We start from the raw sequence: 72,089 nt of genomic DNA on the forward strand, positions 1-72,089 counted from the left end.
TTCGGTTATTGCAACTAACAGAAAGTAGGGGGAGGCGACCGATGGGACAGGTACTCAAGTAGGTACCTGCCTGATCAACAGATGGAGGGTCAGGATCAACTGAGAAGGGCTATATAATGTGAAGGCTTATGCACTAAAGAGGGGGGGGGGGGGGGCTAAAACCAGGGTACCCATAAAAGGGGAAAGGAAGAATAGAAACATTAAACTTCATGGACAAGATCCACGGACAACCTTAGCTCACCTCTGTGCGTCCACCATGAGTACCATGATTACCCACTGTCCGGTGACCAAGGCCTAGCCTTTCAAGCCCACGCTCTACAAATTATATTGTTTAGGCCTTTAATGTATGAACCTAATACCATCTTGGGGTCGTTACAAATTGAGTTCTTACAGTACTGTTCACATGTGACAAATATTATGAGATTTGAAACATCTCATAAAGGGGATTTTTTGTGTTTGGTGTGACAAATGTGCTAAATATTTGGCACATTTGCTGTGGATGCTCTAATAGGCTTGTATGATTTAGGTCTGCTTTACTTGTCTTGTTTAGCACATATATTTATATGACACACTTACCTCCTATAAAGGCACTCTTATATATGATATTATTTGAGAAATATAATACAATTATTTAGTATTTCTAACAATAGTAAATAAAATACTTAAACGTGTTTTAATTAATACTCTACCATGAAAGGATTCAATTTTCCCTAAAATACTATCCAAAACAAGGAATAAAGAGTAGATCAATACCACTCTACTCATTTGAAAGGAATAGAAATCATTTTCCCATATAGTGCATTCTACTTTGCGCTTCATCAAATATAATAATCTATATGTATGGTATGATTTTTTTTTTTCCTATTTTAAACTTTTGTAATTTTATAAGAAAAGTGACAACAATATGTTACAAGACCATATGCTCAAAAGTTGAATCTAAATTCTCTTAATTATTTTTCTTGTTTGATAGATTTTTTAAGATGATGTGGGATTTAAGGGTGGGGAGTGGTGGGGTAACTAATATGTCCTCTTCTTTTTAGTTTTTCTTAGCTTTCGATTGTTATTATTCTCGATCAGTTCAACCTTCTTCTCTTTGGATTCTTCACCAATTTCTAGAAAAAGAAAAAAAAAAGAAAAAAAAAACAAAACAAAATCCAGGTTCAACTCATTGATTTGTTGTATAACATGATAACCAATAAAAGCTTTTTTTTTTTTTTTTTTTTTTTTTTTTTTTTTTTTTTTTTTTATCACATCTTGGTCCTATATTGTTGACTCCTAATATTTATATATTCTCTTGATGGTTGAATATAGAACATAAAATGTTATGTTCCTTGAGTATAAACTTTTTGGCAAGTAATCTTGCCATAAGAATAAAAAATATTACATTATAACTCAAGGGAATGAAATTCAATTGGATGCATCTTTTTCATTTTGTTAGGTTCCAGAATTTTATGAATTAATTGGAAAACATGGAACACAAACTTATCTAGATATAATTTTTAGACTCTATAGAATTGATTAGACAATATTCAAAAAGTTGGTATTCATTGTGCAAAAACAAGAAATAAGATAATTCAAGAATCTGAATATTTAACAATTACCAGTCGAAATGTAACTTCAACCAATTGAAATTCATTTTTCAGAATCAGTCCTTCATCCCATCAACCCATTAGATGTCTAGAGTTTTAGACCTACTTCACTAAGTATTTAAGGAAAACTCTGAGGAACATTTTATGAGACATTGTAGTAGCTCAATTTGAGATCTAAAGGTTTGTGCCTACTGTTCTTTCAAAGTTACTACCGGCGATCATTCACACTCATTGAACTAGTGGATTCAAGTTGCTAATCTTCAACTATCAAGTGTACTAGAGATTCAAATCCTCAATGAGATTTTATAGTGCATGGATTTGAAGTTCACGTTGCAGCAATTTACTATAAAAGAAATATGTAGAATTTAGAGCTCAGTTCAGTAACTGAAGTTACATTTACTACAAATAGATTATTCTTGAATGAAAATCTCGAGCTTATAATGAAATCATTACCCCTAGATTGATTAGGTCAAGTCCCTCTGGAATTTCCTTTGGAACAATTTGTTTCATAAGGTTTCTTGGGTCATCATATCCTGTATCACATTTATTTTCCATTGTGCATGATGTATATGCTTGTTTGTTTAACCTAAAGCTTTAATAATAAATTTGATTAACAACCTGACCTTAAAACTAGTTAATTAAACATTGTTTGTCACAAGGGTCTAAAACTTACTCATTCTTTATCATGAAAGAATTTTGTCTTTTACCTTTTTGGAATTCATTGAAATTCATCTCACTAACTCAAAGTATAATGATTAAATTCATCCCACTAACTTAAGTTTATAATGATTAAGTTTGCCTTTTTGCAATAATTGCAAATTATACCCCTAAAGTTTAGAACTAAATGGATTTTACATCCTAAAATTTCATAATTTGGAATTTATTTCCTAAAGTTTAAGGTGTTTGGATTTTATACCCTAACGTTTCAAAACTTGAATTTTACCTCCTAAAGTTTGAAATTGTTTGAATTTTACATCCCAAATTCTGAAATTTTAGGGTATTAAATTTAAACACCCCAAAATTTTAAGGAGTAAAATCCAAACACTTCTAAGGTTGCGTTTGTTTTGGCTTCAAACAATTTCCGAAAATCCTTTTACATCTTTCCGTTTGTTTGGTTGCGCATGGAAATAGAGTTTTCCAAAAAATCATTTACTTTGACCGTAAAATTAAGGCCTTTAACTTGGATAATGAATGCAGGTTTTGTTTTACCTTCAAATCATTTTCGAGCTCACAAACGTGCAAAGAGAGAGAGAGAGAGAGAGAGAGAGAGAGAGAGAGAGAGAGAGAGAGAGAGAGAGAGAGAGAGAGAGAGAGAGAGAGAGAGAGAGTGAGCTAGATCGCACCCCACCCCAAACGCGCCGTCGAGTTCGTACCACCAAGATCATCGGCGCCGTCGTTCTCAATCCAAAGCTCATCGGCACCGTCGTTACCGATCTCGTTCTCGTTCTCGACCCAAAGCTCATCGGCGCTGCCGATCTCATCGTCTCAATCTCATCGCACCAATGATCTCGTCGTCTCGATCTCCTCGTCGTCTCTCTTTCCCTGAGGTTTTTGATCACTCTCTCTTCCTCCCTCTCTCAGTTTGACCAAATTTGTATGAAGTTCAATGAATTGTTTTGAGCAGATTTCTGTTTCTTTAAAGTGTATATATTGAAATTTTTGTAATAAAATTTGTTTGGATGCTGAGAAAAGGTGAAAAATTTGTAGGAAAATAACATTTTCAGAATGTTATCAAACACTGAAAATGGTTTTCTAATATAATTTTTAAAATGTAACCAAACACTAGAAAATATTTTCCTTTCCTGAAAATATTTTCACCTGAAAATATTTAACATCCGGAAAATATTTTACAGTGAACCAAATGCAGCCTAAAATATAGGGGGAAAAATCTAAATTTTGAAATGTCAGTGTAAAATCTAAACATCACCAAACTTTAGTGGGTAAAATCCAAGTTTTGAAACTTTAGAATGTAAAATCCAATCAACTCCAAACTTTAGGGGAGTAATTTGCAATTTACCCAAAATAAAATAAAATTTTAACTTTTCTCTCTTCAACCAAAACCAAATAGTCAATAAAATCTCCTTGATGAAGTAACTAGGGAACAAAAATGGTAAAGTGAAAATTACACCCCTAAAGTTTGGGAGTGTTTAGATTTTACACTCTGAAATTTCATAATTTGGATTTTGCTCTCTGAAATTTTGGATATTTAGTTTTGACACTCTAATGTTTCGGAATTTAGATTTTACTCTCTAAAGTTTGGATTTTGATTCCTAAAATTTAGGGGTGTTTAGATTTTACATCTCAATATTTCAGAATTTAAGAGGGTAAAATTCAAGAACCTCTAAATTTTAGGGAGTAAAATTCAAATTATGAAATATTCATAAGATATTAAAATCTATATATATATATATATATATATATATCTTCCGTATATAAAAAAAAATATATGTTTAATTTGTTCATAAGATATAATCAATGTTAATAGTATAAAAAGGAAACGTGCTTATTAATAAGTTTCTATTTTCATTCTTAATTATTTCATAAGATCTTTACTGAGATATTCATTGTTAATAGTAGGTTGCTTCGGAGCTATATTTGATATGCGATCATTATGCTTATAATTTCCACAAGCATGTCAACGTCGTGGTCTGTTGTGACGGGTTCTAGATAACGTTGGCTTTGAGAGATTTTTGTACATTATATACCACCTCCCGTTTTAAAAGTAGGATCTCGTCCATTTTCTATTCAGTGGACATCAGTTTTAATTATTCTGTGCTTCTAATATGTTATATATTGTAGCATCCAAGAATTACCATTATACAGGGAAATTGAAAATAATTCTTTGTTAAGCCTTTTTTCAAGATTATTTGGGTGGACTTAATTTATGGGCTTGCCATGTGTGATCTTTACTTTTGATGTCTCCGACGACACATACCTACCCTGTTCATGCTCCAACTAGTAAAGGGATACGTGCACAACTCTAACTGAGTAGTTAATATAATCTATAATGATATCAATTAATCTAAAAGTTTAAGTCAATGTATTTGGGCTAATTATGTTATAATAATCACTCACGTTTCTCATTATTATTCAATAGAACTTCACTTACACCTGTATATCTAGCAATCTCCCCTTCAGGTGTGAGTCATCGCTTCTCTTTAGGTCTTGAACAAGTCCGACTAGCTCTCCACTTTCACATGTTTGGGTGTCAACTTGTGATTGAATTATATCAGTTATATATGAGACCACCATATGTACTTGTGAAAAATGAAATTGTTGTGCACCAATTAGAAATTAACACTTAGGAAAGTTATGAAATTGGATACTAACTTGGGTGTCTTTGGAGTATTCAAAAACAAAATCTGTGTTTGTCAAGTCACAATTTTAGTTTCTTTACTGTTTATGCGTAAAACTATGTTAAGTAAAAGTTCTTTAACCATTTTCCAAATGAGATAAAATCTACATTGCACACGATGGAAAACACATTTATTTTTTTACAAAAGGTATATTACCACAAACTAAATCATAATTTTTATCATAATTATTCGAATGTTTGATTATGAGCAGTGTGTTCATGTGAAAATAACAAGCATCTAGTATCTAGTAATAGTGTACTACATAAGGTAATTGTATCCAAAGTTGTAACTTTATTTGCGGTACTAGAAATAGTTTTTTTTTTTCATTACCATTCACTCACGTCTTCGTCAACCGTGCATTATTCGGTTCAAAGCTTTGAATTGGTCAATGGATGAAAGTATAGAACAGGAAAGATGTAGATGTATATTGCTAGACTAAAATATCTCCAAACTACAACTGCAGAGGAACAATGAAAGTGAACTGTTCGAAACCACTGCTATTATTCTATTTAGCTGTAATTCATCTTGTTATTCCCACGGCTGCCCAATACTGTTATGACACCGGTAACTACACCAGTAACAGTACCTACAGGGCAAACCTCAATACCCTCCTGGCCTCCACGTATTCCAACACCGAAATCGATTATGGGTTTTACAATTTCTCTGCTGGTGAATCTCCCAACAAAGTAAACGCGATTGTACTCTGCAGAGGAGACGTTTCGACCGATGTATGCCGTACTTGTATCAATGAGTCAAGTAGCACCCTATTGCAGTCTTGTCCAAACCAAAAGGAGGCAATAATTTGGGCTGAGAAATGTGTACTTCGATACTCGCACAGATCCATATTTAATATGTTGGATACTGACCCTTTATTAGGCTATTACAACATAGGAGATGTTCCAGACGTAGAAGCTTTCAACAAGGTGCTAAGACCCTCGTTAGATAGCCTAAGAAACCGTACTGCATCAGGAAACTCTACTCACAAGTTTGCTCTACAGAGTGTGCCTGTCCCAAACTTCGAAACCATATATGCACTACTGGAGTGCACCCCTGATTTGAGCAGACTGGATTGCAACAACTGCTTGTCTCAGGTTCAGGTTTATATACCACAATGTTGTAATGGAAAGCAGGGAGGGAGATTTGTAACACCCAGTTGTGATATAAGGTATGAGATATACTCTTTTTATGACCCTGCAGCTGAGCCACCACCATCACCGCTGCCACCACCACCACCTCCGCCACTAGTCCCATCTGCTGCATCCCCACCACCGGAATTGCCTACAACTACACAAGGTATATAAGCACTGATGTTTCATGACTTAAAACTTAGAAGTTAACTTATTTTCTTGGTTTAATTATCTATTTTTCGATTTGTATAATTGTCTTACAAACCTGTATCCGGTGGAATAATTGTACTACAAAACCGAAAAACTACTAGTAATTGTTTGTTTCTTAAGACAGCTTTTGTTGGTAAATTATTAATCACAATTTTTTACTGAAATAATTACGAGCTTTAATTCGATGAAATTTTTAGAAGTTTGGATACAAGAACAAACGATTAGTAGTAGTTTTTTGGTTTTGGATAATTCCAAATTGGTTCCTACTTGTCCTATTAAGCATCCTGCACGAGTTTGTCCAGTTATTTTGAATATGACCATACTCATGACCTCACTTGATCGTATTTCTTGTTTCAAAGGTAAAGGGTATTGATTTTCTCACGTTGTCTTTATACACTATTTCTATATATGTGTTATCATATGTTAAATGTAAACACATTTTTTTAAAATGTTGAGACTTGAGACCTATTGTGAAAATACGGATATCGTATATATTACGGAGTATGAAACAATAATTTTTCAAAAACTCATTCACCAAAGATTAAGTTGAACGAAGATCACTTTTTTAATATTTGCTCGGTGGAAGTCCATCTGGTCTAGAAGAAAATAGCACACTGGGTGGTGGCGGTGCCTCCCCACTTTACAATGTGTGTGTGTGGTTTTTTTTTTTTTTTTTTTTTGAAAAAGCACTCACCACTTTATAACTTCTGCGCTATAGAAACCCTGTAAGGCGTTAGAAAATATGAACCTCTAGAATCCGTCCAGCAAAGACATTCTTTAGTTTTGCGGTCTGTCCTCGGGCACTCACACCTCAATCAGCCTTCCTAAGTACATTAAAAATTAGATATTACTTTTCTTTTTTTTATTCTTTTTTTTAAGTACATTAAAAATTACGTCCATTTGCGCATTAAAGCGTTCAAAAGCATTTAGTATGAACCGTGAACTCCGCCAATGACTTAACTGGTTTAATGGTACCTAGACTAGAATTTTTCAAATCGGAGAGAAAATACAAGACAAAACTATATTGCTAGTTCTTTTAGCTTCAAAAATTCAATATTACCCATTATTTTTCTATTAACCAACACATCTTTCTTTAATATTAATATTTTTTTTCTTATCAAAAACAATTTTTATATATATATATATTCTTCTTTGTATTCAACAGTCAGTACAAGGTATATCAACTCTTTTTTAATAATAATAATTTGTATAATTAAAAAAAAAAATAGTGAGTAATATGTCTGTGAGTTATATATAAAAAATAATTATAATATTTTATGTAACAAATGTATAAAAGTAAATTTATATATTTCTAGCTTCCTCTTTTTTCCCCAACTTAAATGAAAGAGTTTTTCAACCCTCAAGTTTTCTACCCCAACCAAACACACAGGGAACTTAAAGTCTCTTCTAACCCTCAAGTTTTTTCATCCCCTCCTTACTTTCTATTTCTTCACTTTTCTATACCACCAACTGAACAAGGCCTAAATGCCTAGAGTGAGTAAGGGAGGGGGTAGATTTATGAATTCCTAATCAAAATTAATAAAAACAAATAATAAAAAAACTACAATAAGAACAATAAAATTGTGAACGCTTTGGTCAACGTAGACAGAAGAGCCTATATTTTTGGGTGTCATTACCTTCGCACTACTTTTGATCTCAAATTGATTATTAAGTTGTCTTAAATATGAAAATATTTCCTTACAACATCATTAAAATTGTACAATAAAATTGATATGATTAAAAATACAAAATACAAAAATATGCTACATGGACCTACATGGCATAAGCAAACAGTATAAAAACAAAAGATGATGAAGCAATTCCAATTAGTGACACAATTTGTATTATAATTTATCATTGTGGGTTTGAAAGAATTCCAATTGCTGCCAGTTGTAAACTGGCGTGATTTGTTGACCAATACAATAAGGTTAAATCTGTAGTCAATTGTTTCTTTTATTTTGTTGCCTCAATCACTTTAGATGTCTCTAACAAATCGCTGCCTAAATCGTAAGGGAGGTAATGGGATGGTAATAATTGCATTTTTTATGCTTCTCATCACATCATATTTTGGGTAGTGGAATTATTTGTGATAGTATTATGGAACATGTTAGGACAGAACCTTAATCCGAAAATTTAAGTAAATCTTAAATATAATAATATCATATCAATCAATCACAATTTAATTTTCTTACAACCACCGCCAGTACATCACCTCCTTGACCATCAACCAATACCGCATCTTAGAGATAGTAACAACCTAAGCCAATTTATTAATTTAGTCAAGGTTCAAGTCTATTATAGTAATTCTATCCAGTCTGAATTATGAAAGCAATCTTAACTATACTAAGCAATCTTAACTAGATTTAGCAATAGCTTTTACATCTTGGATTAGAAGACCAAACGAAGCTAAGGATAGCGAATCCTCCATCAATGAGTTTATTAGAATTTCAGAATCTCCCTCAAGAATAGCAGAATCCAACCCAAGTTCTAAAGCAAACTCCAAGTTTGTTATTGCTGCCTTCGTTTCAGTTTCCAGCACGGTTAAAGGAAGTGGAAGGGAATGAGACAATGAGGCCATGAACAAACCTTTGTAGTCTCGAATTACTTCTATCCCAGCTTTGTCCAACGTGGTAAACAAAGCCCCGTCAAAATTTTATTTTGTAAATACCCAATGTATTTTACAACGATCTCCCTTTGCCTCCACCAAAATTTACAAATAAGCTCCGCAATTTCATGGCAAAGACCTAGTGGAAGCATAAAACAACTCATTGTAGATATTGGAATGGCTTGAACCACTGCCCTAATCAAAACTTCTCTACCTGCCTGTGACAGTAGCTTCTCTTCCCAATCTTATCATTTTCTACACACTCTTTCTTTGTTGTAATCAAAACTTGCTTTTTTGTGTCTTCCAATAAGTGATGGTAGCCCTAAATATGTGCCATAGTGCAAAATCTCTGAAACCCCTAATGCTTCCTTTATTTCTGTTTTTGTTACATCAGTTGTTGATTTGCTAAAAAACAGAGATGTTTTCTTTCTGTTTATTTGCTGCCCCGAAACACCTTCATAATTAGTCAATATTTACAACACCTTTTGACAATCCTATCTATTTGACTAGCAAAAAAGGACACTATAATATGCAAAGAGTAGATGGGTTAGTCTTGGGCTTCTTCTACCAAGGGAGAAACCCCTAATAGTGCCATCATTTTCAGCTTTGGAAATAAGGCAATGTAATCCTTCAATGTACAAAAGTAAAAGGAATGGGGATAAGGGATTGCCTTGGCGGATGCCCCTAGTGGTATGGATTGATCCTTTTGGTTCACCATTCATTAGAATTGAGTAGGATACTATTTTGACACAAATCATCATAAGATTTATCCTCCTCTCCTCAAACCCCAATTTCCTCATAATTTTCTCCAAAAAAGACCACTCCACCCTATCATATGCTTTGCTCATGTCAAGTTTAAGGGCTATGTAACCAGTTTTGCCAGTTTTGTGATTTTTCATGCTATGGAGAGTTTCGAAAGCAACAAGTATATTATTAGAGATTAGGCGATTTTTTGTGAAAGCACTTTGATGTTCAGTAATGATTTTTAGTAGAATTTTTTTCAATCTATTTGCTAATACCTTAGATAAAATTTTGTAAAGTACATTGCATAAGTTGATAGGTCGAAAATCATTAACAAGTTGTAGGTTTTTTGTTTTCGGGATTAGGGTGATGAAAGTATGGTTAATGGGATGGGGAAGTGTGGTCGAATTTAGGAATGACAATATGGTTTTTGTGACATCAATACCTACCAAACTCCAGTAATTTTGATAGAAGAGAGGGGACATACCATCAAGACTTGGCGCTTTCAGTGGCGCCATTTGTTTCAATGCTTTTTATACTTCCCATCTCCTCAGTGAGAAGCTTTCGCATCAGATTCAAGGCTTCCTCATGCAGAACTGGGTTTGTGGATGTAATCAGACCTTGATAAAGTTCAATGAAAGTTTCTGCTATCGCTTCTTGCTAAGAAATCCACACACCATTCGAGTTATAAATGCCTGAAATTCTATTTCTCCTATGTCTCTAAGTTGCCCTACTGTGAAAATACTTTGTATTTTTATCACCACCGATCAACCAAAATTTTTTTGCCCATTGTCTCCACATCTTGTTTTCCTTAATCATTAACTTCATCACTTATTTAATTCTCTAACCCGATAATTGTTCTCTGTATGTGCTGCCACATGTTCAGCCTTCACCAATAATTTTTCTTCTCCTTTAATTATCTTCTGACATTCCCAAAGTGTTTATGACTCCATTTGGTTAATTCGGATCCACACTTGGTGTTCGACCTCACAATGTATCTGATCTCTCCACATTGCTTCCACAATACGGCCACACCCCTTATCTGATAACCACATCTCCTCAAACCTGAATGATTTAGATATGGGAAGGGGATCTAAACCATTAGGAACAATCTAGAGAGGAATGTGGTCCGAGGTACAACTATTGAGATGGAAAACCTGAGTTGCACCAAACTGTTGCAGCCACTCATATATGCACAATGTTCTATCTAAGTTGTGTCTTTTATATAAAGTTGGATTCAAGTTGATGCAAATTTAATAGAGCATTTTGGCATAGTTCGATCGATCGAAGCTTAGGCTCGATCAATCGAAAATCGGGCAGAATGCGTTTTTTTGCAGAATTCTAACTCAGCCCTAGTTTATTAAAACGTTTAGGGTTTTGTATTTTTACCCTAAGTATATAAGGCAAACTCTAGCCACGTTTTACATGTTGCTAATATTGTTGTTTGTATAAATCTCTTGTGAGATCTGTGAGGAGCTTTCCTTTACACAAGCTTAGGGTTATCAAGAGGAGATTCGTTCAAGAACTTGATGACCATTCAATTGCTGCCATAGAAGCTTAAAGAAACACAAGCGGGTGTGCTTGTACTTGTTGGAGAATCCAAGAAAGAAGGAGTCCGTGGTCTTGGAGCTTGCACGTGATTGTGTCAGTAAGTTTCTACTGGTGGGTAGCAATTAATAGGATGTTAGCGGTCTAAGTCCTATTGTAAAACTTCAATTCTTTCATAGTGGATTCAGGTTTACCTTGAGGATAGTTAGGTTAAATCTTTCCCAAGTTTTTACCGGTTTGGTTTCCTGGGTCATCATATCTTTGTGTTTTTTATCTTTCCGCTACCATGCATAATATGATTGTTTGATTGTGATAACCTAGATCTGGAATTTGGACTAAGTAATAACTTGGCTAATTAACTAGGTTAATCAAATTGTATTTTAAGGGGTCTAAAAACCCACATATACACCCAGCTGCAGTTTTAGGTTTGAGTCCTACAGTTTCTTTGACCCTACTCATGCACTATCATCCCCCCTACCGCTAGTGTCAGCATCTTCTCTTTCTGCACCTCCAATTTACCCTATAAGAGGTCTGATAAATAATCATCACATATGCCACGGTTCCTAGCTAATAAAATTAAATTATTTATCATTTTTTTATGAATATTTATAGGTTTACATTATACTTAAAAAGAAGAAGTAAATGTTTACACCATATAAATTTTATATTCATAAAAAAAATGGTACTAACATGTAAATCTTATATTGTAAATATTTGTAAAAATAATATAATATTGTACATTTTTTGTTGTACACATTTATTTTTGTAGGGGCACAATTCTAGTGGCCCAATCCTTATTGGTCAAGTCTTGGTCCAAAAAGTCCCACACAATGAATTTTTTGTAGAGTATGGGCTAAAGAACTTTGTTTCAGTTAGCTTAAACGGTTTGTTGCATGGGTTAAAAAAATATAGAAAGAAGAACGAAAAAAGAAATGGACGTGAAGAGAGATCCCTTTTAAGTGATCAGGCTCGGAACTTCATTCCTAGGCATATATTAATACAGCAAAATTTCTCTTATGTGTTCCTCCTCTCTTCTTTTTTTCGTGTCCTCCTCTTGGAGGACTTTTACATATTATATAGGCCCTTTCCTATCATCTGGGCTTTACACTTGTTGATCATCCAAACCCCTACTTGAGCATCTGTCCCATCAGACACCCATATCAATTCTTTGTGAGTTGCAGTGGCCAAGGTAGCACTGTTCAGGGGTCTTCTCTTCATTAATGCGGCCAGGAGAGTAGTTGTGATACATTTAATGTGGTGGTGGCAGCCTTTGCTGAGATATTTTGAGTTTCCTTCTTTTTTACGTATTTGGGGGATAGGCTACAATGGCTTGGACGCACCTTTAATCTGGATTTTGCAGTGTCCGAGGAGGAATTACTCCTCAGACATGTTCTCTTTGCCCCAGTGGGTCTAAATAAGGAATGTCTGGGCCACGATGTCTCCTCGGAAGAACTGGTCCTCGGACGGGCCTAGGGCCCAGCCAACTTATTATTTTGGGCCGGTCCCCACAATAGCCTCTCAAAACTCCGGTTTTTTATCTCCTTCCAAGGAGAAAAGCGGGGTTTTGACATTATAAAGGATGGAATTAATTAGATCCTGGTTCGCGCGTGTGGGCAGTCACTTTTGACGCGCTACAATTTACGAGGCGCGGCTATTTACTCCAGGTGGCTTTGTGTCTCCCTTATCCAACGACAAGGCGTAGATCTGACCGCTAGCGTTCTCCCTTGAATTCTTGAGTGGGAGTGATTTTCTTTTTTCCCTCTTGCTATATAAAGCCCTAGAGAGGCTCATTTTTTCTTTTTTATCTGCATATCAGAAGTCCAGAGAACTCCAGAGAACTCCAGCACCTAGAGATCTATGAACACTCCCGTTCTTCAAATTTTTATAGCCGTTTCAGCAAAGCGTCCTTCCTCGAAGAGATTTCCAAGCATCATACTGATCGTTTGTGAAGATACTCGTAAGTTTCGTGCATTTCATTGCTTCGAATTTCTCCTCGGATTTCAATTTTCTCCTAGATTTTATTCTCGTCCCTCCAGTTCAACTTAGATGGGTAGATTCAAGGATCTAGTAGACACTTCGGCTATCATGGAGGCTTTTAGGGTGAAATACCACATCCCGCAGGGGGTGGTTCTACGATACTGTCCCCCATAACGAGTATTGATAGATAGAGACGTGGGTGAAATTGTCATTCCTATGATTGCCTTTATAGAAGGAGGAATGACATTCCCCATGCGTAGGATTACCCAGGACTACTTGTTCCACCATAGGTTGACACCGCATCAGTGCGCTCCAAACATGTTCAGGGTATTAGGCTGCATAGATGTCTTGAACGAGCAGATGGGTCTAGGCCTGACCTGGCATGATGTGGTTCACCTGTACGAGTGCCATTACGTCGAGAAGGGAGGGTATTACCTTAAATCTCAGTCCGAGGTCGTTAGGCTAATCTCCTGCCTCCCCATATCCAATAAGATTATGAAGGATGATTTCCTCATTGCCTCAGGAGAATGGAGCGATGGTTTTCATTGTCCAACTCGGGCAGGAATTCCAGGTGCGGCGCCTTTAGGGCCAATCCTTTAGGAAGGGGGCTTAGCTCTTTGGATTCATTCCCTTTCTTTTGCTTAAGAATCAAAATAATTTTATAACTTAACTCTGATCTCCTTCTCGGATATTTTGCACATAAAGCTCAAGTTGCTCCTAAGCTGAGCCACGTAAACGTTCCGGCCTTAAACTATCTGTTGAGGTCGGAAATCTATGCTACCGAGGATGGGCAGCTACACGCGACTCATTTGGTTTTAGGCTACCAACCCCTAACCCGTTCCTTCCAAGCCATTGGCCACGCCATAAGAGCTGGTAGTCCAAGGTTGGCTAGGATTGACGTATCCAAGCCCAAGTTTCTGGCCCGACAAGATCTCAAGCCGGTCGTGTTACCTGGTGTTCGAAATCCTCCACCAGTTGCACAATTGCCTCCACCAGACAATCTTGAGTTTGCTGCACAACCTGAAGAAGAGGCTGAATCATCTCATCTTTCTCTAGAGGAGGAGATAGACGAGTTCTACTTCGAAGAAGATATTCCCAAAGCTCCTCTGATTGAGCTTTCTGATCCCGAGGAAGAGCAGGACCGAAATTCAGTGGTCAGTGCGCCAATCGTTATAGCCTGCTCGGACGAATCCTCAGACGAAGAGGTAGATAACATGGCCCCTGAAAAAGGAAAAAGTCTTAGAAAGTTGATGGCCACCCGAGGCAAGGGTCAATCATCCAAGGCACCAGCTCAGTTGCAGACCCCTATTCTTCCACCGGTTGCTCCTTAGCTCCCGTCTGATCTCGGCCTTAAGGTTAACCCGGACCTAAAGAAGAAAAGGCCGGTTGATACCCCTGAGGAAGGCGAGGTGGTCCCCCGCCTAGTCAAGCAGCAAAAAACCACTTGGGGGCAGAAGAATAAAAAGGCTTCCTCCGTAAAGAGCCGGGAGGAAGAGAACCGGGCTGAACTGTGTGTTAATCCTCGCACCTGGAGCCCGAAGTTGGAGCTGGACGGGGTCGCTATTCCCTATACTGCCTCGATCCAAGAATACAACAAGGGCCGAGCAGGATACATAGCTGAGGCCCTGGATCAGCCAGTGCTCCTTCCTCGGGACATGGAGGCCTACAGGCGATTCTCCCAACCCAGCTCTTTCTATCCCTCAAGAGGGACCTTGCAATGGTAAGTGACTCTTCTATCCTTCCATTAAATCATTAGACCTTGTTGCATTCTAAGACATTGTCTTCTTGTTTTGTGGACAGATCACTCAGCAGGTGTTTGTGGCCGAGTATTGCCGCAACAACCACAACTTAGCTGAAGCTGAGGCTCAGTCTCGTGTTGAGGTTGAGAAATCTATGGGGCCCCTCAAATAGGAGAACTTTGAACTCTCGGAGAAGTTCAAAGAGGCAGAGAAGAACCGCCGGAGTGCTGAGGTCGGCTTGAAGAACGCTGAAACCCAAGCGGAGGACCAGTGCCAAAAATTGTATGTGATCGAGACCAGCCTTACCACTGAAAAGCAAATAGTGCTGGATCTCAAGGCCGCACTACAAAAAGCCGAGGAGCAGGTCCGGCTGGCTGAAGAAGAGGTTCAGCTTGCTCGGGAAGCAGCCGAGGCTAAAAAGAAGGCCTCTTATCAGCTTGGGGCCGAGGAGACTAAAGCCAGGCTCTATGAGGAGATTCCAGAGGTATGCAGGGACTACTGCAGCATCTCATGGGCTCATGCCCTTGATGCTGCAAGGGTTCCTGCAGACTTAGCATTGAAGTTGCTCGAGAAGGTCTTTTTCCCCCCGAGATCCGGGAGATTCTTGACGGCGCTCCTGAAGCTTCTGAGCAGGCCATGGCCATTCCTGACGCCATCCCTCTACTTGATAAAGCCAAAGATCCTGCCAAGGAGTCCATTTCCGAGGTTCCTGCTCCTCAGCCAGAGCAGAGAGAGAATCCTACTGCTGAGGCTTAGCTTCTAGGTTTTTAATTCCTGTACTTTTTTTTTTTTTTTTTTGGAATGAGAGTTGTCTTCTTTTTTTGTTCTTTCGTAAAGACCTCTCTTTGTATTGACCCCGACTTATTAATATAAAATGTTCTTTTTTTTTATTCTCTTCTGATGTTTACTAATATTGTTCCTCTATTTAACGTTTGCAACAATATAAACAAATATAAATGAATAAGAAAAGGGAATGCCGTACGGCAAATTTAGAATGATAGTTGTAATTATGCTAAACTACACACGTACCTTGAAATTGCACAAGAGGTCTAAGTTATCAATTTCCTCTAAGTCTGTGGTCCGAGGAGTCATGCAGGACTTAGGTTCTGTTTAAAACTTGTAAAGATGCCATAAGTTATTAATTTCCCCTAAGTTTGTGGTCCGAGGAGCCATGCAGAACTTAGGTTCTGTTTAAAACTTGTAGAGATGCCATAAGTTATTAATTTCTCCTAAGTCTATGGTTCGAGGAGCCATGCAGGACTTAGGTTCTGTTTAAAACTTGTAGAGATGCCATAACTTATTAATTTCCCCTAAGTCTGTGGTCCGAGGAGCCATGCAGAACTTAGGTTCTATTTAAAACTTGTAGAGATACCATAAGTTATTAATTTCCCCTAAGTCTGTGGTCCGAGGAGCCATGCAGGACTTAGGTTCTGTTTAAAACTTGTAGAGATGCCATAAGTTATTAATTTCCCCTAAGTCTGTGGTTTGAGGAGCCATGCAGGACTTAGGTTCTGTTTAAAACTTGTAGAGGTGCCATAAGTTATTAATTTCCCCTAAGTCTGTGGTCCGAGGAGCCATGCAAGACTTAGGTTCTGTTTAAAACTTGTAGAGATGCCATAACTTATTAATTTCCCCTAAGTTTGTGGTCCGAGGAGCCATGCAGGACTTAGGTTCTGTTTAAACTTGTAGAGATGCCATAACTTATTAATTTCCCCTAAGTCTGTGGTATGAGAAGCCATGCATGACTTAGGTTCTGTTTAAAACTTGTAGAGGTGGCATAAGTTATTAATTTTCCCTAAGTTTGTGGTCCGAGGAGCCATGCAGGACTTAGGTTCTGTTTAAAACTTGTAGAGATGCCATAAGTTATTAATTTCCCCTAAATCTGTGGTCTGAGGAGCCATGCAGGACTTAGGTTCTGTTTAAAACTTGTAGAGATGCCATAACTTATTAATTTCCCCTAAGTCTGTGGTCTGAGAAGCCATGCAGGACTTAGGTTCTGTTTAAAACTTGTAGAGATGCCATAAGTTATTAATTTCTCCTAAGTCTGTGGTCCGAGGAGCCATGCAGGACTTAGGTTCTGTTTAAAACTTGTAGAGGTGCCATAAGTTATTAATTTCCCCTAAATCTGTGGTCCGAGGAGCCATGCAAGACTTAGGTTCTGTTTAAAACTTGTAGAGACAGAAATGGACCAATACGATGATCATGGAACAAAACATAGGCAGAGCTATTTTCATTAATAATAATATCTTCTTAGATTATTTACATTCCACGGGCGAGGTACAGTTTTTTCATCTAAGTCTTCTAGGTAATAAGCACCTATTCCGGCCACAGATGTGATGCGATATAGTCCCTCCCAGTTGGGTCCCAGCTTGCCCCAAGAAGGGTTCTTAGCGCTGCCGAGAATATTCCTCATTACGAGGTCGTCTGGACTTAAAGGTTGCAGCTTTACATTAGCGTCATATCCCCGCTTTAGCTTTTGATGATAATAGGCCATATGGATCATCGCTTTTTTCCCTTTTTCCTCAGCTAAGTCTAGACTTCTCCCCAGTAACTCATCATTGTTTTCTGGGGTAAAAGTGCTAGACCTCAATGTGGGGAAGCTGTTCTCGATTGGGAGTACAGCTTCGGCCCCATAAGTCATTGAAAAGGGAGTTTCGCCCGTTGATCGTCGCGGCGTCATTCGATAGGTCCATAAAACATGCGGGAGCTCTTCCACCCATCTCCCCTTTGCATCATCCAATCTCTTTTTCAGACCGCTTACTATGACTTTGTTCACGGCCTCGGCTTGCCCATTTCCTTGGGGGTAGGCAGGAGTGGAGTATCGTTTGGTGATGCCAAACTCGTTGCAGTATTCCCTGAAGTTCTTACTATCAAATTGAAGACCGTTGTCCAAGATGAGGGTGTGAGGAGTTCCGAAGTACGTAATAATGTTTTTCCAAATGAATTTCTTGGCATCCACGTCCCTGATGTTGGCCAAAGGTTCAGCTTCTACCCACTTAGTGAAATAGTCGGTGCCGACTATTATGTATCGCCTATTCCCTGCTGCTTTAGGGAAAAGACCGACAATATCAAAACCCCATTGAGCAAACGGCCAAGGGCTGGAGAGGGGGTTAAGGATTCCTCCAGGTTGGTGGATATTTGGGGCGAATCTCTGGCATTGATCACACTTCTTCGTATATTCTTGGGCATCTCTCTGCATATTCGGCCACCAGTATCCCTGGGTGAATGCCCTGTGCGCCAGCGATCTTCCTCCTGTGTGACTCCCACAAATTCCCTCATGTAGCTTTTCAAGCAGGGACTCGGATCCCTCTGGGTGTATACACAATAGGTACGGCCCAGAATAGGAACGTCGGTATAGCTTGTGGTCTTCCGACAACCAAAACTGAGGAGCATTCCTTCGTATCTTCTAGGCCTTTAATTTTCCCTCTGGTAATGTATCATCTTTGAGGAAGTTCATTATAGGATCCATCCAGTTGGGACTCTTTCTAACTTGATGGACCTGAGCTGGGTCTCTTCTAATTGAACTCGCTTGGACTAGATCCTCAACAAGGATCATTCGCGGCAGATCATGAGCCGAGGACGTGGTAAGAGTGGCCAGTGAATCTGCATGTATGTTCCCACTTTTGGAAACATGTGTCAGATTGAAGGATTCAAAGTCCGACTGCAGGCGTTTGACTCGTCTGAGATACTCTTGCATTCTAGCATCTCTAGTTTCTAACTCACCCATCACTTGGCCAACGACCAATTTGGAGTCCAAGAACACTTCCATTGCCCTTCCGCCTAATTTTTGAACCATCATCATTCCTTGAAGTAAGGCTTCGTACTTGGCCTCGTTGTTCGTGGCCAAGAACCCGAGCCTTAGCAATTTTTCAATGGTAATACCTTCGGGCGATATTAGAACTAGCCTAATTCCAGATTCTCTTTGGTTGGCCGCGCCATCCATGTAGACTTTCCAGCACAAGGTCTCCCGTGTTGAGATTGTGCCAACCGATTTTCCATCCATGCCTTCCTTCTCGGTTATTGTTTCTACAGAGGGTTCAGCGAATTCTGTGACTAAGTCCGCGAGGACTTGACCCTTGACAGAGGACCTGGGCATATATTTAATATCAAAGGCCCCCAAAAGTGCACTCCACATGACGATTCTTCCTGTGTAGTCGACGTTTCGAAGCACCGATCGAAGGGGAAGTTGGGTTAGAATGATGATCGTGTGTGCCTAAAAGTAATGAGGGAGTTTTCGCGTGGTGTGCACCATTGCTAGAATTGCCTTCTCCAGTGGTAAGTAACGCACTTCAACCTCATGTAACGATTTACTCACGTAATACACTGGTCGCTGAACTCCATTATCATCCTGTAACAGTACCAGGCTTACAGCATGAGGGGCTATCACTATGTATGCAAACAGTACCTCATCTGCCTCAGGACCAAACATAATGAGTGGTCGCAACAAGTATTCTTTGAGTTGCTGAAAGGTCAGGACACAATCCTCCGACCACTCAAACCCTTTCCACTTATTTATTAATAGGTAGAAAGGTCGGCATCAGTCTGCAGATCGTGATATGAACCGGTTCAATGCCGCAACCATGCCAGTGAGTTTCTGCACTTCTTTCGGATTCCGAGGAGCCTGTAGGCTATTGATCGCTTTGATTTGATTTGGGCTTACCTCTATCCCTCTGTGGGTTACCATATAGCTTAGGAATTTCTCAGATCCAACCCCGAATGAACACTTGGAAGCATTGAGCCGCAACTTGTGCTCCCTTAAGATGCCAAAAATGATCTCTAGGTCTTTCACGTGCTCAGACACCACCTTGCTTTTCACCACCATATCGTCTATGTAGACTTCAATAACTTTGCCTAGTTGTGGTTCAAACATTCTGATCATCATCCTTTGGTATGTTGACCTTGCGTTCCTTAGTCCGAAAGGCATCACCTTATAGTGGTAGTTTCTGACGGGTGTCATGAACGCCGTTTTCTCCTGATCCTCTAATGCCAGAGGTATCTGATGATAGCCCTGGAAGGCATCCAGGAAGCTCATTCGAGGGTGGCCTACAGTCGCATCTACCAGTCGGTCTATTCGAGGTAACGGGAACGGGTCTTTCGGGCATGCCTTGTTCAAGTCTGTGAAGTCTACACAAACTCGCCACTTCCCCGTTTTCTTTCTTACCATCACCGTATTTGCCAGCCATTCGGGGTAAAAGACTTCTTTGATAGCCCCTGCCTTTTTCAGTTTTGTCACTTCGTCTCTAACGGCACTGGCATGTTCCTTTGAGGGACGTCGGGGTGGTTGCTTCTTTGGAATGGAAGATGGGTTAACATTCAAGTGGTGACAAACACTGGCATGTTCCATGGCCTGGCTATTATCGCTGTGTAGGGCGAGTAGGCATCGACCACGATAAAGTTCACCTCCACCACCTCTGACCCAGTCTGTATGGGTAGTCTGATCTGCCCTTTTGGTGTAACGGTCTTCCCTTCGAAGCTGATAAGGGGAGAGTCATAAGCCGTCAAATCCTCCGGCCTTAGGTTCAGCCCCTTGCATAGATCAGGGTACATTACCTCTATTACGCTACCCGGGTCTACCAGCACCCTTCTCACATCGAAGCCTCCGATTCTCAACGTAACCATTAAGGCATCGTCGTGAGGTTGGATAGTTCCCCTCTTATCCTCGTCTGAGAATCCTAATATCAAAGAGCTTCCCTTTTTAGACCTTTTGAATTCTCTTTTCCTGTCCTCGGCAGAGAGCCAAGCCACAGACAGTACCCTGGAAGGAAATGACCCGGTTCTTCCTAGAGCGGCGAGGATGACATGTATCATCCCTATGGGGGGTCTTAATGATACATCTTTTCGAGGCTCTTGCATTGCCTGGCCCGGATGACCGCTTGAGGGGTGTAAAAGGTGACGTAACTTTCCTTCTCGGACCAACTGATCTAGGTGATTCCATAGATTCCTACAATCCTCAGTGGCATGTCCATGGTCCTGATGATAGTGGCAATACAGGTTCTGGTTGCATTTTGAAGGGTCCCTAGCCATTTTTCCAGGCCATCTGAAGAAGGGTTCGTTTTTGACTTTCTCTAAAACTTGTTGTACTGGCTCTCTGAACACGGCATTAACCGTTTGCATGTTACTTTGTCCAGCCTGTCTCGAAAAATCTCTCATCGGCTGGTTATGGTTATATCGTTCCGACCTGAAATCATTCCATTTGGGGGGAACGATCTTCTCCTTTCCCTTTCCTTGTAGCTGATCTTCTTCCAATCTTTTGTACTTGTCAATCCTATCCATTAACTGATGAACGTTGGCAACGGGTTTACTAGTGAGATATTTTCTTAAGCCATGCTCGGTGGGGAGACCGCTTTTGAATGTGCTGATAGCGACGTTATCGTGGTTCTCATCCAACTCGTTATACATCTCCCAATATCTATCCGAGTACGCCTTTAGGGTCTCTCCTTCGCGCATGGATAAGGACAATAATGAACTTAGGGGTCGAAGGACCCTGCTATTCGTAATAAAGCGAGAACAAAAAGCCTGAGTGAGCTGCTTATAGGAGCCTATGGAATTTGTCTCTAGGCTGTTGAACCATCTCATCGCCATTGGCCCCAAGCTCGACGGGAAGACTTTGCACATCAGAGCCTCATTTTGGGAGTGGATGGCCATTCTTTGGTTAAACTAGCTTACGTGCTCTACCGGGTCTGCTCAGCCGTTCTAAATGGCAAACGTTGGTTGATTAAAGCGTCGAGGTAACTTAGCCCCTTCGATTCTGTGCACGAAAGGTGATCTGGAGATCTGATCTAATGCCTTGTTCATAGTGTCATTTCCCAAACCCTTACTGGACGGGCTCTCATATCTTCGCACAGGGTGAGACTCCTTCTCATAAGAAAAGGTCTCACTTGGGGGTGTTCTCGACCTCCGTCGATAACTCACGTCCTCCTCGTTAGAGGATGCATCTGAGCTGGAGGGAGATCGCTTTCGCTGCGCACGTCGCAACTTTCTTTTCAGGTCATCTATCTCTCGCTGCATGGCCTGGTTTGGCAGGATCATTTTGCCGCTGAGACTCAATGGGTTCTGTCTGTTGAGGGTTAGCCTGGTGAGGATTCTCCTAGTGTGGACCTAGTCCTGCCATGCTCAACCGTTGTGCTTACTGACACTTTAGTTCTTCCCACAGACGGCGCCAATTGTAGGGGCACAATTCTAGTGGCCCAATCCTTATTGGCCAAGTCTTGGTCCAAAAAGTCCCACACAATGAATTTTTTGTAGAGTATGGGTTAAAGAACTTGGTTTCAGTTAGTTTAAACAGTTTGTTGCATGGGTTAAGAAAATATAGAAAGAAGAACGAAAAAAGAAATGGATGTGAAGAGAGATCCCTCTTAAGTGATCAGGCTCGGAATTTCATTCCTAAGCATATATTAATACAGTAAAATTTCTCTTCTGTGTTCCTCCTCTCCTCTTTTTTTCGTGTCCTCCTCTTGGGGGACTTTTACATATTATATAGGCCCTTTCCTATCATCTGGGCTTTACACTTGTTGATCATCCAAACCCCTACTTGAGCACCTGTCCCATTAAACACCCATATCAATTCTTTGTGAGTTGCAGTGGCTAAGGTAGTACTGTTCAGGGGTCTTCTCTTCATTAATGCGGCCAGGAGAGTAGTTGTGATGCATTTAATGTGGTGGTGGCAGCTTTTGCTGAGATATTTTGAGTTTCCTTCCTTTTTACGTATTTGGGGGATGGGCTACAGTGGCTTGGACGCACCTTTGATTTGGATTTTGCAGTGTCCGAGGAGGAATTACTCCTCAGATATGTTCTCTTTGCCCCAGTGAGCCTAAATAAGGATTGCCTGGGCCACGATGTCTCCTCGGAAGAACTGGTCCTCGGAAGGGCCTAGGGCCCAACCAACTTATTATTCTGGGCCGGTCCCCACAATTTTAATCTATAATATGGATTATACATTTATACTACTACAATATAAAAATGTAAAATAATTTTTTTTAAATTTATTTGAATATGGACTTCTGTCAATATCATTAAGATTCCCATAAGAATTGTCATTTTATTTAGTAATTTTGACTTTTTGTGGCAAATCAAATTGAATCTCTCTCTGTTTTTTTTCTTATTAATTTGTGTGGTGTGATTTGTTAAGATGGACCTATCTACAAACAATGAATAATTGAAATGCAACAGCTGGCGTGATGACTACTTTTGCTTCTTCTTCTTTTTCTTTTTCTTTTTTTAAATATATATTTTTGCCCTTTTGAACACAAATGACGTGATGCTTTTGGTTTTCTCAGGAAAGGAGAGAGAGATAACTCAAACAGCAATCATCATTGTTGTTTCGTCTGTTATTGCCATGATGCTTACCATCCGTATTTGCATCTTTCTTAGAGTGAGGAAGCGAAAGGATAATTTTGAAAGTATGTTAATTAAGAATCGTTTGATACTTTTATTTAAACAACATTTTTTAATGTTTAAACACCACAACATATATTTTCACAACACTTAAATAATATTACTAAAAATCTCTTACAAAACGGATCCTTGGTTTCATTGTTGCTGAACATGAATGTTTCTAAGAAGATTTATAGCCTGTTTGGTAACCTTGTTCTAATAATGTTTGAATTTTTTGAAAATATGTGTGGGTGAAAAAATATAAAAATACATTTAATATTGTTTAAAAACTGAGAAGTATTGGCCTCTTATTTTTTAAAACAAACTTTTTAAGGTAAGAATTAAAGGTATATCTGTAGTCTTTAAAAAAAAAAAAAAAAAAATTATTTGAGTATGAAGTTTATTTATTTATTTATTTATTTATTTATTATTATTATTATTATAAAAGATCTATAAATGAATCAAGTAGTTCATTAAAAATTCGGACTTGGCTCTAGGTTCGGCCTATACCATACACAAATTAGACTAATTCGTAAGCTCGTTAAATGAATGAAAACCCCAAAATTTAATATCTTTCAAACAATAATATCAATAAAACACCCACATATTAGTCAATAAATTAATACCACTGCACACCTTTGGTGCGATGGTCACTCCACAAGTATAAGTGCTTGTGGAGTATTGGGAGCAAAGGTCGGGGTTCAAATTTTCAGGAGAAAGTTTTACACATGTATACACATAGATTAGGTTAGAGTATAATTTATATTTTGTTAAAAAAAGAAAAGAAAAAAGATCGATTTTAAAACAAATTCTAATATATATATATATATATATATATATATATATATATAACAATTTATTTTTCTTTGCGGTAGAGTCTAGCAGTAACTTAAGTCAAAAGGGATTATTCTATCTAGTAATATAGTGGGACCACTTTTAGCGAGTACAAACTATGCTTTATGGTTTCTCAAATAGGAAAATAAAAATAAAAATCTTTATCAACATAATAATAGCTTTATATAACAAGTTTCAGTTAGTTCAATTAGTAGAGTTTATGATAGTTAAATAAAAGATTTGGAGTTTAATATCTATTTACACCAAAAATTAATCAATATGATAAAGAGCACAATCATTATAGAGATTGACGTCATACGTTGAAATTATATATATATATATATATATATATATATATATACTTTACACACTTCACATTCACATAATTACACTTTCTGCATTACTACATTTTATGTTTTCTATAAAAAAAAAAATTTTATTTTTTTATGTAACCCTCTTTAATTCAGAGGCTAGTGGAGTAGCATAGGATTATTAAAAAAATAAAAAGAGTAATATGCTAATATAGTGGTCCATTGTAAAATTCCAAATCCTAGTTTTTTCCTTTTAATTGATCTTAAAAAATGACTAGAATTCCAAATTTACATTGGACCAGTATATATATATATATATGTAGAGAGAGAGAGAGAGAGAGAGAGAGAGAGAGAGGTCCAAATCCATACCTCTTTCTTTGTTTGTCTATTTTATTTTTATCTTTTTAAATTAAATTTCAAATTCTTAATAAGTGCTCCACGTTCAGTCATTTTGTTTTTGTAATATATTAGTTGTTAACAAAAATTAAGTTCTGTACAAAGAAGACGTCACGTAAATATATAACTAATTATTATTAAATAAACTAATAATCAACAGGTTAAATTTTATTTTTAAACGCATGTACTGTTTATAGAATTTTACTAACAATACTTGTTTGGTTTTTATACAAAAAGGTTTTTCAAAATAAAAATTGATAAAATTATATATAAGATAAATAGAATCACAAAAAAGATTAAATGAATTAACTAGATTATTAATTGAAAAAGAGATGTTAGCATAACTTTAATACTAAAGGTTGATATTGAGTGGATCTTGAGCTCAAAAGCTTGCTATTGAGCTTGAATTTGAGTTCAAGCTTGGCTTGACAAGGGAATCAAGCCGAGCCAAGACAAACTTAAGCTTTTATACTCTTTTTTTTTTCTTTTTCTTTTTTAATTTTATTTTATGAGCTCGAGCATGAACATTATTTATAAGCCTACTTTGAGTTTGAGCTGAGCAAGAATATTTTACTTAATTTTGTTATCGAACCGAGCTTGAACATTCACCACTCAACAAAACTTATCTCAAGCTTAAAGCAAATTAAATCCATAGTGTAGTGCCAAGAGCCTCATGACTCAATTGATATCTTTTAATGTTAACTAATGGAGACATTTAGGATTCAAATTTTTATATTCCAACTATTTGTTAATTATTAAAAAGAAAAGGAAAAAGAAGGTACTTAAATCATTTCATTGTCTATAACAACCAATCACCTCTTTCATGCCCTATAAAAATGATTTTTGTTCACTTTATATGACTTTTTACTTAAATAATTTTATTGTTTATAACGTGTTTCCTCTATGAAGCTGTGGATGAAATAACAAGTGTGGAATCCTTGCAATTTGACTTAAGTACTATCAGAGCTGCCACGAACAACTTCTCTGATGCAAATAAACTTGGGAAAGGTGGATTTGGGATAGTTTACAAGGTAGGAAAACATTATGATAGGGAAAGATTATCAATTGTCTATCAAAATGTGTTACACAAATGTTCTTAATTAAATCATAGAGACTTAAATTGTTTACTATAAGTTCAGGGTAAACTTTCAAATGCACAAGAAATTGCTGTAAAAAGGCTATCAAGAAACTCTCAACAAGGAGATATGGAGTTTAAGAATGAGGTTCTATTATTGGCCAAACTTCAACACCGGAATCTAGTCAGACTTCTTGAATTTGCTTGGAATGGAAAGAGAGACTTCTTATATATGAATTTGTGTCTAACAAAAGCCTTGATTACTACATTTTTGGTACTATTACATTCTTCAATTTATTTATTTTTATTATAATAAGTTCTCTTGAATTTCATGATATATGACTAAATAGTATATATTCTTGAATATGTAGATCCAATGAAGCGTTCACATATAAATTGGGAAAGGCGTTACAAAATCTTAAGAGGCATTGCTCGAGGAATTCTATACATCATGACCTCCAAGTTACCAATATTCTCTTAGATACAAAAATGAACCCTAAAATTTTAGATTTTGGCACAGTAAGGATGTTTGTACTAGATAAAACCAAAGGTAGTGCAAATAGAATTGTTGGGACATAGTAAGTATCCTAATTTCATAGAGTTGATGACAATATTTAAACATGCCTTATATAATTGATTTTTGTAGGTTACTTTTATTAGGGTCAAGCCAAGAATTCATAACGAAAATGGAAATTAAAATTTTAAACTATATCTTTATTACGTACAATTCAAATTGATGATAAGTTCTATTGAATTTCATGATATATGACTAAATAGTATATATTCTTGAATATGTAGATCCAATGAAGCATCCACATATAAATTGGGAAAGTCGTTACAAAATCTTAAGAGGCATTGCTCAAGGAATTCGATATCTTCATGAGGACTCTCGACTTCGAATTATTCATCGTGACCTCAAAACTAGCAATATTCTCTTAGATACAAAAATGAACCCTAAAATTTCAGATTTTGGCACGGTAAGGATGTTTGTACTAGATCAAACCGAAGGTAGTACAAATAGAATTGTTGGGACATAGTAAGTATCCTAATTTCATAGAGTTGATGACAATATTTAAACATGCCTTATATAATTTATTTTTGTAGGCTACTTTTATTAGTGTCAAGCCAAGAATTCATAACAAAAATGGAAATTAAAATTTCAAACATAACCGTATCTTTATTACGTACAATTCAAATTGATGATAACATGCTTAATGATATTGAAATACAATGAATATATGGCACCAGAATATGCAATATTAGGACAATTTTCAGTGAAGTTAGACATTTTTAATTTTGGTGTGCTAATTTTTGAGGTTTTGAGTGGACAAAAAATTACTTGTTTCTAGAATGGAGATAATATAGAGTATCTTCTAAGCTACGTAAGTATGACTACAAAGTACAAAGCAATCATTTCCATTTTATTTATAGTAGAAAACTAAGAATGGGAAAGTACATAATTGAACATTTTCCTTAAGTTTGCATGTGCATAATGAACTACGTTGACAGGCATGGAAAAATTGGAGGGAGGAGACAACTTCAAATCTCATAGATCCCACATTGAGAGATAGTCCAATAACTGAAATGATGAGATGTATCAAAATTGGGCTACTATGTGTTCAAAAATATGCAAGTGACAAACCAAGTATGACTTCTGTTGTTCTCATGCTTAATGGCAATTTGGATCCTATTCCTACACCAACACAACTTGCAAGTTTCATGCAGAGCAATGCTGTATCATCCACATCAGAACAACATCACACTAGTTCTGTGACTAACAATGAGGCTTCAATAACCGAGTTATGTCCGAGATAACGCGTTGTGAATCGGTGCTAGAATAAGAATATTTGTCTAGAATTTTCAATTGATACATACGGTTTATTTTATCTTATAAGATAAAATAAACCGAATATATCAATTATTTTATTTTATCCATAATCTTAAGATTTTTTTTTTTTTTTTTTGAACTATGTTGAACATTTATTTAATGAATGTTTTTCAAATAGCAACACAAGATTTAAATCAATAATATTGAAGACAAAAAAAAATAATAATAATAATAATAAGCACACACATAAAGAACACAAGAATTTGTATCGTTTGATAATATTCACAGGTGGCGACCAAGTGAAAGTTTTACTACAAGAGTAGGAAGATTACATAAGTGGCACAAAGACACTCAAGACACCCAACCCTTTTTTTTAATTTATGGTTTCTCATATGTGCCTTGAAAGTCTCTTTGAAGGCTTCCATGCAGCATAAGAGCATTTACAATAACAGTGTCAAATTGCTAAATTAATATTTTTAACAACCCACGCAAAAAAAAAAAAAAAAAAAAAAAAAAAAAAAAAAAAGTGCTATTGCTAAATATTTTTAGCTAATTGAGCTAAAAAATAACAATTTTGAAAATGCATATATATGGCATATGTAGGCTACGATAGAAATAACAAAACAGTGGGATTCCTTAAACTAATAAAAGAAGGGTCATGCTAACAAATACACTTAAAGTAATGGTTAATAATTCATTTTAGAAAAGTTTTAACACCATTTTTTGGAAAATATAAAAAGCTATCAAAATATTAATTACTTTTTTATCTTTTCCCATAAAAACTTTTTTTAAATGGATTATGGATGACAATTGCTGTTTGACCCCTGGATACCCGACCCGGCTCGATCCTAATGGGTCGGGTTTTACCCTGACCAATAAAGAATAGGGTCAGGTTTGGGTTAAAAAAAAAAAAAAAAAAAAAAAAAAAACTGAACTAGGACGCAGACCCAACCCAGTTACAAGTTATATATATAAAAATTGTAAACCCTAAAACTAATCCTCTCTCATTTTAGCTCACACACTCACCAGCTGCCCCACTCTCCTCTCCCACTCTCTCACTCACTCAATCTCATTGCCAACCCAAGATGTCACTGCCAATCCAAGCTCTGTCATCGCCTTCCCTCAAGCCATCAAGCACCACACAACCAACAACTCATCCAAGCCACCACAGTCAAAACCAAGCCCAGAAAACAAGATCCAAGAAAATCCTCGCCGACAAGCCCAACCACAATCAAGCGATCAAGCTTTGTTGGGTTTTTTTTGGTGTTTTGTTGTTGGGATTTTCAAATTTGCTAATTTTATTTATGGGTTTGCAAATTTTTGGGATTTGTTGGATTTTTTGAACAGATTGGTTTGTTAGATCTTGGCATCCGTTTGGATGAAAAGAAAATTGCCAAGAAAATGCTGTGATTGCTAAGAAAATTATATGTATATTCTGTGATTTATGATTTTGGGTTTGTATTGATTTTTGGATTTATGATTTTGGGCTGGGGTCTGTAGGGCCCGATCAGGGGTTTGAGTGCAACAAAAAAAAAAACCCCGTTTATTAAACGGGCCGGGTTCGAGTAACGGGTATCGGCCCAAAGGTCAGGTTCGGGTATAAAGAAATTTGACCCGAACTCGACCTCTTGTCATTTCTAAAATGAATTGTTAAAAATTATCATAAGAGCATTAGTTAGTGTTTCTCATAAAAGAACTAGGTCAAAAAAAAAAAAATAAAGGAATTTAGTTAAACCATTATGACCGACAAACGACAAACACCAATAAGTTGTGCTTTAATTTGTCCTTGCACGCTATACTTTGATTCCTTGCCAAGTGAATTGTACTTTTTTGACAATTACAATGTCCCACTACTATTCAAAAAAAAAAAAAAAAGTCCCACCACGCTATCTTGCTTGAAACCAAGTTCATTAACTGGTCTTTAAAGCCACACTCCTTTTCCTGCCAGATATTGCACTCAAGATCCCCAACATAACCACCATCCCCATAAGTCAATGTTCTGTACGAGCTCATATCTGATTAAAAAAGGTACCTAAAGCAAGAGTATCTGTAAGATATCTTAAGATCCAATTTACTTCAGTCCAATGCTCTTTTTTTTTTTTTTTGGATCTGTCATATACTTACTAGCCACAATGGCTGCATTAGAAATATTAAGTCTAGTACACACCATCAAGTACATGAGACACCCAATTACATTAGCATATGACATTTTAGATATACACTTTGACTCCTTATCTAATATTAATATTGGATGCAACTGTAAGGACAATTTGAAACTAGCAACAAGCAGCACCTTAACCGTTTTTGAATCAAGTATTCTAAACATCTCTAACACCTTTTTTAAGATATTCCTTATGAGATAACTGCAATTACAAGTCCCTCTATCATGATGAATTTCTATCCCAAGGATCTTCTTAATAGCTCCAACATTTTTTGTGTCAAATTTGCATCTCAACAAATACTTCAATTTGACAATTCAAAATGCATGATTAACTCCCTAATAGCACTCTCATTAGGTGTGCCAAATGCCAAATATTTGGCATTTGGCACACCAAACATCAAAAATAGACCCTCATGAGGTGTGCCAAATGCCAAAAAATTTGGCACACCGCTATAGTACCATCTCAAATATGAGACGGTACGGATATCAATGCTATAATTTTTTTTCTTATTTTATTCACTTTTCTCTCTCCTCCGAACACATCTCTCTCCGTCTGCAACACAGCTCTCTCACTCTCTCCTCTCTGGTCTCCATCTCTCCATTGCTCCCTATTTCTTTCTCAGTTTCATTTTTTTTATCTCTCCATCTCTCCGTCTCTACACCTCTTTCTCAAATTTTTTTTTTTCCCGAGAAGGCGATTCCGATCTGAAGCAGAGCTTGCTGATTGAAGCTCGCCAATCTGAACCTCTGCTTGCCCTAAAGCTCTGCTCGCCTAGGGGTAGTCGTCGATCTTTGCTCGTCGTCCTCCACAGTCGCCGATCTTTGCTCGTCGTCCTCCACAGTCACCGTTCTTTGCTCGTCGTCCTCCACAGCTCTCGCCGCCGATCTCTTCGCCGATGGTTGGTTGAGTTTGGTCATTGATTGATCTATTGGGTTGGGGTTTTGTTGAAGATTTTGAGTTATTTTATTTTATTTATTTTTTTGTTGAGGTTTTTGGATTTGGAATTTGTTAGAGGATCCGGTGATTGTGGTTGTAGTTTGTGGCGGTGGTTGTGGTTGTAGCAGTGGCTGTTGGACTCGGTGGCGATTGGGCTGTGCATTTGTATATTTGCTGGGTTTTGGGTAAATATATTATTTTAATGTGTAGGAAATATTATTTTAATGTGTAGGAAATATTATTTTAATGTATAGAATTGAAGTATAGAACATCTGATAAATGGTATGTTGTAAAATGATGTGCTAAAATGATAATGTGGGTTTTTGGTGTGTCAAAATGGCATTATTTTTTAGAGAGCGGATGAGAATGCTCTAAAGTAATTTGAGATTTTTTTTTTTTTTTTTTTGGGCAATGTACCACCTAGCTTCTAATCTTGGCTAGTGGTTTATTAAACTGTGGTTTGAAATGTTGTTGCTTTGTTTGCTTCCTTGACTTGAACTTGATGTTTTGCTTGTTGGTGTAATTTGCAATTTGCTATGCTCATTTATTCCTTTTGTTAATAAAATTTACTGATTATTCATTCCAAGAATAAAAAGTATATTAGTAATTTTAAATACTAGAAAATTACCAAAATGCTCCTCAATTGTTTAGATTACTTAAATTGCACTTTTTCGTTAAAGTTAACCCCAAATTAGACAATATGAGGTTTGTTATTTGTGACAAAAGAAAACTCCCAAATTAGGTTGTTAATCTTGCACTCAAAATTTTTGGGGAACATTATAAATCAATTAAAGATTTGAGTGAAAAACTATAATTTTCCCTAAAATTTTCCTACCAATAGCATGTAATAAAAATGAAGAAAGCTCAAAGTTTCGTTAATTCAAAATAAATATATCCGTGTACAAATTCAAACCGTTCACATCTACGTGGCCCACGGTGGAAAAGACCTTTTTGAATTCTATTTTGTCCTATTTGTCTATAACTATGACTATTCAGTATTCACTCACGTCTGTATGTGTAAACCGTGTATTATTCAATTCAAAGCTTTGAATTGGTCATAAATTAAATGAAGTTTCCAGCACCTTTCACCCAAGTCAATGTAGAAAGGCGCAGATACATGAACTGACGAAAGTATAGAACAGGAATAACATGGGAGTCTTATGCTAAAATTCTTCAAACCTAGCCACAACTGCAGAGGAACAATGAAAATGGGCCGTTCGAGACTACTGTTATTCTTCTATGTTGCTTTCATTCATCTTGTTATTATTCCCACAGATGCCCAACACTGTTATGACACTGGAAACTACACCAGTAACAGTACCTACAGGGCAAACCTCAATACTCTCCTGGCCTCAATGATTAACAACACCAAAATTAATTATGGGTTTTACAATTTTTCTTTTGGTGAAGCTCCCGACAAAGTATACGCGATTGCGCTCTGTAGAGGAGACACTTTGCCCAGCGACTGCCGTAATTGTATCTATGGGGCTAGATCCGACCTATTGAAAGCTTGTCCAAACCAAAAGGAGGCAATCATTTGGCCTGATAAATGCTCACTTCGATACTCAAACAGATCCATATTTAATGCTATGGAAGCTAGCCCTCTTTTTGCCTTTTACAACACAGGAAATGTCCAAGACGTAGAAGCTTTCAACAACGTGCTATTACCCTTGTTAAATAGACTAAGAAACCGTACTGCATCAGGAAATTCTACTCACAAGTTTGCTCTGCAGAGTGCCTCTGCCCCAAACTTCCAAACCATATATGCACTTCTTGAGTGCACCCCTGATTTGAGCAAGCTAGATTGCAACAGTTGCTTGGAGCAGGTTCAGAGTTATATACCGCAATGTTGTAATGGAAAACAGGGAGGTAAATTTGTAACACCCAGCTGTGATATAAGGTTTGAAGTATACTCTTTTTATGACCCTTCAGTTGAGCCACCACCATCACCGCCGCCGCCATCACCATCACCACCGCCACCAGTCCCATCTGCAGCATTCCCACCACCAGAATCGCCTACAACTACACCAGGTATATAAGCACTGATGTTTCATGACTTTTTCATATTTTTATTTCTTGAATTAGAAGTTGACTTATCTTAATCTTGGTTTAATCATCCTCAAAAAGAAAAAAGAAAAAAGAAATCTTGGTTTAATCATTTATTTGTTTGGTTGTTTGCAGTGGAATTGTTATCTTATATAATAGTTTTTTTTTGTGTGTGTGTAGAAGCAAACAATAATATGTTTGCTAAACAAGATTTGTTTTCACTTTTCACTTGAAAGAGGATCAAAATCATTGAAATGCCATTTTAATTATAGTCTGAATCCAGTTTTTAAACTACTACTTTTAGACCACATAAGAAAAGAAGTCCTTGGTTTTCATATATTAATATGACGGTAGTAGAAGGAAAAGTTTAATACAAACGATTACTTGAGTTGATTTTCGTTTTTGGTTAAATGCGAACGAATTAGTTCTTATTTTTCCTTGGCTATTCTAGGATCTGGAGATTACAACCCTTCTTAAATATTATGCATGAATTTGTTGAGTTATTTTGAATATGACCACATTTATGACATGAGTATGCGACTGTATTTATTGCTTGAGAAGTAAAAATTCATTCCCCAAAGAAAAAACTTTGCTTGCCTTCCACTCGGAAAGTTCAACGAACATCACTTCCTTTTGTTCTCGGGCACTTACATCTTAATCAGCCTTTTTAAGTACATTAAAAAATTCTTTATAAAAAAAAGTACAAACTATGGACTCTCTGGCCAACGTAGAAACAAGAAACGATTTAATTTTTGGTGTCGTTACCTTCTCCCCAGTTTTGTTCTGTTTCTTATCAGAATTAATTATTAGGCTATCTTAAATAAAAAAGGATTGCATTACTATTATTAAAATTGAACCATAAAATAGATATAATAAAAATAAAAAGTATGTTGAATTACATGGCAATATCATAATATTAAATTTTTTTTTGAGAAAATATAGATGATTAAAATAATTTAAAATAACTAAGGATTATTTTTTCTTGAAATATTTGTAATAAAGTCTTAACTCAAATAATATTACAACTTCTTAGAACATAACTTTGGTAACAGAAATTTATCTAAAACAAATCATCTTAATAATTTTATATACTTATAGTGAATCACATAATAAAAAATCATAGATGTCGAGCGTGTAACGTGTAATTAATGTCTACATTAAATCAAATGGAATAAGTGGTATATATCAAATCCATCTTTTATTATATTACTACATGTTAGGATTTAGTGCCAAATTCCATAACTTGTGATCCTGTTTGAGTTATAAAGTTAAAGTACAAGATCAAGTGTCCAAGATGCAATTCTAGAGAAGGTAATTTCTTGAAACTTTACTACCTTTTGATTATGTCTCGATTAATTGAAGCAAGCTTCTTGACTAAGCCTCACTCTATCAAGATTCGAGACACAAGAATCCTAATTTCCCAATTGTTTAATTAAGTTGGTTATTGACCTGGTATGTGTGTGCTACATACTGAACTATATTAGATATTAGGTCTCACTAAAGTCGTGTCAAGTAGGTTTTCAAGAGTATTGATCCAACCTCTATTTTCACCATAACTCGAGTGTTCTTAAAGTAAATCTCATGATACTGTTTCCAGTAGGTGATCTGAGGCTATAGAGCCAATCCTAGTATATGTTTGCATTGCGAGTCAAATCTCCAAGGCAGTCCTTGTAGTAATGAACGTGATTCGGGGATGGACTATAGTTTAGAATAGTCCAATGGTCTTGGAGCAAATAGTGGTGTCACATTTGTAAGCTTTGAATTGGGTAGCGACTATGATCACATGGGTATAATTTGGTTTGTATAAATTCAATTCTAATAATGAAATTCCTTTTTCGGGCTACAGTTAACCCTGTAGTGGTTTTTTTTTTTTTTTTTTGGGATGTGTCCATAAGTTTCTTTACTTTACTTCTTTGTGCTTTATGTTTGTTGACGTGCATAATTTGTGGTATTTAACCGGTAATAATTGGAATTGTATAATTTGTTAGTTTGTCAAATTTTACTAATTTCCATTTAAATCAACCAACGGGTCTAAATATGTTTTTCATTGCATATAATAATGTCATTTCTTATATGGTTAAATCCCCTTTTAATTGCCTCAAATACGCAACCCCTATTTATAAACCCAATCATGCATATCATGAATCTCTAATATCTCATATATAAAATAGTGTCCCACCGATTAAATTTATGGTGTGACCTATTATTCATGTGAAATTAGAGAATACACCATTATTGTACTCTTGCATATTGTATAACCTTCCCTTTTGTAAGATACTCATCAATAAACTTTCTCCAAAAGAGCTGGTATTCATAAATTAATGCCAAGGCTTAATTATGCAAATTTATGGACTTGTTAGTCATTAATAAAATTTTCACTTATCAGTCATTGTTAAAATTTTCACCTAAAGGGTAGGTATTACAAAATAATTTCAAGGATTAAACATGCAATTTTATGGACTCATGAATCACATTAAGTGTAATCTGTTAAAACTCAACCATGTTAAGTATAGAATTTTGGAATTAGTCTACTATACATATATGTTTTTCAATGAGTTAAAACTTATAAGTGTAAGCTGTTAAGACTTAATCACGTTAATTAATTATGTTCTCTCTTCTCTCTCTCACACCCGAAAATCACAACCAAAAGCCATAAGTAGAAATGTGTAGCCATGCTATTATACTTACGACATAACAAATTATATGTAGACTATTTTTAGTGGTGTAATGTTCTATCTATATTAAGTCATTTTTGCTTTTAAGTTTTTTTTTACCGCTCCTCTGCATCCTCTAGTAATGTTCATTTTAAAATTCAACACTCGGAATGTTTTAATGAAGGCAGAGTTCCGGCTTTTGCAGGAAAGGAAAGCAACTCATCTCGAACTACAATCGTTGTGGTAGTGACAACTATTTCTGCTGCTGTACTAATCATCTCGATCTGCATTTGCATCTATTTAAGAAAGAGGAACCCAAGGACGAAACTTGAAAGTAAGTTAGAAATTGGTTTACCTTTCCTTGTTGCTAAACGATAAGTGAATCATTACTATAAAAGGACGAAAAACTACCATATGCTTACAACTTGTATGTGGTGGTGTAAGCATTGCTTGAAGTATTAAGCAATATTAGTGAAAATAAGATTCCACTTTTTCAAGTATTATTTTCTCCTAATCATTTAAACAGAACAAAAGCATAATTTAACTACCATTAATTGGACATGAAATCGGTTCTAGTGGAAACAATTATGAAAACTAATTGAAAGATGAGTGTATGCAATAGTTTTACTAAAACAAATTTAAGAATATTACATATAGGACGTTTTTTGCTCCATTTAGAGTTAAAGAAGACACGATTCAGCAATCAGTTCTGGATAGCCCCCCTTGTTATTTTTGTGTACACATAATTACAATTTCAATTGAGTCAATACAGTTATCTAATTCAGACCTATTGACTTGTTCTTCAGGTGAAGCTGAAGATGAAATTAGTGCTGTTGAATCCTTGCAATTTGACTTTGGCACAATTAGAGTTGCTACACAAAACTTCTCTGATGCTAATAAGCTTGGAGAGGGTGGATTTGGTATTGTTTACAAGGTAATGCGACATTATCGAGTGAAATAAATATCAATTTTACTTTTCCTAACATGTTAAATCCCTAATTTTGAATTTTTGAGGATTACATAATTATATTTAATTTTTTTTTAATATATTTTCATTTTTTCAGGGTATGTTCTCAAATGGACAAGAAATAGCTGTGAAAAGGTTGTCTAAGAATTCTTCACAAGGAGAAGTAGAATTTAAGAATGAGGTCATGTTAGTTGCTAAGTTACAACACCGTAATCTTGTAAGACTCTTAGGATTCTGCTTGAAAGGGGATGAGAGGCTTCTAGTTTATGAGTTTGTGCCAAATGGAAGCCTTGACCGCTTCATATTTGGTATGTTGCACTTCTATCTTAACTGTCACGTTCTATTTATAGTCATTTCTTCTTAAATGATTTAGTGTTGGGTTACAAACACTTCCACATACATTTGTTTATTGGAATTATACACTTACATGAATATGTAGATCCAATCAAGCGTGCACAATTGAATTGGGAAAAGCGCCTCAAAATTATTGGGGGTATTGCTCGAGGACTTCTTTACCTTCATGAAGATTCTCAACTTCGTATTATTCATCGAGATCTCAAAGCTAGCAACATTCTACTTGATGCCAGTATGAACCCCAAGATTTCCGATTTTGGTATGGCGAGATTATTTCAACTAGATCAAACTCAAGGAAACACTAGTAGAATTGTGGGGACCTAGTAAGTATATCTCTCATACTATTAATATAGAATAAAAACCATTATTTGTAGAGAGAATGGGGAAATCCTAAAAAAAATATTTTTAATCATCTTTATTCAAATATGATGAAATCAAATTAATTTTAAATTATAATATAGAAACCTCTATTACCATGCAAATAAACTTATCTTATTCTTATCCACATGTATAGTGGATACATGCCTCCAGAATATGCGTTTCGTGGACAATTTTCAGTGAAGTCCGATGTTTTTAGTTTTGGTGTGATAGTCCTAGAGATGGTGGCTGGGCAGAAAAGTAATAGTTTTCAAATTGAAGACAGTGGAGATGGACTTATAGATTATGTGAGTACAAGTGCTTTCCCTTCATTCTAACTCATAAGCATGGCTAGTAATTCATATGATACCCTAAGGTAAAATAATATTCTCTTTGTTGTTGTGTTTACAATTTTTACATACCTTTGCAGGCCTGGAAACAATGGAGGGATGGGACAACTTCTAATCTTGTGGATTCCACATTGCGTACTGATTCAACAACTGAAATAATGAAATGCATCCATATTGGGTTACTTTGCGTTCAAGAAAATGTAGATAGGAGACCAACCATGGCTTCAGTTGTTCTCATGCTGAATAGTGAATCTATGAGTCTACCAGTACCATCACAACCAGCGTTTCTGATGGACAGTAGCACTAGATCAAACATGCTCTTGGTGGAGCACCATTCAAGGGAGATGGGGTCAACACAATCCAAAAGTAGCTCTGTCCAAGCGTCAGTAAACAATGTTTCAATTTCGGAATTAGATCCTCGCTAGAATTGTATAGATTTTACATTTATGGCTGATCATATTCTCACATCTCCATTTCCATTTGCATTTCATAAAATCAATACACCACATGTTGCATTTTACAACGGTGATGCACGATAGTTGTGCCAATGTAAATTTTGCTATTTCTTACTGCGTTTTGGAGAGACATACAATTAAGCAGTGGTATCTTATGGAGTGGCTATATGTTATCGCTAGAGTGGCTATATCTCATCGCTATCTCACAGGATGTGGAATTTACATGGTTGAGCTAGAAATTTTTTTCAAAGAGGCCATATGTTGCCTTCGTGAATTAAATTGAACTGAACAAAGTTATACTATATGTTCTTTCTTAGTATTAAAATAATTTATAATTTATTCTAAAGCTTTTCTTTTTTGACAATCTCTTTTTCTATATACACAGTAACACAGGTACACAATCACTTAATTAAATTTTCTTAATAAGTTAATACAATTTTTTTCTTAATAAGTGTATATAGTCGATCAAAACTAAACAATTGAAGTAAATTTGTTTCTATCTTAATATACAAACAAATATATAACAATAACTGAAATTAAATTATACATGCTAATATTATCAAATATAACCATTTAACAATCAATTTAGCAAAAAAGAAAGAAAGAAAGAAAGACATCACATGACAAACAAGAATATTTTAAATAACTTAATTTAATTGTTCAAAGCAACTATTATCAAATAAACAATAGCAAGTCACTGTTTTTTTTTTTGTTGATAGAGCAAGTCACTGTTATTAGAATACAAAAATTACTATTATCATATTTAAATATAAAATAGTAAAACAGTAGCAACACAAATTACAATGTGCAGGCTGGAAACCATTTTTGACCTTTAGACTTTTTTATAACCAAAAAACAAAAAAAGAAAATACTCAAAATAGAGAAAAGAAAAAGAAGAGGTTAGAAATCTCTGCACGTTAGCCACTACAGTGACTTTTTAGTAACTAACACAGCAAGACTTATGATTTAATTTATCAAACATGTAGCACAGAGCAGAGTTCTTTCAAAAAGACAACATTTATACTAGAGAGAGCAGAAAGAGATACCGAAAGAGACACCACTGGTTAGGTAACGAGAAGTTACCACAGGATCATTGCAGAGTGGGTCGGCGGCGTATGGAAGTTATTTTATTTTATTTTATACAAATAAACCCAAAAAAAATTGTTTTTTCCGTAATTGAAGAGTAGTCCGGATTTGGTATTTGTATTTGGAAATTTGGAGGGATTTATGGGCTAAAGAATGGGCCAAATGCTATTATTTTTTGGTTAAGTTATTTGTATTAAATTTTTTTGAGGGCTATTTTTTAGCCATTTTCAATAGTGAGGGAGGCAAGATTCAGTTTTAGGATTATTTTACTGAAACTAAAATTTTTTTGTTAAAAATATTGTAGATAAAGGTAAAAATTAGCTGAATTAGTACGATGAGACTCATAAATAGTACTAAAAAGTGCAGTGAGATCCATGCAAATCTTTGTTTTTTTTAGTTATTTAAATTTTATGGATTAATTCATAATTTACTTGATTATTTAATATAAAAAGTCATTATTAGGATTTGTTTGGATACCATTTATTTTGTTGAAACTAAAAACTTATTGTTGAAAGGACTGTAGATAAAGGTAAAAGTTAATTGAAATAGTACAGTAGAGCCAATGAATAGTACCAAAAAGTGCAATGAGATCCATAAATAGTAGCAAAAATAAGCTGAATAGTAAAATAATTTATAATTTTCATCCAAATCCAAACGCACACTCAATGTGTCTTTTTTCTTTAAATTTAAAAATAAGTAGGATCTTACAATTCATGATCCACCTATCTCCCACGATCTTACGTAGGATCCCAATCTTGACAACTATTGTTTCCTCTAACTACTAACTTAAAGCATAACAACTAAGTTTATACAATTATAATACCAAGGCCGGCCCTAGGCTTAGGCCAATTAGGCCATTGCCTAGGCCCCCCTTACTAGAGAAGGCCCCAAATTTGAGGGCAATTTTTTTTTTTAATATAAATATTTTTGGGAGATATTAAAACATTTTAGTTTACATTTTTTTTTTTCACTATTAGGAAAGCTCAAAGAATTAAATAATGCTAGAGATAGAGATAAGACAAATTTAAATAAATAGGTCTTACAAATAGACGTATTACTAATCACAAGTAATTCAAATAGGAAAATGTTAAAAATACTATAAATTTTACTACATAACTTTTATTTATTTAATTATTTTTATACAAGATAAAAATTATACTATAGCCTAATCTAAGTGTATATGTGTGCGAAACTCTCTTCTAAAGATTTAAATCTAAGCCATTGCCCCTCACGCCCACAAGAACTTATACTTGTGGAGTGATCACTACACCAAGGGTGCATGGTGGTCTCCATAACTTTTATAATTTAATGTGACAATGAGTATGATAGGTAGATTTCAACAAACTATTGACTGCATTTTTGAATGAATATTTGTGATTGGTAATATATCTTTGTAATTCTCATGTTGTAAATTTTATAATATTTCTAGTATTTTTGTAAGCTTCATGTCATTGATCACATTCATTACAACACTAGTTTGTAGTAAAATTTGTTATAACTTTAGCATTTTCTCAAAAAAATAAAATTCATATTAACGAGTAAAAAAAATGGATTTAAAAAAAAATTATTATATAAAATGTTAGTTAAATATCATTTAAGTGATAACATAAAGGCCCCATTTGAAAATTTTGTCTTAGGTCTCGAAAACGCTCGGGCCGGCCCTGTATATTACTTTTCTCTACTCAACCATAACCAAATAGTCAATGAAATCGTCTAGATGAAATAACCAAAAAAAAATTCTTCCTTATTAGAAAAATATTAAAAGATTTAATGTTTTCATAATTTTTCATAAGATCTATAATTATAAAAGAAAAGCTATAATTTCCGCGGCAAATATGAAATATGCTTATAATTTCCACAAGGTCCTGGATAAAATGGGATTTGAGAGAGGGTTTTTTTTTTTTTTTTAAATATTATTTATACCATCTCCCGTTTTAGAAGTGGGATCTCATCCATTTTCTATTCAGTGGAAAATCTGTTTTAGTATGTTATTGTAGCATCCAAGAATTACTATTATACACGGGAAATTGGCATTACTGTTATTGTTATATTATTGCATTTCTTTTGGCCCATTGGAATATATCATCCTCTAGGACACGCAAGGAAAGGTATTCTCTCGTGTTCCATCTCCACCACTATTAAGGTCTTCCATTACTCTACTGCGGGCAAATAAATCCTTATCAAGACTGTTGCTCAGGTTGTCCGAACGTATACTATAAGTGTCATTAAATTACCTAATACTCTCTGTGATGAGATGACAAGTATGGTTCATAAGATCTGGTGGGGCCAAATGAATGAGAGGAATAAGATGGCTTGGCTGAGTTGGGAAAAAATGTGTTTACCCGAGGATGAGGGAGGCTTGGGTTTTCGCAATCTTAAAGCTTTTAACTTAGCTTTATTAGCTAAGCAAGGGGAGACTGCAAACGTGTGACGTCCCAGTCAGTAAAAAAAATAAAAAATAAATTTAAAAAGAAAAAAGAAAAAAGAAAAAGAGGAAAGGTAAGATTTTTTGGTTTCCACGTGCCCCACCTAACCCCACTACCCACCACTCCTTTTTTACTCATCTTTTCATTCCTTTGGCCACCTCACTTCCTTACTTCTCTTTTTTTTTTTCTTTTTCATTTTCGGTAGAACACTCCTCTTCACTCCTTCAAACTCTCCCGCCGGCACCTCCATATCACCATTTCCACTATCATTTTTCCGGCAAGATCACCGGAAAATTGTTGTGAACCCATAAACAACTTCACATCTTTTTTTTGAGGTAAAAAATTCTCATCTTTTTGGTGGGTTTTGCACTTTTACTTGAGGTTATTTTTATCTAAGCTTTAATAATGATACCCATGTGATTTATGAACATTGGAAGTGATATTTATCAAGGTTTTTAAACCCAGATCGTTCATTGAACCGTAAAAGGGAGAGGTTCAAAGTTTTTGAGGTCGAACCAAGGTCGAACCGGGGTCGAACCGTGATGACATTATAATTAATTTAATAATTAATTAAAACCTAAATATAGATATTAAATTTATAAAACTAGCAAAATTGACTAATATATCTATATATGTGAGGGAAATTTAATGATTTTCAAGAATATATTTAATAATTAAATAAGAAAGTTAATAAAATAAAATAATAACCATGAAAACATTAAAATTTATGATTAATTTTTGAAGTAAAGTTGAATATCTTTGAAGGATTTTAATTATAATTTTTTTTTTTTTATTCCTTGTAAGAGATGGATAATTTAATTAAGTAGAATAAAATTGTGTTAAGTTGTTTTTATTAAAAAAAAAAAAAAATTGCTAAGGGGTTGGTCCGCACGGTTCTTGCCACCAGTTTGTGCGGTCCAACCTCGGTTTTAGGAGTTCATAGAATTGCCACATATGCCCAGTTCTTTATACTAAAAAAATCGATTTTCATCCCGGTTCTCGATTTTTACGGTCCGACCTCCCGGTCTGGTTCGGTTCTGAAAACTATGAAATTTGTGTGTTTTTATGTATGAGTTTTGTATTGGTGGAATTATTTGATGAGTGGGTATATAATTTGTGCCAATGATGACTACTTAAGGTTTATGTATGGTGGAAAATTTAGGAGTTTTAAGTTATAGCATGTGGTGGTTGGTAAATTTAATTTTTCCATTGCCATTGGGTTTATTTGGAGTTAGTTGAAGTTCTAAATTTCTTGTCTTAGAGGATATATTGATTTTGCTTTCATGGGTCTCTTAATGATGTAGTGCAAATTTTATGGAAGCTAGTCATAATGTTGGAGATGATATTAAATGGGTTAACTTTATAAATTGGAGTTTATGCCTTGTAAATCAATTTCTTGAGAAACTTTGGAATTGAAATATATTATTATTGATGAGGTTAAATACTAGGTTTGCCTAATTAAGTGATTATTTGACAGTTCCTAATTTGTAGTTAGATACAATTTCAAGTTCTATTCTTATTGTAATAGGTTTACTTGATATTGTTTAGGTTCTAACTAATCTCCTTGGAGCTCGGAGAATTAGGATTTTGCGGTTGTGAGGTAAGTAGCTTTTTAATGAGATTTTTGGAAAAATAACCATGTTTTATAAATGTTGTTTTTGGGTCAAACACATTTTGGAAAATGATATATGGATATGTGCTTTCTTAAAAGCATTGTGTCATGACCCTATTAGATATTATTATATATGAAAAATGCATCATATTTGGTATTGCATTTAGGGAAATACATGAATTGTTGATATGGAAAAATGAGCATCTTTTATTTAATCTTTGATAAGGAAATCTTGGATTTTATGGTATATTATAAAATTTAAAGATGCTTATCTTGTCTTGTTATGTGTGAAATTGATAGAAAATCTTTTGACAAGAATGAAGTTGAAACCTTACAAACTTTGTGGAAGTTAGATTATTTAAGGGTTTTCTGAAATTGCCTAGACATAAACTATGTATTTGAAAGTAATGTAACTTGTGAGCTTTATGTGGTTTTAACACCATGCTATGTGTGATTTCCCGGTGATCACCCGATTTAGTTTTCGTAGTCTTTGTGACAACAGAATCAAATCTAGGTCAATGCCCTTTTACTTTGGATGACGTGTTCTTCCCTGTTGTCCATGGGGGGAAGAGGTTCCTTAATTGTGTGAGGGTGAGGTTGCTGTCCATGGGGCCAAGAGACCACATGCAAGAAAGGTCCTATTTGACGCGCTCTCTCTGTTGCCCATGGGGGGGAGAGAAAAACCTTGAGAGTATGGGTGAGGCTGCTGTCCATGGGGCCAAGAGTTTGCATACTAGAGAGGACAATATCATGCCAGTTGTGAATGGGTGGATTCCTTAATCGGTCTATGTGGTAGTGTGGTATATTTGTGATAATTTATCTTATGTTAGATATTATGGATTTGGAAATTATATTGTTGATGCTCACAGATTATAATATACAGTTTCAAGGTATTTACTTTGAGAAACTTTGTGTTTCATTATTAAATCATTCTTGTCATATTATTATTAAAGATGAAACTTGCATTTCCCCTACCCCCATTAATTATGCTACTTACTGGGCTCTGTCTCATTCCATTATTTTATAAACCTTTCAGAATAGACAACAATCTTTTGAGACAACTTTTTGGTGACTAATAGTAGTTAAACTAACTACTGATGGAGGCTGAACTTTTGTAATGGAGATATTAGATGTTGTACATCTTAGAATAGGCTTGACTCATTCTTTTGTATATTATAGTGGTTGTGACTTTATTTTCACTGATGGGACAAGCTGTTGATATGTAATTATTTATTCTGACCTCTATTCTTTTGTGGCCAATGGTCATTGTAATTAATGCTTAGAGCTCTAACTTACCTTGATAGTATATTCAATGTAATTATTATGATAATTCTTGATGTTGGTATTGGATATGATTTATGTGGATTGGATTGTCAAAAAAAAAAAAAAAAAATCTATAGGTACTTTGAGATGTCTTTCTCATGCTTTGGACCCTTTGGGGTTTGGGGTGTAACAAAACGTGTGCGAATTCACTAGTCCACAAGGTATTCAAGGCTAAAAATTTCCCTAGTGGGATTTATTTATTTATTTTCAGCTGAGCTGGGGCATCATCCATCCTATGCATGGAGGAGTATTTTGGCTGCACAAGATGTGGTTAAACGTTGTCATCGATGGCTAGTGGGGAACCGGCAATTAATTGACATCTGGAATGACAAGTGGTTACACCAACCTTCTACCTTCAAACTCACGTCTAGGCCTATTGCTATACCGTTGATGCAAGAGTGGCATTGCTTATTGATCCACATACTCAAGCTTGGAGGTTAGACAAGGCATGTCAATTCTACTCACCAGATGATGCTCTTAAGGCTCGTGAAATTTGGACTTTATCTGGTATCTCGTTTGAGTACCAAGGTGGTGTTTTCCATGAGTTAGGAGACCTTCTTTGGTATTTAAAATTTGGACAACATATGAATGATGAACTGTTGCGGTTAGTCATCATGATGGCATGGTGTATGTGGTTTAATAGGAATGTAGTGAGACAATGTAAAACACAACAATTAGTGGCTGAAATTTTGCAGAAGGCCAAGTACTTATTGGAGGAGTTTCAAATGGCTAATTTCATGCTGGCTTGCCATGAAACCTACGATATAATGCAATGGATACCCCTAACCCAGTCTTGGTATAAGATTAACACTGATGGGGCTACTTTTGTTAACACATAGTCTATAGGAGATGGGGTTATTATTCGGAACAACAAAGGACACGTAGAGGCAGCCCTAAGTAAGAACTTACCAATAATGTTGGGTCCTATAGAGATTGAAGCAAAATCATTGGAGGAAGGGGTTCTTTTTGTTTGGGACGTAAGTGTACAAGATGTGGTGCTTGAGAGTGACTCTAAGATAGTTGTTGTAGCATTAATTGGAACTAGTGAAACTCTAGTTGCTATTGACAATAATATAGGTGGGATTAGAGCAAAATTGTAGGCTTTTAGATGTGTGGAAATTTCTCATGCTAAGCGAGATGGCAATTGGCCAGCACATTTTTTGACTCAATATGCCAAATATTTAGATAGGGGAAAACTCTAATATAGTTGAGTCGGCTTTGGCTCATGATGTATTATTATGTATATCTTCTTCTTAATAAAGTTATGGTCTTTTTATCAAAAAAAATAAAAGGTCTTTCATTACACTTTTCTCATGTCGTAATAATTTTTTTTTTTTAATTGCATTCCAAATTTAAAATGATAGAGAATATTTTGATTAAAATTTTGAGACTTTGACGGATTATTTCATGTTTTCAATTTAATGGCCAACTTCTTAACTTAATTATAATATTCCATTTTACCAAAGAGTGATTTAAAAAAAAAAAAAAATTTATATGGCTTTCTATTCGTTTTCTGTTGGGTTTTTCTAGTTTGTTTTGTTATGTTGTTCATCTATTGGCGTAAACTCCCGGAAACATCGTCTGATTGGTATAAACTTTATCAAACAGAAAAACAAACGGAAAATATATTTTTTAAGGAAAAGAAATTCAACAAAGACGGAAAAATCTGGATGTTCCATTCTAACTTTATTTATTTATTTATAATTGAAGTTCCATTCTAACCTTTGAACTTGCGAAAAGGGTATGCTTAATTTCCGGAGTAACTCTTAGCGCAAAAAGACTCAAAACTATTCTCACAAAATAGAAAAGAGGGATGCTACATCCAGAACATTTTTACAACAAATCACAAGTGATTAATTGTTATTGGTTCAAATTTGAAACTAATACTAAGATTACTTTTTTGCTCCAACAATAACAACCAGTAACAACCTGATACTTAGGATTTGTTGTAAAAATATTGTAGACATATCATTTCTCAATAGAAAAAGTTACAAATGGTAAACTAAAAAAAAAAAGGTTTTTACCAAAAAAAAAAATAAAAAACCTAAAAAAATGGTAACTCGCAGAGTTGTAGCTGGTCGAATGATGCCATAGGAAATTTTGCGCTGGTTACAATAAATCTTTTTTTTTTTTTTTTTATAAATGTTTTGAGTCTTTTGACAGGTGCGCATTGGATTGGTTTGTATCAATATCTCTTGGCAGATTTTTTTAATGTATTACTTTACTAATGCCAAATGTCTTAATGGGAGAGAATTTAAAATTAGGTTTATGCTATTATATATGATAATAGATATAGAGATACAAAAACCACTTAAGTTAAAAGTTTAAGTCTATAAGTTTGGATTTAACTATATTATATTAACCTATCAAACAATCCTTCCCCTTACATGTAAGTTATTGCCTCACATTGGTCACAATCAAGTCATAATTGCTACCCAATTTCCAAACATGTTTAAGTTTTAAATTGTGATTGTATTATATCATTTATACGTGAGACCAATACATGTTTACTTGGAAAAAGTAGAATTATTATACACCAAATTACTAGATGACACTTAGACATGCATCCAAAACAAAACCCGTGTTTTCTAAATGCGGTCACATCTATGTGGCCCATGAAGGAATTCTCCTTTCTTTTTTTTTTTTTTTTTTTTTTTTTTTGCCATTAGTATTTGGTATTTACTATTTTACTCACGTCTTCGTGTCGAGAAAATCAGCAAGAGCATTCGCACCGAAAAATTGTATCCTATCTTATTTTAACATCTCCAAAAACTACTTTATTAATTATACCATACTATTTTACAATACACCTAATATCCCAATTTTTATTTTCCTATTCTACTCATTAAAATAATATATATTATCCACTAAAATAATATAATATATTTCAATACAACTCTCCCTCTCTCTTCTCCCCCATCTCTCTTCCACTTTATCAATTAAAATATGTTATAATTTTTACAATTGTACTACAATGTCATCCTATATTTAGAATGGCACTGTAGCACAATTGCAAAAAAAATTGCAATTCTGGCATTTTACAAGTCTGGTTGCCAACACCTTTTTGTGCCTTGATTGTACTTTTCCCCAACATTTCCTATTTGCAATTGCCAATGGGAATGCTTGAATACCGGCCTCTTCGCATCAACCGTGTACCATTCTCTCGGTCCAAAGCAAGTTTCCAACGCTTAAGTCAATGTAGAAAGTAGATACATGCATGAAAGTATAGAACAGTAATGATATAGATTGCTAGACTAAAATGCTTCCAACCTACAACAGCAGAGGAAATATGAAAATGGGCTTCCAAACTACAATTTTTCTTCTATTTTGCTCTCGTTCTTCTTCTACACCAGTAACAGTACCTACTGGGCAAACCTCAATAGCCTCCTGACCTCCTTGATTAACAACAATAAAATCGTTTAAGGGTTTTACAATTTCTCTACAGGTGAATCACCTGACAAAGTATACGCGATTGCACTTTCTAGAGGAGACACTTTGCCCAGCGAATGCCGTACTTGTGTCAATTGGACTAGTAGTGAACTATTAACGGGCTTGTCCATACCAAAAGGAGGCTATCAATTGGGCTTGGATTAAAAAATGTTCACTACAATTCTCATACAAATCCATATTTTATATCTTGGAAGCTAGCCATAGAAGAGCCTCTTTAAACAAAGAAAACGTCTCGGATGTAGAAGCTTTCAACAGCATGCTAAAACCTATAAATATAATGTTATAAGAGGTAATATAGAAGATAAGAAGTTAGTAAAATGTTTAATTTCACGTTGAAAAGGGGAGAAGAGTTTTTTATTCTTTTTAATCCTAGTAATTAATGGGTAATATGTATTGATTCAGATAGTGAGCTAGATAGATTCAGAATTATTTCCATATCCATTAGTGAGTAAGGGCCTGTTTGGTTTAGTGCTAACTCAATTTTCATATCTCAACACTCAAATCTCATCACTCAAACTCATTACTCAATTCTCATATCTCTAACTCAAATGTCCCATAAGTCTATTGGTAGTGTGTTTGGCTGGAAATTCTCAGTGGTATTTCAATTCAAAAACTCAATTTTAAGTAAAGTTGTAGGATCCACAAAAATTAATGCTCAACAAAATGCATCCTCTCCACTTCACATCTTCATCTCTTTAAACAAAACCCAATGGCTACAACTTGAAGATAAAAGAAGAATGCAAAGTGAAAAAAAAAAAAAAAAAAAAAAGAAGCTTTGATCTCATAAAATAAACCCAGAAAATGAAGCCAAAAGATCTCAATTTTAAGGGTTTGGTGTTGATATTTGAAGCTCTGATCTCATGTCATAAACCCAGTAGATAGCACAAACATCACAAACCCAGAAGATACCCAAAACAACCTAAAATAATCTAGTCTAAAAATCAAAGCCAAAAATACCCAGAAAAGACTATAACAACCCATCAAGAAAAAAGAATGAAAAAAAATCAGTGTGAAGAAAGAAAGAAAAAATTCGGTGTGAAGAGATGAAGAAAAAAAGATGCAGCTGTTGTGAAGAAACAAAATGAAAGTTCAAAAATGTGTTAAAAACACAAGAGCTGTTTAGACCCCCAAATTAAAAATTACGGCTAGATTGCTTTTACTCTAAATTATCTAAGTGCAGAAACAAGAGTAAATAAAGCACAAACAACCGATACTACTCTAGTGCATAAACATGAACAACAAACAATAAAAGTAAAGCACAAGAGTAAGGGAAGAGAAATGCAAACATAAGATAACACAATGATGTGTTATTGAAGAGGAAACTGAAAAACTCGGCAAAAAACCTCTCCGCCGCCCTTCAAGCGGTAAATCAATCTACTGGACAACAAGTTGGAATACATGAATAGCAAGAAACCCTCCAAGCCTAATCTACTCAATGTACCTAAGCCCTCCAATCTCCTACTCCAACAAGGCTTCTCGGAATTGTCTTGTCTAGCTTTCTGGATCCCACAATACCCCCGATTGCATCTGCCGAACCTCATTGGTTTCTTTTGGCAAATCCCCAAAACTTTCCAAGCTCCAAAACACTCTCTACACTTTAAATTAGTGTGAGTTGTGTTTGGGTATAAATCTCCTCTCAAGGTATGACAATGGGAGAGGGAAGGAGAAGAGGTTAGAATGATTTCTCACTAAGGATGAGTAGCTCTCTCTCTCTAAAATATGGGTCTGTGTGTTGTAGAAAATCTATCTAGGGTTTTTCTCTCTAAAAGGCCTCTTTACAATTTCTGTGGGTAAGAGGGTATATATAGTATGGGTGAAGGGTAAGAAAGTCACATTTAAAAATCCTCCAAGCAGAGAGTCTCGCGGGTATCTCGCGGGAATGCCTTACCTGCGAAATACTCGCGAAATTGACAACCTAGCACGACTTCTTAGCTTCTAGTCATGTGCTTCTCATATGCCCTTTTCGCGGGAACCTTTCTCTCGAATTTCTTGCGAGCTAGTCGTGAGATGCAATAATCTTCATTTCATGTTTCTTTACCAACTTCATACTAAACCCAATATAATAAAATCCCACAAAATACAAGTAACAAAATTAAAGCAATTACAACACTTTTTATCATGGAATAAAGCCAACATAAAACATAGTTGTAAATCATAATTTTACACAAAGAAAGAAAAGAGAAGAGAAGAATGGCGCTGGAGTGAAGAAGGAAGAAAGAAAAAAAAAAAAAATAGAAAGAAAGAGAGAACCGGGCATGTGACCTGAAGAAGAAAGGAAGAAAGAAAAATAAGAAAGAGAATTGATGTGGCAAGACTTTAGGTGGGTCCCATTATTTTTATGTATTTACTAAAATGCCATGTAACTCATAACTTAGAAATGTAAAACACCAAAATTGTGTTTTCCGTTTCCATCATCCAAATTCAAAATTTTGAGTTTTTGAGTGATGGAAACAAACATCCAAAACCAAGCCAAACACTGCATCATTTGTGGGGCCCACAAGTTTTGGATGATGGATCATGAAAACTAAGTGATATCACTTAGTTTTTGGACTATCCAAACAAGCAATAAATGACCTTCTTTTATTATGGAAAATGAAGAGTCATTCACCCACTTAATGGATTAGCTGTTGTGCCTATTTATTCCTTCAAAAACTCCTTATCTCATCCATTTAATTATGTAACTCCAGCCCATCAAATTTACGTCCAACAATTAATCTTGTAACACCTACCAAATCAGAATTATGGACCTAATTAATCAAGTTAATTTGGGTAATAATTTTGTGAGGCCCATTGAGCCTATAAATAGACTCATTCAGACTCATTCCAAACATACCAAAAAATCTAGAAATTGCAAGCATTCTTACACACTAAAAAAAATAGAGAGGTTCTTAGAAAGGAAGGGTATTCTTTCTGGTGGATTTTTGGGCTTGAATACTTTGTGCAGAGGTTGTTTTAACCATACGACATTTGTTGAGCTGTTGTATCCTGAGGGAGACGAGCCAGAAAAAGTTTGCATCGATTACAAAGTTTAGCCAACTAAGAGCTTGAATATCCTTAAAGAGAGTGAGTGTCACGCCTTAGTCCAAATATTGTTATATATTTTCTAATCTCAAATTAATAATATTCAGAAATATTATTTAGTTTCTCTGTGTGTTTCTTCCATTATTATTGTGTCTGCACCAACAAAACCCTTGTTGAATAGCATAAGAAAACGTGCTGCAACAGGAAACTCTACTCGCAAGTTTGCTCTGCAGAGTGTGAGTGCCCCAGACTTCGAAACTATATATTCACTTCTGCAGTGCACCCCTGATTTGAGCGAGCTGGATTGCAACACTTACCTGCAGCAGGTTCAGGATTATATTCCATTATGTTGTAATGGAAAGCAAGGAGGAATATTTGTAGCAACCAGCTGCGTTATAAGGTATGAGACATACCCTTTTTATATCCCTTCTGCTGAGTCTCCACTATCACCGCTGCCATCGCCACCACTAGCTGCAGCATCACCACCACTGGAATTGCCTACAACTATACCAGGTATGCACTGATGTTGTTCCATGACTTTTTTTTTACTTGTGTTTCATGACATAGGTGTCGACTTAATTATCTTCTTGGTTAATTTAATTAATTTATTTGTTTTCTTGTTTTCAGTGGAATTGTTTTCTAATATAATAGGTTTTTTTTAAAAAAAAAAATAATGTAGAGACAAATAATAATTCAAAATTGTATTACTGAAAGTGATTGAAAGCAAGATTTTCATAACACATTAAAATAAATATTTCCTAAAAAAAACTGTTTCCATTTTTCATTTTCAAGAGGAACAAAATCATTGAAACGCCATATTAATTATATTCTGAACACAGTTCTTGAGCTACTACTTGCCTACTTTTAGTTTTAGACCACACAAGAAAAGAACTCTTTGGTTTTCATATGACGGTAAAAAGAAAAATTTTTGAACAATAATCTTACTTTGTGCATGAAAATATTATATTATAACTTCGGGGAAAGAAATTCAATTGCAAGCATAATCATGAATGAATTTCATTTTATCTTGTTGGAATTCAATGAAATTGTATTCCTTCTGTGTGAGAAAAATATTAAAATTTTTAATGTTTTCATAAGATCTGTATGCTTATAATAATTTCAACAAGGTCCTGGATAACATTGGCTTTGAGAGAGATTTTTGTGCTTTATATTTATACCATCTTCCGTTTTAGTCTTTTAGAAGTAGGATCTCATCCATTTTCTATTCAGTGGATAATCTATTTTAGTATGTTATTTGGCTTTCTATTTGTTTTCTGTTGTACTTTTCTAGTTTGTTTTGTTTTGTTGTTCATCTATTGGCTTAAACTTCCGGACATATTGTCTGATTGGCAAAACTTTATCAACAGAAACAAACAAAAAAATATATTTTTAAAAGAAAAGAAATTCAAAAGGACGGAAAAATCTAGATGTTCCATTCTAACCTTTGAACATGCGAAAAGGGTATGTTTGATCAGTCGAAAAACTATTTTCACAAAATAGAAAAAGGTACAAATGGTGAAATAAATAAATAAATAAATAAGGTAACTTGCAAAGATGTAGCCGGTCAAATGATGCAACAGGAAATTTTGCGCTGGTTACGATGAATTATGTCTTTTTTTTTTTAATTGCCGTTCAGTGTTTGGACAGGTATATTGGTTTGGTTTGAAATAGGGTGTTCGCGATACAGTGCGGTATGGTTTTAAGTTATTTTTAATACCGCATTTTGTAGTGCGGTTTAATTAAAATCATAATTATACTGTACTTTATTTTTGAGGTCATATGTACGGTGTGGTTTTGAGTTTAGTCAAAATTATAACCGCGCCCCAATTTATTTTTGCGCTCACATATGCAGTGCGGCATATAAGATGCGGTTTAAATGGCTTAAACTTAGTATATTTTTCAAATTTTGAACTTTTTCTATGCAATCCAAAACTATTTTTTTTCTTTTATTTTGGGCTAAGTTTTAAACTATTGAGCTAGTTTTTCTTTATTTTGAGCTGGCTTTACTAGTCAATACTTGCTGGGATTATCAAACTATTTTTATTTTGAAAATTAGGGTTATTAAACTATTAGTAATATATTTAATATTAAAAATAAATAAATATATTAATATATAGACAGGGTGTAATGCAGTAAGGTTTGTGCGGTTTTCTTATTATAAAACCGCAAATCGCACTACACCATGCAGTGCAATGCAGTGCTGTCCACTATTACTTGCATTGCAGTGCGGTTATACCATTTTACATAAGGTTTTTGTGATTTGTGCAGTTTGGTAAACACCTGTAGTCTGTATCAATATGTCTCTTCGTAGATTTTTTTTAACGTATTACTGTATTAATGCCGCATGCCTTAATAGGTGACAATTTAAGATTAGGCTTTTGTCGTTATATATAGTAATAAATATAGAGACAAAGACACCACTTAAGCTAAAAGCTTAAGCCAGTTTGGATTCAACTATATTATACTAACCTATCAAACAATTTTTCCCCTTACATTTAAGTTATTGGCTCTCTTTGGTCACAAATAAGTCCTAATTGCTACCCAATTTCATTTTGTTTAAGTTTCAAGTTGTGATTAGATTACATCATTTACATATGAGACCATTACATGTTTACAGAAGGAAAATAGAAATATTTATGCACCAATGACTTTTTTTTTTTTTTTTTTTTTTTGAGAACACCTTTGATTAGCTGACACTTGGATATATTATGAAATTGGGTACTAACTTGGGTGAGTCTCTAGTTTTCCATAACAAAATCCGTGTGTTTCCAAATGCGACCCGCATCTACGTACTTGGCCCACGAAGGAAATCTTTTTTTTTTTTTTTTTTTCATTTCCATTTTGATATTAGTCTTTAGTATTTACTCACGTCGTCGCGTCGAGAAAATTAGTAATACCACCTCCTTCGCGTCTACCATGTATTATTCTCTCTGTCTAAAGCTTTAAATTGAAGTTTCCAACGTATTAGTCAATGTAGAAAGTAGATACATGCATGAAAGTACAGAACAGGAATCATATACATTGCTAGACTAAAATGCTTCCAACCTACAACAGCAGAGGAAAAATGAAAATGGGCTGTTCTAAACTACAATTTTTCTTTTATTTTGCTCTTATTATTCTTTTACACCAGTAACAGTACCTACAGGGCAAACCTCCATAGCCTCCTGACCATGATTGACAACAATAACATCGATTAAGGGTTTTACAATGTCTCTATAGGTGAATCACCCGATAAAGTATACGCGATTGCACTTTATAGAGGAGTCAATTTGCCCAGCGAATGCCGTACTTGTGTCAATTGGTCAAGTAGTGAACTATTATTAACGGGCTTGTCCATACCAAAGGGAGGCTATCAATTGGGCTTGGATTAAAAAATGTTCACTTCGATACTCATACAAATCCATATTTAATATTTTGGACGCTAGCCCCGGAAGAGCCTCTTTTTTTTGTTTTTGTTTTTTTTTTTTTTTGTTTGATACAAAATAGAATATTTAGCAATCTATCATTTTTTTTTTAGTACTGGAGGTCCAAAAAATCGAGTTCTAAATAATACTCAAGTTCAGTAAACTCGAGTTCCTAGTGAGTCGCTGACGTAGCACTACTGACCTGAAATTTGTGTAATTAAAAAAAATAACGTAGTACTCGATATTAACGAAATTGAGTATCTTTTTACAGTACTCAAGCTTAGTGCAGTCGAGTACCCTGTTTTTTTTTTTCTTTTTCTTTTTTTCCCCCTTTTTCTACTTTTTGTTTCCGTTGGAATGACTTGAATAGTTAAAATTAGTGGCTTGACATTAGCCAACAAACCATTAAATGGCTTGCATGCCCATGTCAAGAAGATTCATGATATTCAAGAAGTTTCATGCATGAAGAAATGCAAGAGCTTGTGTTAAATGTTCTTTATGAATTGTCAAAGAAGATGGCCAAGAATAACACCTAACATGCAAACCAAATTCATGCTTCTTTTCTTTTGGCCGAAATGGATGACTTTGGCCATAAATGCTTGCCATTTTCTTTGACTTGACAAGTTTCATGTCGGTGTAACTATTGATATTTCAGCTGAACATTGTTATAAATAGATGGTGAATTTGAGAGAAGATACAAGAGTGAGTTACTACGGGAGATTAAAAAAAAAAAAAACAAGATACTCGACTATATGAAGCTCGAGTACTATAAAGAAGTACTCAATTTCAGTAATATCGAGTACTACATTATTTTTTTAACTACACAAATTCTAGGTCAACAGTGTCACGCTGGCAACTCACTAGAAACTCGAGTTCACTGAACTGGAGTACTATTTAGAACTTGATTTTGTGAAACTCGAGTATTTAAAAAGTGGTAATTTACTAAATATTTTCAAAACAGTACTAGTTTGCCACAAATTTTGCCGAAATGTGATATTTGGCTATTTTGACCGAGAAAATGTCTCAGATGTAGAACAGTAGAAGCTTTGAACAGCATGCAAAAACCCTGCTTGTTGAATAGCATAAGAAAACCTGTTGCGTGCAACAGGAAGCTCTACTCACAAGTTTGCTTTGCTGAGTGTGCTTGCCCCATTACTCTTAAATCAATTAATAATTACAAGTAATCGTGATAAATAATCATAAATAGCCTGATCATCTTTCATACAAGCAGCTTCAAACTCAACTCGAAGAGTTTGCAATCAAACTTTTTTCACACGATCAACACCCTTGATCCCTTGAAGAAAGTGCCAAGGGTCTCCCATTCTTCTTTATGTGAATTTGTATTGAAAATTTTCTCAAAAGTTAACTCATCCACCTCTTGATGGAATAAAAACAGTACATTTTTGTCTTTCTTCCTTTGATCCGTGAGCAAAAAAATTTTGCTCTATTTTGTAGGTGACTTCTTGCTCAATTATTCTACATACTTATTGGTGACAAGCTCCCATAGCTCCTGTGATCCAAATAACAGTTTCATTTGAATCTGCTAATTCTCATAGTTTTCTTTTGTCAATCTCGGAATTTGTGGTTGAACCATGTTAGAAGTCATCTTCACTAAAAATGTAGACAAAGACTTTAGGCTTTTAGGAACTTGGCTCTAATACCAATTTGTTAAAATAGCAAAAGCTTTGATACCACTAAAAATGTAGACAAAGACTTTAGGCTTTTAGGAACTTGGCTCTAATACCAATTTGTTAAAATAGCAAAAGCTTTGATACCACTTTGTTGGCTTTGCAAAGCCATAATAGAAAGAATAGCAAAATAAATACTCATAAGATAGAGGAGAATGAACATTTTATTAGACAAACTTCAAACTCATAAACAAAGACCTTGTACAGAACTCTCAACAACAAAGGCTACGGCCTTGTACAACTCCCACAAATAAGGCCATGACCTTTTACATAACTATCACAAATAAGGCTACAGCCTTTTAAAAAACTCTCACAGATAAGGCTACGGCCTTGAGAACTCTCCAATACTTTTTCTCTTACATTAGAAAGTATTAGGTTGCTACTTTGAGTGCTCTCTACAACTTTTTTTCTCTCTCTATTTACATTTTCTTGCAGAAACATTCACACCACATATCTACCTCCTTTTATAGAGTTTCCAACCAAGTGAAATTACAAGAGATTTCTTTATTCTAATAACTCTTCAATTCATAATAGAAAATTCTAGAATATAAAAGATACAAAGACACAAACATTATGGAATGCAATAGACACAATAATTTATGGAAAAACAAGGAACGCAAACTATTATAGAAAAATCAAGAACCAGCTTTTGGTTTACCATTTTCTAACAATATGCACTACCGTTGAGTGCACCCCTGATTTGAGCGAGTTGGATTGCATTAAAATTAAAATTTCTAAAATATGCTATTTAAAAGATCAATCCCTAGTCTTGTGACACAAATTTGTCCAAGAATCAAAATTCGTACAAAATCCCACTACATTCATGACCTCTACCCAAAACAAAATCACCCGTCTCCAATTCGTCATTTCACAAAACTACTCAAATTTTCAAACTGAACAATATCTCTACCTACAAAGACATGGTAAAATGGATCAAAATTTGTTGACCCGATCTGACATCGAATTTTTAGAAGCGAAGCAAAAACGGGTTGATCTGTGGCCCAACCCTAACCTGACCTGTGACCAATCCATTTTTTAAAACTTTTTTTGTTAGTAAAAAAATTGAATTAATTGTTTATTGTGAGTTTTACAATGCACAAGTCATTCTCAATTGGCAATATTATTCCTGTGACTGACCCATTATTATTATTGTTGTTCTTGTTATTGTTGTTTTTGTTGTTGTTGTTAATATTATTATTATAAACAAATATTAATTTTTTAACATATTTTGGATAACACCATTCAAATATATATATATATATATATTTCACATCATTTAGATACAATGACTTTAAGGAAATAATTGAGACCTTTATAGAATTGCATGCAAATAAATTGAAAGATGAATGATTAAGGCATACTGTAATGACTAAAGATTTTTAAATATCAAATAAAAAAGTACATGTCAGGATAATTAATCTAGTCACAGTAGAGTTAATAAAACATATATTTAAAATTATAGACATGTATGAGAAACATTCTTAAGTGTGAAAAGATTAAATCCAAAGTATATCAATGAAATTAGCTTAGATTATAGATACTTAGTCCTATTTTTTAACAACTTAAGTTCAAAATAAACGGTTTTTCAAAATAAATTATAATATTTCTTGGAGTGTGTCTTGTTTAACAATGACATGATAATAGAGGTCATGTATAAATAAATAAACAATCAAAGTTTAATGTATATTCTCAAATTGAAATAAAGTGCAACTATCAAGGTTCTAAAGATAAGAAGAAAAAGAAGGATCAGTGCACCCAAAAAAAAAAAAAAATCCAGAAGAGCTGTGAAGAAAACAAGATAAACGACAAGCAGAGTGTGTAAAATGAAAGAGCTCTGTTAGTTGTTAGTTATGCTACAAGCAGAAATTAGGTAGTGTATTTTATTTCCACATGTAAATACACACGTCCTTATCACACGTGTTGTAACTAACTTGGCTTATAGTTTGGGCAGTTAGTTTGTAGTTAGTTTCTTTTCTGATTCAGGATTATATTTTCAATCCATGTATAGAATCATTCATTCATTCATAATATAGAGAAAAATCTTCCTAAACTCTCTCTAGCTTTCTCTTCCTACCAGTTATAAATCTTACACCAAATATAATTGATATTAGAATATAAAATTAGTTTTCAAGATTGTAAATTTCTTATATGTTTTTATTCGTTGTTTTATGTTTTGAGATGTTGTTCTTGTATAGAAATGAAATTTGTGTGTTTGTTTTAATTATCTTTTGTGCTATTTTGTTTTGGTTAATAATGTTGGAATTTGTATAATTTTAAAATTTTGAATAAATATTAATTTGTTTAGCTGATCTCTTTCTCAATATGAATGGTGGATTCAAAACAATGTAGTTTACATAAAGTAATTTACTACATTACTTTCTAAATGGCAAATATAATTTTTTTTTTTTTTAAGAAAAAATTCATGTGAAAAATACAGGTCAACCTAACACGATCATTCCTAACCCACTTCAAATGACCCCCCCCCCTTTTTTTTACTCGAACCTTTTTTGACCTGTAACTCGATTGACTCGATCCATCTTGCCTGTTTGCCACGTCAAAAAAATCCAATACCTCCACAAACAACATCCCCCTATCCCATCGGCCTATAAAAATTAATTTAAATTTTTTTTAAAAATCCCAAACCATTCGAACTCGGGAATTTTGTGGGATGCATTTGTTTAAGAGCTCTCCACACCTCCTCCACCTTGAAGTCTGCTAGCAACTCATCATTCATGTCTGGGGTAACTCGGGTGGTTACTGCATTGAGATTGGCCTCAAAGTTGATTGGATGGTCTGACTTAAAGATGGTTGAAAAGTAATCAAGGATGATGCCCTCAACTCCCTCCTGGTCTTCTTGCCAAATGCCATTTGGATTCATGAGTCCCACAATTTTATTGTTCCGACGCCTTTAGAAGGCTGTGGTGTGGAAGAACTTCATATTCCGATCACCCCATTTGATTCATAGTGCTCTAGATCTTTGGTGCCACATGATTTCCTCCCTTATCAATGTCTCGTTAATCTCTTTCTTTAAGCTCTATATCTCTGATGCCTTTTTGTGAAGGCTGTTAAGGGATTCAAGTCGTTGGAGTTGATTCTGCTTCTATTTCAAAGTTTTGTTCACGTGTCCAAACTCTCTCCAATTCCATCTTTGGAGTTACTCCTAGCATCTCTTCAGTTTGTCTATGAATTCAAAGTTTAGGTCACCCCGGTAAGGATCTCAGGTTTTTTCTACCACCTCCAAGCACCCTTCTTCTCTCATCCACATGGCTTCGAAGAAAAATCTTTTCTTGGCCGGTTTTGGGTTTGCCTTTTTTCGAGGAGAAGCATTAGGAGGTAATGATCAAAGATAGACATTGAGGAGTGATGGACTTTAGCCTTAGGGAATTTCTCCATCTAGTCCTCATTAGCCACCATTCTATTCAGTCTAAGAAGGGTACACTACTCCCTAATTGACCATTACACCATGTAAATATTTTCCCAATAAAACCTAAATCATACAAACCACACCTGCTCAAGTACTCTCTAAATGCTACCTTCTGCTTTACATCTCTATCCATCTAGCCAAGCTTCTCATTAGGGTGTGAAATCTCATTGAAATCCTCAAATACCATCCATGGCATGTCACACTAGGCTCGTAGTGCTTCTAGCAGTTGCCATGAGATATGTCTTTTTCCTAAGTCCAGTTGACCATAAAAGCATGTGGCTTGCCATGGATCAGTTGCAGGACTACCACATCGATATGTGAGTTTGAGTAGCTCTTGAACTTGACATTGGTGCCTTCCTTCCATAGTAAAGCTAGGCCACCACTTCTCCCATCACTTTGGCCTTTGTCTTCGCAAGGAAGACCAAAATTGGGTTTTTTGCCTTCACCTCGTCGGTGAGGGTTTGAATCACCAAGGATGACCCTAAACCCCAGCAATTCCAGGCTAAAATCTCATTGGGCTTGGCGATGTTGCAAAGCAGCCACCACTTCACTGCCATCCTTTTGATTTTCCTTCTCTAGGGTTGTGTTTTGTTAATTCTTTCCTCTTCTTCTCTTCTAATCAATAAATTTAGGGTCTAGTTCTTGTAATGGGATTAGGCCTTCTCTTTTTTGGCCATTTGGGTCTATTTCTTTATGAATTGCGCTTGGTTTCGCCTCCTACGCCAGTCTCTTCCAATGCCCACTTCTCGGGCCCAACTTTTCTATTACCCATCCTTCTTTTGGGTCGTAGGTCTCAGCCATTAGGCCTAACTTAGTGTTAGGGGCCCCTAGGCCCCCTTTTTGATTATTAGGGGTTGGGCTTGGTGTCAAACCGAATTCAAAAGCAAGCTAAAAAACCTAACTAGTCACTTTCTCCCACTGCATCACCTCAACTTTGTCTACCTGGGCTATGGGTAGTTCCAAGGATGTCTCGCCAAAGGGGCTTTCTTCTCCTTTAACTTTCCCATCAACCCTTTGACCTTTCCATTTTCTTGCAATTCTCTCGTTAGGTGTTTTGAGGCGTCTAACTTTGTTATCTCCCACGTTGGGTTGCTATCGTCCAAGTTTGGCAGTGCAGGCACATATACCTGATCTACCTTTGTTACCTTGCTAGGCACATGGTTCTTCTCTATTGTCCTCTCCGGTCCAGTTTCGATTGTCCTGTGCCTACTATCAAAGTCCCCCCCTACTTAACATTTCGATTGTCCAATTTCTTTTCCGCCTCTTCTTGACATTTTGCCCCTTAACCAGGCTCCATACTACATGCATTCAACCTCAACCTGGTTGTTGTTTTCTAGACCTTACGAGCAGTCTTTTAGAGCATGGCTAAGCAGACCACACTTGTAACAGAAGTTAAGGAGTCTTTCATACTTGAAGTTCACCCATCTACTCTCTCCCCCTTCTATGGTGGATTTCTTCCCCCGAACAAGTCTTTTGGTGACATCTATCCGAACTTGAACCCGTAGGCATTTCCCCTATTGAACCCCTATTTCTAGGACGTCCACCTCCAAAACCTCCCCTAACTTAGAGCCAATTTCCCATCCCATTTCTTTAATTCTACTCTTCAGGGGAAGGTTAAAGATCTAGATCCAAAAGGGTGACCATTTTAGGATTATCTCTTTTAGGGCCAGTTCCCCCTCAAACTTTTGCATGAGCACTAATAGTTTTTCGTAGCTCCATGGGCATATGTCCAGTATTTTCTTCTTATCCTTTCCATTTCCAAACTCAACTAGAAAAAGGACCTCCTCTATCTTAGAGATTTGGACACCTTTGTTAGGCTTCCACAACGTTCTTATATTTTTCCTTAGAGCATCTAAGCTTAAACTTCTATGGGTCAGAACCTTCATCACTACACAGTTCATCCCCAATTCTCTTGCTACCCTTGTACTACTGCTTCCAAGCTCTAGACTTTCATCCTCCTCTTCCGTGAAGGAGAGCTTACTCCAGAGCTTCTTGAGCTCCTCTACCAAAGGTTTCCTTCCTTTTTGAACTTCACCAGAAGGGGAAGTAGAGCCAAGTAAACACCTTGACCCACCAACCTCATGTAGGGGGAGGTCACTTTAACTCTTGCAAGAGGCTGCAAGACACACTACTGCTTCCACATATACTTGGGCATGAGAGCACTCCTTGTGGACACAATGGATGGACTGAAACATCCAAGTTCTAATATTGGATTTTTTTTTTTTTTTTTCCGGATATATACCACTGCTCATCATTAGGAAAAAAAAATAGAAATCATTTGTCTCATACCACTGCTCATCATGTCTGAGTCATTGCCTCTTTATGGACTATGAACAAGTCTTAATTATTAACTCTCTAGTTTCATGTGCTTGGATTAAATCATTTACCCATGAGACCACCACATATAATTGATGAAAATGAAATTGTCATGCATCAATTACAAATTGACATTTATTAGTCATTTTATAAAGAAGTGATATTATCGTCATAAATTATTTTACAATATTTTACAACTTATTGATGTGGCCTATTCTAATTGGTTCTCATTTTGGTCTATCATTAATTAGCATTGATTTTTAATTTATCAACAACCATTCACTACATAAAAAAATTTGTAAAAATTATTGTAAAATTGTTTGTAACTCAAATATTTTGGGTTATGAAATTGGATACTGATTTGGGTGTCTCAAATGTTTTTCAAAACAAAATCCGTGAATTCAACATGGCCCACGAAGGAAATATCCTTTTTTTTTTTCAAAAATTTCCTTCCACCATTCACTCACGTCTTCGTCGACCGTATATTATTCGGTTCAAATCATTGAATTGGTCATAAAATTATAGAAGTTTCCAACGCATTAGTCAACGTAAAAAGTAGATACATGCATAAGATCAGTACAAAGCAGAAATGATACAGCGCCACCACCATCGTCTCCTCCACCACCTCCACTTGTCCCATCAGCATCCCCACCACCAGATTTGCCTACATCTACATCAGGTATGACACTGATATTTTTCATGACTTAGAACTTATAAGTTGACTTATCTTGTTGGTTTAATTATTTATTTGTACGTAGTTTCGGTGGAATTGTTAATATAATATATTTTGTAGAAACAAATAATAGAGTAAAGTTGTATTATTGAAATGTTTGTGTGTGTGTTTTTTTAATTATTGTGGAAAACAACTTCTTTTTATAGAACATTAAAATAATATATTGCCTGAAAAGTAAATTCTGTTTTCAGACTAAAGAGGAACAAAATCATTGAAACGCCATATTAAAAAAAAAAAAAAAAAAAGTTCTGGACACAGTTTTTGAAATAGTATACTTTTAGACCACACAAGTGACCAAGCCCTTTGATCCTTGATTGTAATAGCTAAGAGGGTACGTAAAAAGAAAATAGTGAGAGGTATATTGGTAAATATATTGCAAATCAACAATTGCTTACTGAAATAAATATGAATTTAGGATAAAATTATTAGAAATTTAGGATACAAGAAAGAAAAGTTTAATTCAAATTATTAGTTGGATATATCCGAATTAGTTCTTACTTTTCCCTGGCTATCTATGATTCTGAGATTACAGCCCCTCTAAATATTTATCATGGATTTGTCGAGTTATTTTGAATATCACCATATTCTTGATGTCACATGCTTTGATTGTCTCGCACTAAATTCTTTGTAAACATCATGTTTCATTAGCCGTTAAATTTACACATTCTTAAATGGGCAAGGAGATTCTTACACAGTTTTTTTGGCATTCTTTTTTTACATATAAATCATAAATCATGGATATTGATATAAATAAACGAGTATAAGATAATATACATTTCACCTTCTTAAAAAACAAAGACACTTGAGGTAAAAGTGTGGGCGTTATTTTCAACTCCTTCAAAAGAGGCTCAAACAATAATTTTTTTCCGATTTCCGATTTTTCCGAAATTAACGCAAAGAAAAATGGCCAAACTTACTTTTCTCGGAAAGCTGAACGACGGTCACATTTGTTTATCCGGTGGAAGTCCATCTGTTATTGAAGCAAGAAAAATGGCCTAGTAGGCGCCGCATATTGACAAATACAATCTTTACGTTCAAAAGTATATATTTTCAACTGTGAACAGTAAACTCCCTAGTCAACGTAGACCGAAGAAACTACATTATATTTATGGTTTGTTGGTGTCATTACCTTCGAACCACTTTCGATCTCAGAATTGAATATTAGGTTGTTTACAAAAAAAGATATTTCCTTAACATTTTTTTTGAGAAACCAGTAAGAACATTTATTAATGTAAATCAAACTGAAAAATATCTTCCAAATCGCGTGGTAGCTCTTCTAACCACACATCATAATCTGCAGATGCAACTGCTCTACGAGCGAGGGCATGAGCAAGTTTATTTCCCTCTCTCTTAACATGACAAAAACTACAATCAACGTTAGAAACTAAACTATGAATATCAGGGATAACATTACCAAACATAGTCCTCGAAGGCCTATCATCAATTAAAGCTTGAATAACCCATAAGGAATCACCCTCCACCACCATAGACTGAAGACACAGCTCCTTGGCAAAGACAACGGCCCGACTAGCAACAAGAGCCTCCACCATGTCCACAGAACCTGAGTATCTAATTTTTTGGCTTAAGGCACCAATGATCAGTCCAGCTGAATCCCTTATTACCACACCGAGCCCGACACAAGCCTACTCCTCAAATAAAGCTCCATCAAAATTTATTTTGTACACACCAGAAGCCGGCGGTTTCCACCGAGAATCACTGCTGCAGACAGCCAGTCAGGGAATCTTTTTATGCACATCATGGAATTCTTTCAATAGATATTTCCTTAACATTATTAAAAATGTACCACAAAATACATATAATAAAGATGCAAAATAGTAGTATAAAACATAAATAGAAACAAACATAGGTAGTTTTAATAAAAGCAGAATTCCAGATTTTGCAGGTAACTCATCTCGAACTGTAATCATTGTAGTAGTGGCTACTATTGCGTCTGCTGTACTATTCATATCTATCAGCATCTGCATCTATTTAAGACCGGGGAACCCTTAAAGTAAGTTAGAAAATGGCAAAAACTTGGCTTTCCTGGGAAAGTTCAACGACGGTCACATTTGTTTATTCGGTGGAAGTCCATCTGATATTGAAGGAAGAAAGATGGCCTAGTAGGCGATACCTCACCACTTTTCAACCCTGGTATTGACAGAAGTACATATTTTCAACTGTGAACAGTGAATGGTCAACGTAGACAGAAGAAACTATAGGGTCTGTTTGGATTGAGCTTGTTGTTGCTGAAACTGAAAACTGAAAACTGAAAATACTGTAGCAAAATAATTTTTAAATGTGTGAATAGTATCGTGGGACCCATGAACAGTGCGTGAACAGTATATGAACAGTGCGTGAATAGTATTTTTTGTCTCCTGCACAGTGCTTTTACTGTTCACGTGCAGAGGAAAAAAAAAAAAAAAAAAGACATGAAAACGTAGAGCTGAAACGCAAGTTTCAGCTCTACCCAAACGCTCACTATATATATATATATGGTTTGTTGGTGTCATTACGTTCGCAACACTTTTGATCTCAGAATTGAATATTAGGTTGTTTCCAAAAAACAGATATTTCCTTAATATTATTAAAAATGTACCACAAAATACATATAATAAAGATGCAAAATATGCTAAAGAACATGGACGTACGTATGGCATAACCAAATAGTATAAAACATAAATGAAAACAAACACCCCATTCAAAATATATATATAATTTTTTTTTCCCGTGTCCCGAAATTGAGAACTTGCAACTAATGTTTTAATAAAAGCAGAATTCCGGATTTTGCAGGAAGGAAAGTGACTCATCTCGAGCTGTATTCATTGTAGTAGTGAGTACTGAGAAGTGACTACTATTAATTGCTTCTGCTGTACTAATCATCTCTATCAGCATCTGCATCAATTTAAGAGCGAGGTACCCAGTGGATAAAGCTGAAAGTAAGTTAGAAATTGGTTTACCTTTCCTTTTTGCTAAGTGATAAGTGAATCATTACTATAAAAGCAGGAAAAATTACAATATCCCTACAATTTGTATGTAGTGGTGAATGCATTGTTTAGAGAATTAAGCAATATTAGTAAAAATAAGTTTCCGCTATTTCAGCTTGTTAGGTTTTAAAGACTTAGGTATTTATATATTTAGAACTCAAATATGTATTATTGGCAAACCATGATTAAAACAATGTGTTTAGAAGTGTTTTAGTCTTGCTCAAAGTTGTGCATTTATGTAAAGTTGGAATCGAGCTAATGCAGAAAAGTTTTATGCATTTCGGCCTAGCTCGATCGATCGAAGCTTAGGCTCGATCGATCGAAGCTCGAGCAGAATGTTTTTTCTGCAGATTTTCCAACTCAGCCCTAGTTATTTTAAAACGTTTTAGGGTTTTCTAATTTGTCTTAAGTATAAAAGGCAAACCCTAACCACATTTTAGTGTTGCTCATATTGCGGTTTGTGTAAATCTCTTGTGAGATCTAGAGGACATTTCCTTTACACAAACTTAGGGTTTTCAAAGAGAAGATTTATCTACACCTTGATGATCAACTCGGTTGCTGCCATTGAAATTTAAAGAAAACACAAGTGGGTGTGCTTGTATCTGGTGGTGAATCCAAGAAAGAAGGAGTCTGTGGATTCGGAGCTTGCACGTGGTCGTGTCAGTAAGTTTTACTAGTTGGTAGCAATAAGAAGTCGAGCGTGGGGGCTTGTAAGTCTTATTGTATGAACTTCGATTCTTTCAAGATAGTGGATTCAAGTTTACCTTGAGGATAGCTAGGTCAAATCCTCCTTAGGTTTTTACCGATTTGGTTTCCTGGGTGATCATATCTTGTGTTATTTATCTTTCCGCTGCTTTGCATGATCGCATCTTTGTTATTGTGATAACCTAGATTTGTTGAATTGGACTAAGTAATAACTTGGCTAATTACCTAGGTTAAATCAATTGTTTTAAGGGGTCTAAAAACCATCAAGTGGTATCAGAGCAAGTTGCTCTCTTGTTGTTAATCTTTTAATCACTGAGCTGATCTTTGACCCCTGTTGTCATGGAACACAGATATTCTCTAGTTATTCCTTCTCACTTTGATGGGAATAATTATGCTTATTAGAAAGTAAGGATGAAAGCATTCCTGAAATCTATTGATGAGAAAGTGTGGAACACCGTTGAATACGGATGGGAGAAGCCCACTACTCCTATTAGTGAGTGGGAAACTTCTAAAAAAGAAGCAGCTGCGTTTAATAGCAAGGTTATGAATGTTATCTTTAACGTTGTTTCTATAGAGGAATTTAAGAGAATCTCTAATGTTGAAATTACTCATACTGCTTGGAATATCCTCCAGACTGTGCATGAAGGCACAAAGGCTGTCAAAATCAATAAATTGCAGCAATTGACTACTAAATTTGAAAACATTAGGATGTCTGATGATGAATCTTTTGATGAATTCTATGCTAAATTGAATGACATTGTTAATTTTGCTTTTAACTTGGGTGAAATCTATGATCAACCTAAAATTGTTAGGAAAATTCTTAGATCTTTAACTAAAGACTTTAGACCTAAGGTGACTGTCATTACTGAAATCAAGGATGTGGACTCTATCCCTGTTGATGAACTTGTAGGATCTCTTCAATCTTATGAGTTAGATCTACCCAAAACTACCAAATCCAAATCAATGGCTCTTAAGTTAGTTGATGATGTTGAAGGTGGTGGATTTGATGATGAGCTCTCTACTATAGAGATTGCTTACCTTGCCAAGAACTTTAGAAACTTTCTCAGGAATAGTAACAGAAAGGCAAGAGGCACAAACATTGCTGAACCTAGAAACTTTAGGAAGCATGATCCCACTAAGGTTAACAATAATGATAAACCTAGAGAAAAAGTAGGTCAATCTTCTAATAATTTTTCGGGTTCTCAATGTTTTGGATGTCAAGGGTATGGTCACATGAAATCTGAATGTCCTACCTATTTGAAGTCTAAGGGTAAGACTATGGCTGTAACCCTTAGTGATAGTGAAGATTCAGATAATGAGTCTGATTGTGATGAGGATGGAAACTTCATTACTTTCACTGCTACTGCTGTAGTCAATGAGAGCATATCTATTGAAGAGAACCCTTCTGATGGGGAACTCTCTGAGGATGCAGATCTTCAAGAGGCCTATAATAAACTTTGCAAAGTTGCTGCAAAGGATGCTATGAATGTTGAACTTGGCCTAAAGAAAATTGAATCTCTTGAGCTTGATAAGAAGAATTTGCTTGTAAAACTGCTTGATGCTACTGAACTTTTGAACAATGTGAAAACTGAGAATATGCTTTTGCTTGATAAAGTTAAATCTTTGGAATTTGATTTATCGGTTGCTAGATCTGCTAGTTCTAAACTTGATCAAATGTTGAGTGTTCAAAAGCCTCCTTTTGACAAATCCAGTTTAGGTTATGTTGAAAGCATCTCTGTGTCTGCTCCCCATTCCACAAACTTTGTCCCTTCATCTTCTTCTGAACCTTCTATGAGTGAGATTGTGAGTGAAACTGTCAAACACCCTGTAAGTGAGGTTGTCAAACCCATAGAAGTTTCATCATCTAGGAAGATTAGGGTTGATTTGAAAGAGTCTAAGTCTAAGAAGCCTACCCTATCTAAGGACAAGACACATGATAAGCCTGCATGGGTTTGTCATTTTTGTGGAAAGTCTGGACACATACGTCCTAACTGTTACAAGCTGCAAGCTGTAAAGAGAGCAAACAAACCAAAAATACCTGTGCCTCAAACACAAGATCCTATAGTACTTATTGGTGAATTGGTAAAGGCTTTAAACCTTTATTCCAATCATAGAGTTGGTAATCATTCCCATGTGAATAAGAACTCCAATGCTCATGGTGCATCTAAAAGGTTTTGGATGCAAAAGACTCGAACTAACTGAGTCTTTCTGATATAGTCCTTATGCTTCATTGCTCTACCTTTTGTGACATTTGTTCTTTGGTTTTGTTTTTTTGTTTTCTAGGATTTGCATTGCATAACATTCATGCATTTCATTCTAGGTGTTTTTTTAAAAAAAAAATAATAATAAAAAAAAAGGAAGAAAAAGGAAGCAAATTGTGTTTTGTACTATTCTTCTTGGTTTTTGAAGAACAAGTTTGGTCAATTTATTTTCACATAACATGTCATTTGTACCTTATTTAGTTTTGATGAACTTACTTATTGCACTTTATTAGTTGAAGTTTTGTAGTGCATGTTGTGTGGGAAAGATATTTATGGTTTTTGATTACTTTGTCTTAATCTTGAAGTCACATGTTTTTGACTGTCGGACTTGAATCTTTAGAGAAATGCATAAATAACCATCTCACCACTATTCACTGGCCAATCATGAATACCTTAGTGCATATCGTAAGATTTCGTGCTCGAGAAAGTGTAGCACATGCACAAAAAGAACATAAGGTGAAGCATCGGTTTAATTTGCTTAATACTTAAAATTGGTGTGTACTATTAGGCTTGATGCCAAAATCATATGACTTAAAATTGGTGTGTATATTATGAGGCATAAATTCAAGAAACTTACATGATTGCAAGCTTATGATCTAGGAGATGTGGGAGTTATATGATGTAACTCTTTAGGTGATAGTCTCTTTAATTCTTTGTGATGAATTTTGTAGACTTTGTGATTGATTGCTATTCACATATCACCTCACATGTATCTCAAGCTTTTGCTAGTTGCACACACTACACGAGTTACTTTTTGCTAAATTTTGTACATGTTATTATGTGTGTTTATGGTTTGACCAACAAAGTTTTGCAAATACTTTGAATTGTGTGCAAAATTAATTTGTTGCTTGAAAATTTATGGAGAATGCAAGAAATTTTATTTTTGGGAAATTTGGGCTTAAAATTATTGTTTTTGAAAATCACATCATCACATACTCATGCATTTTGTTCTTAAATTTCAATGCTTTGAGTTGATTCTGAATTTTTTTTTTTTAAACTGTGTTTTTCCTCAAATTTAGTGAGCTTCTGTCCATTTCAATCGATCCATTCTATTTTTCGATCAATCGAAATTGTTTAAATATGTTTGAGAGAGCCTCTGACTGTTTCGATCGATCAAACTTTTTTAAATTTGTTTTGTTAAAGTCTCTGTCTGTTTCGATCGATCGAGGATGTTTTTCGATCGATCGAAACTCGTGAATCATGTTTTTTTTTTTTTAAGTCAGATTGGACTTTTTCAAAGTCACTTTTTCAAACCTTTTCAAACTTTCCTCTCTCTCTCTCCGATTTGGCAAGGCTCCACTAAGGATTTTTTGTCATTTTCCTTCGAAATTTTTGCAAGGTTTTCCTCTCTCTAAGCCGGTAAGTCCTTTATGCCCTTCCTTTTGCATTTTATTTCATATTTTCATGCATTTTTCATGCATTTCATAGGGTATTTTCGGCACTTTTCGAATTGGGGTCTTTGATGTTTCAAGTCATGTTTTTTGAAATTGATCATTGGGTTTTGTCTCTATATTGTTATATTCATGATATATGTTGGTTAATTTGATCAATTTGGGGATTTGTGAAAAATTGAAAATTCTAGGGTTTGTAATTGATCCGAATTGGGGATTCTGTTCAAATTGGGTTAAATTGATGAAATTGGCTTGTTCAATTGATGTAATTGGTCATTATTTTCTGAAATTTATCTTGTAAGATGATCAGTTAGTCAATATCTTTCAAATTGATCAAGTGGTTTTCCAAAATTTGGGGTTTTTTTGTGTTAAAAACTCTATGCTCAAGTCAATTTTGTGAATTTGAACTTATTTGAACTTAATTGCACTGCATTAGGACATGCATCATGCCATTTAAATTGTTCATACACCATATAGATTTTGTTCTATACATTTTCATGTGCTAAATCCTAGCACCATGCCTAGGAAAACTAGAGCCCATAGGACCCCTTCCACTTCCTCTGAATCTCCCTCTAGGAGTGAGGTGTTTAGGAATGATAAGAGCAGAAAGGCCTTTGAGACTTTGAACAGTAAGCGTAAGATTTAGGCTGAGTGTACTATGGTTTTAGATGAGATTGATCCATCCATTAGGGCTAACTTTGAGTCTAGAGGTTGGTTGCCTCTCTTAGAGATAGATCATCCACCCCCCACCACCCTGATTAGAGAGTTCTTCTCGAACCTCTCTTGCCACGTCTATGATTCCAACACCCTTGTTAGGAGTTAGATACGAGGTGTTGAGTTCTCCATTACCCCTCGGGTAGTGGCTGAGGCTCTTGGGGTTCTGGTTGTTCGGGAGCCTGACTATCCCTATGATGAGTCGCCCTCCTTAGATGTTATCATGTCATACATCACTGGGTTATCTATCCAGTGGGGTTATGATCCTCGAATCACGTCCGCTGAGCTTACCGAGACTGCCTATCTTTTCTTTAGGATAACGTGTCATTCGTTGTGGCCTATTTCTCATTTCCACACCATCCCTCTAGAGCAATGTGTGTTTTTGTATGTCTTTGTTTCTGGTGCGTCGATCAGTTTCCCTCATCTGTTCCTTCGTTCTTTGAACGAGGTTCATAAGAGTTCTACCGTAGGGCATGCGCTTATTCATCCTATTTTCATTCATAGGATTTTGCTTTTTTTAGGTTTAGATGGTTTCCCGTCTGGTGAGCCTGTTCATGTCGTTACTCCCATAGGTGCCACCTTTCTTAGACAGAGGGCTGCTCATATGCGAGTTGTTCCTTCGCGTCCTAGGGGTGCGTCATCTAGTGCTATTCCCCCTCCTCCCTCTTCTACAGGTGCTGATGATGCTGAGACGTCTGGTGCTGCTGCTGCTGGTATTGATGTTCCTCCACCGACTACTTCGGATGATTCAGACATTCGTCGTACGTTGGATCATGTCTTGACCGTTCAGGCGGTTGATGGACAGATTTTGGTAGACGTGCTCGATGAGATCCGTGCCTTGCATGCGGAATTGGCATAGTTTCGACCACCTCCCTTTTGATGATGGAGTTTGTTTGCCCTTTGGCATTTCGTCACAAAAAGGGGGAGTATTTTGTAGAGTTTTTGTTTTCAGGGGGAGAGTATTTCTTTGGTTGGAGCTTGTGGAATTTAGATTATATCTACGTGCTTCACATTGTATTTTTCTTTTTTAGCTATTCCCATGTTTTTGATGGGATATTCATGTTAGGGGGACTGTTTTTTTTTTTTTTTTTTTGGTTCCTTATATGTTTCTTGTTTCAAACTTTTATTGATTTATATTTATGAGTTATTCATTGATATATGTCTTTATTATGTGTTGTTTGAAATCAAGAATTTAATTTGTTTACTTGTATTTTTTCCACACATGCGGTTATGCATTTTGTTTAGTGTTTCAGGAAATATACAGGTTGATTCAATTGAGCTACTGTCTACACTTGCAACTGATGGATAGTAGTTAGAATTGAATTTATTTTATGAGCATTATTTGTGTAAAGGGCTTTTTTTGTAAACTTTGAGCTTCTAGTTGTGTTTTGTCTCGGATTGCCGAAGAGGGAGTTTGTTAGGTTCTAAAGACTTAGGTATTTATGTATTTAGAATTCTAATATGTATTGTTGGCAAACCATGATCAAAAAAATGTGTTTAGAAGTGTTTTAGTCTTGCTCAAAGTTGTGCATTTATGTAAAGTTGGAATCGAGCTAATGTA

General features: G+C 35.3%; 1 protein-coding gene and 1 pseudogene across 2 annotated transcripts; both read left to right on the forward strand.

Moving 5' to 3' along the window:
* Positions 1-5,415: 5,415 nt before the first annotated feature.
* On the forward strand, positions 5,416-27,696 carry LOC115972761 (annotated as a pseudogene). Its single transcript, XR_004087537.1, has 7 exons — positions 5,416-6,238; positions 23,169-23,291; positions 25,716-25,837; positions 25,946-26,155; positions 26,680-26,916; positions 27,112-27,263; positions 27,391-27,696. The product of XR_004087537.1 is annotated as a putative receptor-like protein kinase At4g00960 (transcript).
* Positions 27,697-31,905: 4,209 nt separating this feature from the next.
* On the forward strand, positions 31,906-38,229 carry LOC115972800 (cysteine-rich receptor-like protein kinase 10). The gene is made up of 7 exons (XM_031093050.1): positions 31,906-32,838; positions 35,713-35,841; positions 36,314-36,441; positions 36,572-36,782; positions 36,914-37,151; positions 37,343-37,493; positions 37,616-38,229. The coding sequence occupies exons 1-7, from the start codon at positions 31,968-31,970 to the stop codon at positions 37,958-37,960; spliced, it is 2,073 nt and encodes a 690-aa protein (XP_030948910.1). The 5' UTR covers positions 31,906-31,967; the 3' UTR covers positions 37,961-38,229.
* Positions 38,230-72,089: the final 33,860 nt, after the last annotated feature.

This window comes from Quercus lobata, unplaced genomic scaffold (assembly GCF_001633185.2).
Source record: "Quercus lobata isolate SW786 unplaced genomic scaffold, ValleyOak3.0 Primary Assembly Scq3eQI_73, whole genome shotgun sequence".
Classification (NCBI taxonomy): Eukaryota; Viridiplantae; Streptophyta; class Magnoliopsida; order Fagales; family Fagaceae; genus Quercus; species Quercus lobata.

Excerpts from the sequence above, each read along its gene's own strand:
- LOC115972800 (XM_031093050.1), top strand. The coding sequence starts at position 31,968 with ATGCTAAAATTCTTCAAACCTAGCCACAACTGCAGAGGAACAATGAAA. Across the intron at positions 36,783-36,913 it reads CCTTGACCGCTTCATATTTG|ATCCAATCAAGCGTGCACAA; the intron begins GTATGTTGCACT and ends ATGAATATGTAG. Across the intron at positions 37,494-37,615 it reads GAGATGGACTTATAGATTAT|GCCTGGAAACAATGGAGGGA; the intron begins GTGAGTACAAGT and ends ATACCTTTGCAG.